The sequence below is a fragment of the Mesoplodon densirostris genome, chromosome 3 (genome assembly GCF_025265405.1).
Source record: "Mesoplodon densirostris isolate mMesDen1 chromosome 3, mMesDen1 primary haplotype, whole genome shotgun sequence".
NCBI lineage: Eukaryota > Metazoa > Chordata > Mammalia > Artiodactyla > Ziphiidae > Mesoplodon > Mesoplodon densirostris.
Genome location: NC_082663.1, coordinates 150,281,676 through 150,340,570, shown reverse-complemented (window position 1 = coordinate 150,340,570; position 58,895 = coordinate 150,281,676). Strand labels below are relative to the sequence as shown.

At 56.4% G+C, this 58,895-nt stretch overlaps 3 protein-coding genes across 3 annotated transcripts; all 3 read right to left on the bottom strand.

The window, feature by feature from the left end:
- Positions 1 to 6,032: 6,032 nt before the first annotated feature.
- Positions 6,033 to 7,199, bottom strand: RAX2 (retina and anterior neural fold homeobox 2). Its single transcript, XM_060092381.1, has 2 exons — positions 6,984 to 7,199; positions 6,033 to 6,371 (listed from the first exon to the last, which is right to left on the bottom strand). Exons 1-2 carry the CDS (start codon positions 7,197 to 7,199, stop codon positions 6,033 to 6,035), a joined length of 555 nt encoding a protein of 184 aa, XP_059948364.1.
- A 4,082-nt stretch (positions 7,200 to 11,281) lies between these two features.
- On the bottom strand, positions 11,282 to 17,016 carry MATK (megakaryocyte-associated tyrosine kinase). The gene is made up of 12 exons (XM_060092380.1): positions 16,993 to 17,016; positions 16,504 to 16,617; positions 16,302 to 16,417; positions 15,997 to 16,216; positions 15,426 to 15,519; positions 13,956 to 14,021; positions 12,711 to 12,810; positions 12,551 to 12,635; positions 12,392 to 12,465; positions 12,082 to 12,277; positions 11,617 to 11,703; positions 11,282 to 11,521 (listed from the first exon to the last, which is right to left on the bottom strand). Exons 1-12 carry the CDS (start codon positions 16,999 to 17,001, stop codon positions 11,282 to 11,284), a joined length of 1,401 nt encoding a protein of 466 aa, XP_059948363.1. The 5' UTR covers positions 17,002 to 17,016.
- A 16,057-nt stretch (positions 17,017 to 33,073) lies between these two features.
- ZFR2 (zinc finger RNA binding protein 2) lies at positions 33,074 to 57,363 on the bottom strand. The gene is made up of 19 exons (XM_060094501.1): positions 57,359 to 57,363; positions 56,777 to 57,008; positions 55,697 to 55,817; positions 55,027 to 55,230; positions 54,624 to 54,898; positions 51,808 to 51,990; positions 49,786 to 49,996; positions 48,472 to 48,632; positions 47,555 to 47,674; positions 46,087 to 46,226; positions 45,798 to 45,933; positions 45,138 to 45,328; positions 41,853 to 42,024; positions 38,464 to 38,602; positions 36,900 to 36,997; positions 36,408 to 36,503; positions 34,868 to 34,979; positions 34,025 to 34,122; positions 33,074 to 33,286 (listed from the first exon to the last, which is right to left on the bottom strand). The coding sequence occupies exons 1-19, from the start codon at positions 57,361 to 57,363 to the stop codon at positions 33,074 to 33,076; spliced, it is 2,907 nt and encodes a 968-aa protein (XP_059950484.1).
- Positions 57,364 to 58,895: the final 1,532 nt, after the last annotated feature.

The following is a 58,895-nucleotide window of genomic DNA, read 5'->3' as shown; positions in this document are numbered from 1 at the left end:
AGTGATTCAAAGTTAATTGAACATCTTGAATTTTTAAATCAAAGTTGATGTGCAGAGGGATTCACTGAAGGAATCCAATGCCCTCTGCCTAAGAAACGTATTGTTTTGGTAATGACCATATCAATTGTCTTTTCATCCTTTCATTCAGAAGATAAATAGGGTTCCAAGCAGCTTTTATCAAACCTGATTTCTTCTAACCCTCTCTGGATGCATCATTCTGGGTCAATTCCTTTCGGTGACCGATAAAATCTTCAGTAGTGTTGGGTTGTAGTTTGCAGCTATGAGAAACACAATGCCCAACTCAAACTACCCTTTTAAGGAGGAAATTCATTATATCCCTTAACAGGACATGGAGAGAGCCATGGTCCTGGGGTTAATTATTTCAAGTGCTCATCGCGACTTCCCTGGCTGTCCAGTGGTTAGGACTCCGCCCTTCCACTTCAGGGGGTGAGGGTCTGATCCCTTGTCAGGGAACTAAGATCCCATAAGACAAGCAGCGCGGTCAAAAAAAAAAAAATTAAGTGCTCATCAACATTATCAACAAGTTCACCCTATCGTCCATTTCAGTGACTTGGTGAGGTCACCCAAGGGGGACCCACCACCCACCAAACTGGGTCATATCATCAGGGACCTCTTCAACACATTGGGTTTGAGACACAGGCATTACAGGCAGATCCACATTACAATACAGGGGAAGCAGGGCACAGGGAGAGAGAAAGCAGCATTCCCTCCGAGCCATGGCTCAGCCCAGTATCTGCAGAGACAGCCTTCAAGCCTGAGGTTTCATCTGCCATCATTTTTTCCAGTAATGCGCTGTCCACTACAGCCGGCGCTATTGAGTCTTGAAATGTGGTTATTACAGGGACTTCCTTGGCAGTCTGGTGGTTAAGACTCTGCACTCCCAATGCAGGAGGTGTGGGTTTGATCCCTGGTCAGGGAACTAAGATCCCCACATGACGCACAGCGCAGCCAGAAAAAAAAATGTGGCTATTTCGTGCTAAGCTATGAGTGTTATAAAATAGATACCAGATTCTGAGGCCTTTGTTCAGGAACAAAAAAGAATACAAAGTATCTCATTACCACAAGTAAGGAGCCCACCTGCTGCAACTAAGACCCGGCACAACTAACTAACTAACTAAATATTTTTAAAAATCTCATTAGTAGCTTTTAAATATGATTTTTATTTATTTATTTATTATTTATTTTTGGTTGCATTGGGTCTTTGTTGCTGGTACACGGGCTTTCTCTAGTTGCGGTGAGCGGGGGCTACTCTTTTTTTAAATTTTTATTTATTTAATTTATTTATTTTTTGGCTGCGTTGGGTCTTCGTTGCTGTGCGTGGGCTTTCTCTAGTTGTGGTGAGTGGGGGCTACTCTTCGTTGTGGAGCATTGGCTTCTCATTGCAGTGGCTTCTCTTGTTGTGGAGCACAGGCTCTAGGTGCACGGGCTTCAATAGTTGTGGCACGCGGGCTCAGCAGTTGTGGCTCATAGGCTCTAGAGTGCAGGCTCAGTAGTTGTGGTGCACGGGCTTAGTTGCTCCGCGGCATGTGGGATCTTCCTGGATGAGGGCTCGAACCTGCGTCCCCTGCATTGGCAGATGGATTCTTAACCACTGCACCACCAGAGAAGCCCCCAATAGCTTTTTATAGTGATGACACAATGAAATGATGTTTGGGATATGCTGGGTTCAATAAAATATATTGTTAACGTTGACGTCACCTTTTTCCATCCACTTGGCTACTAGATTTAGACTGACACATGGTCCATGTTGTATTTCTCTGGCACTGGTCCAGGAGATCAAGACACCTGTCCTACGTCTTAGGATGGCTTTCATCCAGGTACCCTCTGCATGAGCCTACAAGGGCGACCTGTGGTGAGGCCTTGCCACCTGCTGGACACATCCAGTACTGCAGCCTGCCTCCTCAGTTCACTGATCTTGCAAATATTCATTGAGAAACCCCTACGCATTAACAACAGGCTCAGTGCCAGGGGGGATGCAACACTGAACCCACTAAGACCACATATGAGGTGAGGCAAGTAGGGCTGGAGAATACAGCTAAATGCATGAGTGAATATGTCATAGGTTCAGGGGTGATACGTGTGTGGAGGGATAGAAAGGAGAATACGGGACCTACAGAGAGAAGAGCTGCACCTGTAGCCAGGGATGTCTGGGAAGATCTATCTGAGGATTTGACACCTGAGCGGGGGCATGAAGAAAGGGAGGGAGGGGGCCATGAACACGCATGTGCAAAGGAAAGCACATGCAAATATTCCCTGGGGTATTTCCAAATGCTTTCCTCTCCACTTTCCTGCTGGGGCCAGACAGCTTCTGCAGCCACATTTGACAGTTGAGGAAACTGAAGCCCAGGAAGGTGACAGCCGAGGTTACTCATCCCTCATCCCCTCCCCTTCCTTGTCTTGAGCTAACCCTGCTTCCCACTGCAAACAGGCTTCCCTATGTCTTGTGGAAACTGGGGACAACCCTGTCACTGAATCACCCTCATGGACACACCCCACAGCTGAGGGGCCGACGCTGAGTTAGCAGATGCCCCACGGGTGGTGCTTCTGGGAAAGCAATTGTTTTCCACATTAAAAAAAAAAAAAAGACAAAGCTGGCACATGCATTTTGCCTCTGTCCTTCTGTCTTCCCCCTCTCTGGAATACAGCTGCAATATCTGAATGAGCAGAAGCCACCTTGCAACTGTAAGGACAAATGTCACCAAGAACAGGGGCACCGGCACCCGCAGCCCTGAATTGCCCATCTCGAGATTTCTTGTTGTTTGAGGGGGGAAATGCTTTCAGTTCTTTGGAGTGTATATTTGGATGTGGAGTTGCTAGTTCGTATGGGAATTCTATGTTTAGCTTTGTGAAGAGCCTAGAGGTGAGGTCTTTGCCTGTTCTTGAATTTTCCAGACATCTAAGCTTACGGTACATCCTCTTTTTGTTCTGGTTTCATTCGCTTAGCAACGTTGGTGAGATTCCTCCCTGTTGACAGCCCAGCTCTGTATATGGTCCTTGTCGTGTAGTCTTCTATTGTACAAACAGAACAACATCTTGGGTGGATGCGGCCGAAGTTTTGTGAAGTGTAAATTGTTCCATTAGCACAAAATACTGTCTAATTTTAGACCTTCTGATAGACATATGGGGCCTATTCTGTTGTGGGTTTAATTTCCATTTCTCTAATGACAAGTGACATTGAATACCATTTCATAAGGTTGTGACTATTTGTTATCTTTTTGTTTGTTTGTTTGTTTGTTTGTATTTTGCAGTACGCCGGGCCTCTCACTGTTGTGGCGCCTCTCCCGTTGCACAGGCTCAGCGACCATGGCTCACGGGCCCAGCCGCTCCACGGCATGTGGGATCTTCCCGGACCGGGGCGCGAACCCGTGTCCCCTGCATCGGCAGGCGGACTCTCAACCACTGCGCCACCAGGGAAGCCCCAAGGTTGTGGCTATTTGGATTGACTCTTTACCGAAGTGTCTTTTGCCCATTAAACCAAAAAAATGGTTGTCTTTTTCTTATTGGTGTGTCTGTCCTTTTTCTAATTGTCAAGGCTATGGGTCCTCTGCTGGTCAATATTTCAAATATCTTCTCCCCCTCTGTGGTTTGCCTATGCTCTCTCTTTATGGTATATTTTGATGTACATAAGTTTTTAACTTTTACAAAGTCCAGTCTTTCTGCTGATGTTTAATGTTCCTTACTTCCCATTTATAATATCTTTGCCAAGTGCCAGGTCTTGAAGACACTCCTCTACAGTTTTTTTCTAAAAGCTTTAGTGTTCTGCCTTTCACACTTAGATTGATGATCCATTTAACATTTGTGTATGGTGTGGGGAAGGGATCAAGGTTCAGTATTTTCCATATACAGGTCCCTTTGCTGGAGAGGTAATCCTTCTCCAATGTGCAGGGATGCCTTTGGTGTGAATCAAGCAACTGTTCACATGTGGGTCTGTTTCTTTGGTCCCATCAGTCAACTTGCTTGTCCATCCTTGGGCCAAAACCACACTCCCTTAATTACTGCAGCTTTCTAAAACTCTTGATATCTAATAGTGTAAGTCCTCCAAATGTATCGTTCTTCTTCTAGATTGCCTTGGCTATTCTAGGTTCTCTGTATTTTAATATAAATTTTAGAATCATTTAGTCAGTTTGTACCAAAAAAAAAAAAAAAAGGTCTGTTGGGATTTTAATTGGGATTGCGTTGACTCTGTAGATCCGTTTGGGGAAGATGTGACATCTTGTGAACCTTCCAACTCCATGGGTATATCATATCCCTTCATTCACTCATGTTTCCTTTTGTTTCCCTCAACAATATTTTGAGTTTCAGTGTCAAGCAGCTGTACGTCTTTTGTCCAACTTATTCCGAGGTGTTTGATGGTTTTGATACTATTTTAAATGGTATCTTAAACATGTAAATATTTCCTTTTCCAAGTGCTTACTGTTAGTATATAGAGATGGATAAGAGATTTAGACATTTCACCAAAGATGCACAGATGGCAAATGAATGCATGGAAACATGCTCAGCACCATGTGTCAAGAGGGAAAAGCAAAGAAAACCCACAGCGAGATGCCGTGTCACACCTGAGAGCGGCTAAAATCCATACACAGGCATTTACCCAAGAAAGATGAAGGTGTAGGTCATGTACACAAATGTCCACAACAGTTTAATTCATAATCGTCCCAAGCTGGAACCAACCCCAGAGCAAACCAGAGGAATGAATAAACAGATGTGTATCCCCTACTACAGAATAGGGCTCACCAAGGGGGTCCGCCTGGACGCCTCTCAAAATAATCGTCCTCGGCGTAAGAAACCAGACAAAACCTAATAAAGAAGACATCCTGTGTGGTTTCATTTCTATAAAACCTTAGGAAACTCAAGTGAATGTCCAGTGACAGAAGCGGACGAATGGTCGTGTGGGGAGGAGCGGGCGGGGTGGGAGAGGGCTGGGGAGGCACGCAGCAGCTGAAGGGGTGCGCACGTCACGTGACTGTGGCGAGGCTTCCAGGAGTGTACACAGGCGTCAAGGCTTACCAAGTGGTATGCTTTAAGCACGTGTAATTAACTTTATGGAAATCTTACCTCAGTAAAGCTGTTACTATATATACACACACACGGAACCCCTTCCAGATGTGGTGGTTGTTCTGAGACTCTTCAACAGAGGCCTGGGTGAGGGTCAGGAGCCCGGTTCTCAGCCCAGTCCAGACCCGGACAGTCTTGGGCGGGTCCTGCCCTGTATCCCCTGGCTGAAGGGAGGTGAGGACCGCCACGTGAGAGACGTGGGTTGGACACAACAAATGCTGGCCTTGTCACCAGGGCCCCGACCCGCCCCCCGACCAGTGGGCTGGGAGACACGATGGGGGCTGTGGCCAGTGGGGACATAAGCCACACCATGGCGACTGGGAGGAGCAGGGACAGACAGTATTCGCCCAGCCTCAGCAGAGAGTCCCCTGTTAGCGCCCAGCCTGGGTCCGGCATGGGGCCTGGGGTGATGGAGTCAGGCAATGAGTTTAAAAAGAACTCCGCCCCCTACTGGCTGTGTGGCCTCAAGAAACTGGCTTCCCCTCTCTGGGCCTCAGTTTCCTCCCCTGAAAAATGAGGCTGGTGGCCATGCCCACCTTGTGGGGTAAAGCAATGGGCACATGGGGAGCACACAGTGAAAGGGGGTGGGTTGAACGTGAGCTGCTACTGCTGTTACTTGTTATTTCTTAGAGAGAGGGCGGCAGGCAGAGGGATTTAGACTCATCAACTCAGAATTCACATCCCAGTTGCTCCTGATTGCAGTCTAAGAACCTCAGAATCCAGCCCACCCACGCCCACTTGACAGATGGGGAGACTGAGGTCCCACGAGGGCACAGACTCCCTTGAGACCAGGCCAGGGACCCATCCCCCTGGCCAGGGATCCTCTGGCCACCTCCTTCTTGAAACCAGGTGCCAGTTACCCTGCAAGGCAAGGTAAGGAGGTGGTGGTGGGGTGGGGGACCCGGCGTGGGTGGCCACAGACAGGATGAGGAGGGAGGGCTGGGCAGGCACCAGGTTCAGGCCGATGGCCAGGCCCTGTCCAGAGCCTGCACATGCTCCTTGGCCAGCAGCCGCAAGGATGCCTCCTCCAGGGTGAAACCGTCCGTGAAGGCTGGACCAAAGGCGTGGGGCCCGAAGGACCCCTGCAGCCCTGGACCCGGGCCCAGGAGGCGTGGGAGTCCCGGCACGGCTGGGGGCCCAGGACCCAGCCAGGGCTCCAGGGGTAGTGGCATGGCGGGAGGGCGGGCAAAGGGCAGTGCTGGGGCCTCGGGGAGCCTCGGGGCTGCCACGGCCCCGGAGCCTGACTCCAGACGCTCCTGGCGGCGCCACTTAGCCCGGCGGTTCTGGAACCACACCTGGAAGCAGCAAGAGAGGTGCTCCTGGGTCAGGGCTGGTGGGGTGAAGTGAGGCCACTCTTTCCTGCTCTGGGCCTCCCAGCCTCTCGGGGTTCTGCCTGCTGTCTAGCCTGACCCCCATCTGTTGCAGTGCCAACATATGGTGTTACCTCCCCCAAGGAGAGGGCTGTTTTGAGAGCAGGATCTCTACCTCTTGGCCCCCATCAAATCAGCCCCAAAGTCCTCTGAATCCAGGCTCTCCTTGCCTTTCCCTTTGCCCAGGGCCCTTCAGGCTCCCTGGCCTCCCTCCTGGTCTCTCTTGGCCCTTGGCATGAAGTTCCAGCCACTGAGCTCAGCATTTGAGGCCCTTCCCAAGCTCCTTCTCTGCCTCTGCTTCCGCCTGCCTCAGCACCCAGCTCTGTGGAAATGCCTCCTATTTCACCCCTCCACACCTTCACACACATCGCTCTGGAGGGCTAGGAAAATGCCCTTTCTCCTTTCTAGATGGCAAATTCCTATTCAAACATCAAGGCCCCAGTCCCACGTCCCCTCCTCCGGGAAGCCTTCACATGCACTGGGAGGGTTCATACCTGGCACCGGCTCCCTCCTCGGGTTGTTAGGGGGTCCCCTCACCTGCACGCGCACCTCGGGCAGGTGCACCTTGGCGGCCAGCTCCTCGCGGCTGTAAACGTCCGGGTAGTGGGAGGTCTCGAACGCCCGCTCCAGCTGGTGCAGCTGGTACGTGGTGAAGGTCGTGCGGTTCCTCCGGTGCTTCTTCTTGGGGGCCTCCTCGCCAGGCCCTGGCCGCCCACCCTCAGCTGCTGGCCCCTCGCCTGGGCTCAGGAACATGGCTCCTCCTCGCCCTCACCTGGCTGGGCGGCAGCAGGACAGATGGCGGTGAGACACGGGAGGGACTGAGGCTGGGGAGGGCGGGGGAGCCCCCAGCCCCTGCTGAGTCTGGGGTAAGATATGGAGCGGCTTCTCCCTCCACTGGGTCCTGCATTTCTTCTGCCTCCCCAGCCTCTCTGTCCATGTCGGATCACCTGACTCTGTCTCCACTTCTTTCTCTCTAATCATTTTTCTCTGTGTCTCTGTCCCCCCCCGCCCGCCTCTATTTCTCTTTCCCTCTGGAGCTCTCCCTGACTGCCTCTGTCTCCCTTTATCTCTCTGTCTCTGTGTCTAGGAGCCCCAGGAAGGCAGAAGCTGGGACACTGCCTTAAGGAACACTTCCTTACCCCCCAGTCTTCTGCCCTGGGGGGCTCTCTGTGCCCCCAACTCCCACCCAGGCCCACCTGTGCCCACCTGCCCAGTGCTCACAGCTCCCAGCAGGCCCTGTGACAGCCCCTGCCGGCCCAGCTCCGTCTGCTGCTGGCCTGGCCCAGCCAGACTCGAGGGGGTTGGGGTCGGGTGGGAAGGAGGATTAGCGAGGTGATTAATTGAGGGGGCCCCTCCCGCCCAGGTGCTGGTTGCTCTGAGCCACAGAGGGAGGGCCGGGTTCCAGGGGTTGGAGGGACATCATTAGCCTGGGTCTGCCACCCCTCGCTGTAGGATATAAACAAGAGCCTCCCCCTCTCTGGGCCTCAGCTTCCCTAACTGTAAGATGGCAACAACAGGACTTACCCCATGGGGCTCTCATAGGGACTCAATGAGCTGATGAAAGGAAAGAGCATCGCACAGTGACTGGCATACAGCAAGTGCTTAATGAATGTCCACTGTTACGGCTTTTTTTTTTTTTTTTTTTTTTTATCATCTGGTGTGAGAAAAAGAACCTCTCAGATTCACAGATGTCAACAGGGGTTGGGGAAGCTGAGGTCCCCAGAGGTGAAGGCAATTCCAGTTGCCCCCTGGGCACTGTGCAGGGCAAAGGAGTATGGGGCATTTTAGCTGGGTTTTGAGGTATGAATAGAAGTTCACTTTTCAGTCACTCAGTAAACACTTATTGAGCTTACTGTATACCAGGTACTGTTCACAGCAGTGAAAAAAAGAGACACAAATCTTGAAGCTGGCATCCTAGTGAAGGAGACAGACAGACAGATAATCTGTAACTATATAAGTAAAATATAGCATGTCAGGTGGTCAGAAGCCTGGTGAGAAAACTCAAGCAGGGGAGGGAAGGTTGTTCTTTCAATGAAGGTGACCAGAGTGGGAGATGGAGTACAGGCTGTAAATTCTGGACAAGACTGGGTGTGAAGAGGTGGGTACTGGGGAGCCATGGGAGGTTGTGGAGCATGGGAGGGGCACAGATGGCATTTTGGATGAGTAGCTATTGTGTGCAAGATGGGAGGCCAGGAGGATGCTAGAGGCCTGGTCAGAGAAAGGTCGGGGGGAGAGGCAGGAGAGAAATCTCAGGGGAGAAAGTCTGAGGAGGAGGGAAGAGGACCGGTATACCCGGGCCCTGTTTTTGGGACAGGTGGATGATGCGACTGTCCCTCAGGCGGTGGCCTGAGAGCCGGAGCAGGATCTTGGGAAGCCCCTGAGACTGGTTTGCGAACCCCCCTCCCCAGTCTAAGGAGGCTGGGGGCTCAGGCGGGGGTGGGGTGTGTGTGCCCTGAAAACAGAGAGGAGGGGCACTGGGGTTGAGAGGGGGCAGGATGAGGCCCAGGAGGAGGACAGAGGGAGTTTGTCCCAGCGGCAGAGCAAGGCGGGAGACCCAGGCCTGTGGATGGACTAGGGAGTGAGTGCAGAGGAAGCAGAGTAAGTCCTTATCTCATCTCTGCTGGCTTTGTATAGATAAGGGAATGTAGGGAATGTTGGCTTTATAGGGGAAAGGCACACACAGAGAGAGAGAAAGAGATGGAGACAGGCACTCACACACAGCATGACTGCACATGCTCAGACACACTCACATGCAGCAAAGGGGTGCAGGCCCTGGAGAAGTCGGGGGCAGGGGCGAGCAGCCCTGGACGAGGAGGGACGGCCCGGTGGGCAGGGGGCTTGATACCCAAGGGGTTGGCCAGGCAGGGAGGCCCCAGAAGCCCTGAGCCCAGGCCGGAGGGCCGGTGAGTGCTTCCAGAGGCTCCTGGGGTCCCTCCAGGCCTCAGCTGCCCCACCTGTACGGTGGGCTGGGGCCCTGTGGAGTGGGGGCAGGTAATTCCCCTAACGCTTCATCACTTGGAAACGCTAAAGAGCTGCTCTGTTCACAGGCCCCATTTAGCTAATTGGCCCCGGGTGGGTTAAGAGGCGAAGGAGGGATTTGGGTGTTAGGTGCAGGAGGCTTTGGCGATTTAACAGGATGCAGCTGAAGGTCCAGACGCTGTGTCAGCTTACAACGCCGGATTAGGGGCAGGCCAGGGCGGTGTGGGGCCATGGTGACAGGCGGCCCCTTCCATCTGGATTAGGTGGGGGCCAGGCCACTCTCAGCCCCTCCAGCCTCCCACCCTTCATTTCTCCCCCAGGAAGAATCGCTAAACCCCTTAGGGTGCTGGTGGGGAAACTGAGGCCAGAGGGTGGGCAGGGCTCAGGGGGGGAACTGAAGGAGGTCAGCGTGACCTTGAGACATTTCTCAGGCTCCATTCAGACAGGGGTGGGGCAGTCAAGGTGGGAGGCCGTGCTGTGGCCTGGTGTCCCCTCACCAGCTCAGGGGGTCCTGGGGAGCGGCCCACTGAGCTGTCCAGAAACCCCCTCTCCAGGCAACCTAGAGGCTGGCTGTCTGGGAGCATCATCAGAGAGAGGGTGGCTGACAGTCACAGGTAATAGCTGAGCACTAGCTGTGTGCTCTCAGTCCTTCACTGGTGTGAGCCCTCAGGGTCCTCATGTCTCCCCCGGAAGAGACACCTGATCATAGAGGAGGCTTTGGGGGCCCATGGAGGGGGGCCGCCCCTCTACTTTGCCCAGGACACCCCGAGTTTAGCACTAACATCCCTCATCCCAGACATGCCCTCAGTTTTTTTTTTTTTGCGGTATGCGGGCCTCTCATTGCTGTGGCCTCTCCCGTTGCAGAGCACAGGCTCCGGACGCGCAGGCTCAGCGGCCATGGCTCACGGGCCCAGCCGCTCCGCGGCATGTGGGATCTTCCCGGACCGGGGCACGAACCTGTGTCCCCTGCATCAGCAGGCGGACTCTCAACCACTGCGCCACCAGGGAAGCCCAAAATTTGGAGGGAGTATTTTTTTTTCATGCCCTCAGTTTGACGCAGTGGCTCACGGCAAGCCCGGGCCACACAGCTACGGGCAGTCAGGATTCGAACCTGGGGGTGCAAGCCCGGAGCCCCAGCCCCTGCTCGAGAGTGGACGGGAGGGGCAGGGCCTTGGGACAGGCCGTGCGGCTGGCTTTTTTCAGAGAGTGTTCCCTGGAGTCACCGGGTGAGGCTGTTGGGTCGTGACAGGTGGAGGATGTAGCCACACTGGAGCGCCCCAGGAAGGGACGAGGGGCAAGGCTGAGGAAGAGAGGATGCCAGGACAGGGGACTCGGATGTCCACAGCCACTGGTCTCCCACTGTCCTTTGCACCTGGGCCCCTGAGGGCTACGGTGGGGTACTTGCCACCAAAGGAGGTGGCGGACCCGTGGATGATGGCAAGTGGCTCCACGGGTGGCTGTGATCCCTGGCCTGGGGGGTCTACTGGCCCCAACCCAGGGGAAGTATATGCCCCTCTGGGCTGCAAGGTCCTAGCCAGGTGAACCCCTCAGTGGGCAGAAAACTGGGCAGGCAGATCACCCCTGGTGAGTGACGGGGCCCCCAAAGTGGTAGCAGAGAGAGACTCAGACACCCAGTCCTTAGAACCAGTCTTTATCCAGGTGCTAATCCTTCACTTCCTTGGGGCCGTGGTGCCCAAGGGCTGCCCAGAGCACCCTGCCACCAACGCAGCCTGCCCCTGTGATGTGAGCCGGGCGGGCAGCTCACTGGCCCTGCCCCTCCTCAGGCCTGGCCCGAGTCCCCACCCTGTGCTCCCCACTGTCTCAGTTCTCTGGGGCCCGAGGCCCCGCGGGCAGGGTCAGGGCTCCTGGCTGCGGGGCAAGGTGGGACCGTCTGCATCCTGCCCCCCGTTGGGGGCCGAGGCGCCCGCGCTACGCAGCTCCCGGGCCAGCTTCTCAGCCAGTTTGCGGAAGGGCGGCCGGCGAGCGGGCTCAGCCTCCCAGCAGCTGCCCATGAGGGCGTGGATGGGACCCGGGCAGCCCTCGGGGGGCTCCATGCGGTACCCCTTCTCCACGGCCTCTGACACCTCCTTCAGCGACTACGGGCAGAGGGCACGCCGGTGCGGGCTGGGGGTCAGGATCACGACCCCTAGACCTGCGGGAGACCCAGCACCGCCCCCCCGCCCCTGCTCACCATCTTGGGGTACGGAGCCCGGCCGTATGAGAAGACCTCCCACAGCAGCACTCCAAAACTCCAGACGTCCGACTTGCTGGAGAACTTCTGTGGGGCCGGAGATCAGGGGGAGAGGGACCCCTCAGGGCTTCTGCCCTAGCCCCTGCTTCCTCCAGGAAGTCCCCCTGGGTTGACCTTTAGTCCAGGTCTCCTCCCAATAGGCTCCTGCCTCTGAATCCGTCCCACCCCCCAACCCAGGCTCAATGCAAGAACGAGGTTATTCTTGCTCTCACTTGCTGAGCCCAAGACTGTTTCAGAAATGAGGAGACCAAGGCCCAGACTGGGGCTAAAAGGAACAATTATGGGCCAAGGGCTTACCAGGGAGGCGGAGCCATTCCCTTGGAGGTTCAGAGAGGCAAGAGACAGGCCCAGGGTCACACAGTGGAGCTAGGATTCCAAGGGCCCTGGGGGGTAAGAGGGGCTCACCCCGTGTTTGAGAGCCTCAGGTGCCGTCCACTTGACTGGAAGCCGGCTGGAGTCCAGCCCCTTCCGCTCGGCTTTGGCCAGGCCAAAGTCGCTGACCTTGGCCACCAGGTCCTCGGACACGAGGATGTTCCGGGCGGCCAGGTCTCGGTGTACCAGCTTCTTGCTCTCCAGGTATTCCATGCCCTCGGCCACGTGCCTGGAGCGGAGGGGTGGTGGGCACGGGGCTCGGGTGCCTGGACCACAGACTCCCAAGGCCAGGCTCCTCCCTGCTCCGTGCCTTGGTCTCCCTGCCCCCGGGAACCCCACTCACAGGGAAAACTGCAGGAGCTGGGGGGTGTTCACAAGGGCCCGGCCCCGCGTCCGTAGAAAATTCACCAGGTTACCCTGTGTGGGAGACACGGGTGGGGTGAGGGCTGCTGGAGCCTGCTCGGCTGCCGCACCCCGCCCAACCCTCGGGCCCTGCCCCCACCTTGCTCACGTGCTCCATGACGATGTAGAGGCCCTGGTGCAGGATCACACCCAGCAGACGCACCAGGTTCTTATGCTGCATCTTCCTGGGGGCAGGCGGGCGTGGGGTGAAGGTGGCTTGGACCCCCACCCCAGGGTGCCCTCCCCTCACCAGGACTCACGTCATGACTGCCGTCTCGTCCAGGAAGGCCTGGGCTGTCACATCGCACTTGATGTTCTTCACGGCCACCTTCTGTCCCAGGTACTCACCCTGCAGGACGGCTGGGGGCCAGTGGGGGAGGAGATCAGGACCCCACACAGACTGAACAGACACAGGGACATACCCACTCACACTGTCCCCCAAGGATGCCGATGCAGCGGTGGGTCCCCAGGCTTGGAAACCCCTCCCCTACAAGCTCCAGATCCCTGAGCAAAGAGAATCACCTAAACCACTCTGCAAACTCCAGCCCTTGGGCCCAATCCAGTCCCAACGTGGGTTTTTGCAAGGCCCACAAGCTCAGAATGGGTTTTTACATTTTTAAATGGTTGAAAAAAGATCAAGAGAAGAATATTTTATGACATGAAAATTGCACAGAATTCAATTTCAGTGTCCATAAATAAAGTTTTATTGGCACACAGCCATGCCTGTTCATCTCCCTGCGGCCTGTGGCTGCTTTCCTGCTACAAGGACAGAGCTGAGCAGATGTGACAGATGGAAAATACACACACTCCAGCCTTTTCCAGAGAAAGTCTGTGAGCCCTGATCTAGGCCCGGGGGCCTTCTAGGATAATAACTTCAGGCAACGGCATCAAAACAGAGGGACCAGGGACTTCCCTGGCAATCCGGTGATTAAGAATCAGCGCTTCCGGGCTTCCCTGGTGGCGCAGTGGTTGAGAGTCCGCCTGCCGATGCAGGGGACACGGGTTCATGCCCCGGTCTGGGAAGATCCCACATGCCGCGGAGCGGCTGGGCCCGTGAGCCATGGCTGCTGAGCCTGCACATCTGGAGCCTGTGCTCCGCAACGGGAGAGGCCACAACAGTGAAAGGCCCGCGTACCGCAAAAAAAAAAAAAAAAAAAAAAAAAAAAAAGAATCAGCGCTTCCACTGCAGGGGGCTGGGGTTCCATCCCGGTTGGGGACTAAGATCCTGCATGCCATGCAGTGTGGCCTGGAAAAAAAACTACAACAAAACAAAAGAGGGACCAGAGGGACCAGCGTGCGCCAGAGCCCGGGGTTGTGAAGGGCTCACACCCGCTGGGCGCCTGCCTGAACTACCTTTCTCCTGGCCCCGGCTGTCGTGAACCTCCTTTCACAGAGAGGAGCCCTTGGGTTCTCAGCCGCACAGCAAGTAGGAATCAAATGTGGATGTGAATTCCTCTCTGGGACCCTCCCACCCTCCTTCAGCCCCTGCCAGGCCTCCCGCTCACCTCCAAACTCTCCTTCTCCGATCTGTGCTCCCAACGTCAGATGCTGCAGGTTCAGTAACCAGCCGGCTGTCGGGGGGAGACCCGGTCAGAGGGCTGCCAGGTGCCAGCCCCTCCCACAGCAGCTCCACCTGGCGGGAGACCAGGCCGTGTGGCACGCAGTGGCCCCAGCAGTGGCCCAAGGGCGTGTCTGAGGCTCCGCACTCCTGGTACCAGTTATGGGGCGGCCAAAAGCAACAGAGCCCTTCTCTGTTCCATCTGGAGACTGTGTCCTTCCAAGGACCCTGTGGGCTCTTCCTTTACAATCCTTTATCCCTGACCACCCAGGGACACACCCAGGCCAAAAAATACAACAGAGACTGGTAAAGCTTCCAGAACCTGCTGGTAAAGGTTCTGGAACCTTCCAGAATCTTCCAGCGCTCTAAGTCATCATCTGTGTTCCAGCTTCCCTGATCTTTCTCTCAAGCACCCCTGTGTTCTTCCCCCCCCCCAGCAGGTTCTGTAGGTCTCCTCCTCTTCCTCCCCAAAGCCCCTCTCCAAATCACGAGCCCTTGAGTACAATCAGGCATGGTGACACCAGCCTCCACCCAGGTGCCATCCCCAAGACGCTTCCAAGGAGACAGCCACGATCACCAGGTTCAAAAGGGGTGGCCACGGTAGGACACATTGGCTCTGAAAATGGAGGATTTCACTACTCAAGGGCTGGAAAAGCATTTCAGGTGAGGGGAATAGAAGGCACAACAGTACAGAGGCATGAGAGGAAACGAGGAGTCACACAACCCCATGGGCTTGTGGAATAGAGGAAGGGCTTTGTAGATGAAGCAGCTATAGGGGAGGGTTCTGGAAGGCAGTGGAGCTGCCCGAACTCCCTCCTTTAGGCAGGGGAGTGATACGGGTGATTTTCACGGTAGATAGCTGCCTCTGAGGCCACAGGGTTTGGGAGGAAGGGGGACTCCCCGCTCAGGAAAGAGGTGGTCCGATGGGACTGTCTGAGGCTGGGCTAGGGCAGGGGCAGCCAGGCAGGGAGGGGCCGGAATTTTTTTTTTTTTTTGGCGGCGCAGGGTGTCTGCGGGATCTTAGTTCCCCGACCAGGGAGTGAACTCTTGCTACCCCCTGCAGTGGAAGCGTGGAGTCCTAACCACTGGAAGTCCTGGGGAGGGGCCAGGTTTAACAGGTGTTAGAACTTGGCCATGGAGGGGGTGTGGGAGGGTGGGGGGCGTCGAGGATCTGCCCAGGGTTTCTGGCTCAGGGATGATGGGAACAGGGGCAGGGGTCGGGGTGAGGGGAAGCAGCAGGTGTGAGAACTGGATCAATATTGTGCCCTGCCCGGCCCAAGGGCAGCCCAGGTCTTCTGCCTGCAGAGCCAGGCACAGCGACCTGCTCAGGTGATGTGGCCTTGGCCATGTGCCCAGGCCCCAGGGCCCTGCCTCCCCAGGCCAGGCTAACACTGAGCGGAAGGGCGGGGCCCCTTACCCTTGGCCAGCTCCTCCTCCGCTGACTTGGTGCCCTGCTTTCTCTTGGGTTTCACCAGCTTCGTGCAGATGGCCCCCTTGTCCTTGCTGTAATGCTGCAGGGTGGGGCAGGGCAGAGGCAGCCATGAGCCCACCCCGTGGATGAGGGAACCCCTGCACCCCATCCCCTTCCTAGGGGGGATCTCTGGATGGGGTGGGTGGGAGCTTGGGAGGAGGAGAGGGGGTTCGTTCCCACAGGACTCTTTAGGCTGGTTTCCATGGGAACAGGAAAGGATGCAGACTAGCAGGAAACAGGAGGATGGGGAGTGTCTTGGCATTGGTGTCAAATTGGAGGTTCCTAGGTGTCCCCAGAGGAGTCACCCCAGTCTCTGGAGGTGGGACCTGGAGGACTCAGACCAACTGTAGGGTTTGGTGGCCCATGGAGACCAGCCCCTCCTTCTCCCCATTGGGGAGCAGACACCTCTGAGGTCCCATGTCCAGCCAGCGGTCGGGGTAGGGTGGAGCCTGGCATTTTTCCATCTCTGCAATGAGGGGGCATGGGCTCTGGGGTCCCGGGCCTGTGGTGGCCGCACCTCCACCATATCCATGAGGTTGCAGAAGCAGACCGCCTCGTCGATGGTGAGGTGGCCGTCCCGGTGCAGCACACGGTAGTGGATGACGTCACGGCCGAAGCTCACGCACAGCACGTAGTCGCCCGGGTGCCGCGCGGACTCTCGCACCAGGAACAGCCCGTCCTCGGGCGGCTGCAGCTGCTGCACAGCCTCCTGGCCCGAGATCTTCCCGTGGAACCACCTGCGGCCGGCGGGAAGATGGGCTGGGCATGGCTGGCCGGCCCCGCTGACCCCGCCCCGGTCCCGGTCTCTTCCCCACAACTCACGGCATGAGGCTGAGCTTGGGGTCCGCCGAGAGGGCCTCGCGCTCCCGCAGTGCGCCCGCCGCCAGCAGCCCCTCCTGCCCGCTGGCGTGATGCTTGGCGCGGTACCAGCTCTTGTTCTGCGGGAAGGGAGCCAGGTGGGGTCGGTGGGATGGTTTCCTGGCGGAGTCCCCTCTCCCCAGGCACACGCCCCCTCCTCACTCACCTCGCAGGCCTCCAGGATGGTGACCACGTCACCCTTGCGGAAGGCCAGCTCCCCGGGCTTGGGGCGCGTGTGCTCACACTTGGTGATGCATTGGGTGCCTGGGGCCCAGCGCCTCTAGTGGGGGGGGGGTGCCGAGAGGGGGAAAGGGGTCATGAGAGAGATGCGGGGTGAGGGGAGAGAGAGGCCCAGAGGAGAGAGAAAGACTGGATTGAGGCAGAGACCACAAACAGCACACAGCGAGAGAGAGGAGAGGAGAGAGGGCGAGGGAGCGAGCAGAGGACATAACAGAGTCACAGAGCCGGGGCCCAGGGCAGGAGGGCAGGAGGAAAGGGTGAAAGAAAAGAACACCAAGTGATAGAGGAAGATTGGCAGACACCACCAAGGGGCCACGGGTCAGAGAGTAAACCTCCCACTCCCCATGGAGCGGAGCTCCTGTGGACTGAGCAGAGGAAGGGCCGGGGCACAGGCACCCAAGTTGGGGGTACTCACCGTTGGCATCCTGGCTGAGATGGGTGAGGGGTGCCAGGCGTGGAGGAAGCGAGGGCTCCCCTGGGGAGGGGGCAGAGACCAGCTGGAGAGCCCAGATTCAAGCGAGGCTGGGGCCCCAGGGGCCATGACCACCACTTCCAGCCCAGGCCAGGTGGAGGTGACAGCCAGCCGGCCTCCCCAGGCTTGTAGGGCTCCCCAAGCTCCTCTGGGGAGGTGGTCTTTCCCTGGAAGAGTTCCTTAGCATGGAGCCTGGCCCTGCCATCATCCCCAAAAGGAAACTGAGGCACAAGGCAGGCACAGAGCAAGTGGCCAGGGGCTGACTCAGGCCCCAGCAGCCCACACAGTGTGTGGGGAGCTTGGAGCCACCTAATGGAGCCTGGTTCTTCCTCTTTTCTGGTAAGTAGGCAGGGACAGGACAAGGAAATAGAGGATGATTCAAGGTCATTCCTAAGAATCTCTGACCCTGAAGGGGGTGGGGGCCGGAGCAGTGCAGCCCTGCTGGGCTCCTGTGGCCACCAGCTGAGCCTCTCTCCTCTCCCACCCCACGCTGACCCAGGACGGACACACAAAGTCCCTCACTGCTGCTGGGGCTGGGGCATTTCCGCTCCCTGCTTCCCCCATGGACCCCACCAGGTGGCTGGGCAGTGGGACAGGTTGGGAGGGGTGAGTCTCTGCTCCTCGAATATGTGCCCCCAGAAATCCCCAGCCCTACGTGTACTCACACGCATACTGATCCATGTACACACAGAAACACACAGGTGGACACAGGTACCCACAGGCACGCGGGTATGCAAGCAAAAGCAGGTTCTCCTAGAGACAGTTGTGCACACACGTCTACACGTGTGAACACACGCACAGACTCTCGGACATTCGGAAACGTGTGTACCGGCCCCAACCCCCGCGACCACACACAAACCCACACTTGAACACCTGGGCGCCAGACGCTGGGCCACTCGGGCACGCAGAGCTACACGCAGGGCCGCGCACACGCAGCTCGGAGACACGCGCACATCCCTCCACGTGGACCCGCGGATACACACACCCAGGGGCTTGCAGACGCGCACACCCGCACCCACAAAAATACCACCCCACCCCACCCCGCTCCTGGTCGCATCTAACCACCCCCGCCCCAGCCGCGTACCGGACGCGCGCCCCGGACGCGCACGCTCGCGCTCGCATACCGGCCCCTCCCGCGCTCGCCCGGCATACCTCCACCCGCGAGCCCTTGGGGTTCCCCCAGTGTCCCACCGTCTCTCCCCACCATCCCCACCGGCGCGCTCACCTGTTCAGGGGTCGCCCCTGGGCCGCACCCCGCGCCCGCCCCCAGGAGGGCCCCCGCGCGCCGGCTGCGCACCCCGAGGCGGCCCCGGCTGCACAAGTTGGAGCAAGTTGCTCCGCTTCCTCATTTTGGGGGGGAAGGCTGGGATTGAGGAGGTGGGGAGCGGGAGGCGCGGCGGCCTGGGAGGCCCCCGCGGGTCCTAGCGCCGGCCGTACTGCGGTCTGCTTAGCGCGCCGCCGCCGCCGCCGGCGGCCCCTCCCCGCCCCGCCTCCGAGGCCCCAGGCGCCTCCCGCGCGGCCCGGGCGGGGGCCGGCGGCGTTCTCGGGCTCCACGCCTCTCCCCGGCCTGGCGCTGTGGGGCGCGCACCACTGCCCATTCCGGGAACCCACACCTTGGAGCGTGGAGCTAGTGCCAAGCGAGCACAGGGAGGGGAAGGAGAGTGAGCTTCCCGTCCGGGGAGGTAAGCAAGGCACAGAGCCCAGACAACACGGTGGACCCTTCTGACTAGGATTCCAACGCCCTCAGTCAACTCCTCTAACAACAAGGATCTCATTTCAGTACCTGGCCCCTGGAGAGGGCTGCTGGTGCCTGGAGCAAAGAAAGCCCTCAAAATGTCAACCACTATGAATATCCTTATCATCATCAACGACATTAAGGGAAAATTGGGGCCACAGGAAAAAAATCACCTGGAACTGGAGGCCTCCTGGCAGAGCAGCCATCCTTGGATGGTAAGAGTGGGGCCTCCACAGTGCCAACGCAGCTGTGCCAGAGGCAGCTGCCCTCCCCTCCCAGCCTCAGTTTCCTCCTCTGTAGGGCCAGGCAGCACCAGCTTCCAGCTCAGAGGACAACTTGATGAGCATTTCATGGCCTGGGGGCCTGGCTCCCAGCTGTCGCTCTGCGATCTCCCTTACAATTCTTTCTATGAGTGGAGGACGCCGCTTGGACAAGGATGAAGCTGATCTCAGCAGGGTGATGAAGCAAGATGCCCAGAATTTAATTTTCTGGTACCCCAAAAGGCTGTCTGTGCCTCTAAGGTGTCATGTGACTTCTGGCAATAGAGGCCCAGTTACAAGAATTACAGATATTCAATATCATGCAATATTATGCAGCAAAAACTAGGAAACTATGTGTATTAAAATGCTAAAATCTCTGGTTGTCAAAAACAACCACCACTTACCAGAATGTGATACAAAACAAAATGCACGATCCCATTCACATTACACAGGAGACAGTAAGTCCAAGGGGAACATTCCAGAAGGGGACCCTCCAACCGGCAAAGGGTTATTCCCAGTGAAGGAAGCACGTAGGAGGCGAGCAAGGGGGAGGATGTCTTTCTCTGTGGTGGTGTAATTTACTAATGCTGGCAGCATTTGCAGGGAGGTTTCCTGCTGGTCAGGCTCCCTGTGCTCCATGGATCTGGCTGTGGGATCATCCCAGGGTGTGCCCCAGCGCCCCCCTTCCCAGCCACAGGCACTGCTTTGGACCAAGGGGCTGGGGACCCTGCAGCCGGCATTCAGCGGGGTCACTGGGGGCCAACCATATACGGCAAACCATCATCACTTGCCCAAAATAGAAATGCAGCGTCAAAGTAGCCACAGCGGAAACCCAGCAGCACCACTAGTCACACCAGCCACTTCAGTGGCCCCAGGCCCACGATGGAAGTCTGCCTGCTCTGCTCAGCAAGGCCATGAGCCTGTGCTTAAGACACCCCAACACCCTGGCACACCATGGAGACTGTCTCCTTGATGCAGCCAGAGAGATGGGAGGAGGTCGAAGGGGTCTGCTTTCTCTCCCTGCAAAACCATGATACTTGGTGTCTGAGAAACAACGACATCCTCCCCAGGACCCCCAGGGGTCCTTGTCCCACACTCTGGGAGGCCCTTCCCTGGAATGAATAACCAGAGAAACCAGAGGTGTTGAGACTGGAGGACAGTCTTTTTTTAAAAATTTAATTAATTAATTTATTTATTTTTGGCTGTGTTGGGTCTTCATTGCTGCGCGCAGGCTTTCTTTAGTTGCGGCGAGCAGGGGCTACTCTTCATTGTGGCGCGCGGGCTGCTCACTGCAGTGGCTTCTCTTGTTGCGGAGCACAGGCTCTAGGCGCGCAGGCTTCAGTAGTTGTGGCACGTGGGCTCAGTAGTAGTGGCTTGCGGGCTCTAGAGCACAGGCTCAGTAGTTGTGGTGCATGGGCTTAGTTGCTCCGTGGCATGTGGGATCTTCCCAGACCAGGGCTCGAACCCATGTCCCCTGCATTGGCAGGCGGATTCTTAACCACTGTGCCACCAGGGAAGCCCTGGACGACAGTCTTAAAAGGAGACAGCATCAGGTGCCCAAAGCAACAAGGGCTGGCCTGGGTGAGGGAGGCCCCATGGTGTGGGCATGGGGCATGGAGCTGTGCCTGACTCTAGGGGGATAGATTTGAGTCCATGGTTTATTTGGGTCATAAGGGGTGAGCTCCCCATCTCTGGAGGCATCCAAGAACCCACCACTTTTTTTTTTTTTTTTTTTTCTTTTTTGCGGTATGTGGGCCTCTCACTGTTGTGGCCTCTCCCGTTGCGGAGCACAGGCTCCGGATGCGCAGGCCCAGCGGCCATGGCTCACGGGCCCAGCCGCTCCGCGGCATATGGGATCCTCCCAGACCGGGGCACGAACCCGTATCCCCTGCATCGGCAGGCGGACTCTTAACCACTTGCGCCACCAGGGAGGCCCGAACCCGCCACTTTGAATCACAAAGACGCGATGGCTCTTCCAGTCCCTGGAGATGGCAATACGTTTCTCCTGTCTCTTGCCTTCTACCAGCCTGAAGCCAGTTGGTAGCCACATCATGGATCGGTCTCCCAGACTTCCCCAGTGCCAGACTTCCCACCCTCCACATTTCAGTCCTGTTGACTTGATTCCAGAAATTCTCTGACCCCACCCCGCCCCAGGCAAGCCATGTGGTGCAGGCTGGTGACACAGAAGCCCCCTCCCTGCTCTCCCGGTTGCCTCCAGTTTTCCGCCTTGCTATCATACACCTTCCACTGCACCAACACGGGATGAAAACGTGGTTGTGCCCTCCCACTCCACACTCTATACCCTTGCATAGCTCCCCACTGCCCGAGGACAGAGCCTCAAATGCTCAGTCTGGCACTCAGGGCTCTTCATGTTCAGCCTCCAGCTGACCCCCTGGGGCTTGTCTCCTGTTCCTACCAAGTATCTCCCAGTCTGGCAGCGCTGAACTGCAGGAGTTTGCCTGGCTGTCCCCTCTGCCTGGGATGTCCTACCCCCTTGTCCAGAGGGCATCCCCAACTCTCGCCATCTTTTTGAAGCCTTCCCCATCTTTCTCAGAGTAAGACCCCACTTCTATGCCCTGAAAGGACACAACACTAGCCCTCTCATCTTGCTGTGTGACGGGCGTGGACCTGGCCTTAGTGACTAAGCCCATCAGCCTGCCTGAGGAGGAACCAGCCCAAGGGAAGCAGAGAGACTGAACCCCTCGGGGAGAATTCAAATGCTTGGATCCAGCCATGCGTGGAGTTCATGCTCTGCCTAGTGTTGGAAGCTGGTCTTTGCTTTTTGGTGGCTTCGGGAGGGGGTTTCTGCGACTTGCAACCAAAGGGATTCCTAGTACTGAAAATGGGACCAGAAGTTCGGTGTTGAAATGAACGGAATCGGGGCTTCCCTGGTGGTCCAGTGGTTAAGACTCCGCGATTCCAATGCAGGAGGTGTGGGTTTGATTCCTGGTAGGGGAACTAAGATCCCACATGCCGAGTGGCCAAAAAAAGAAAAGAAAAGAAAAGAAAAGAACGGACTCTATGATGTGGAACTGGTGAGTCAGATTAGGTTGCCCTAAACTCAGCTAGGAAGAGGGAACTCCTGGGTGTCCCCTTCCACAAGCTGATAAATCCGCCGTCCACCCACTGGGTCAGGTGGCGCTGGCAACAGAGGAGCCCTGATGGACCTACCCCATCCCCCTCCCAAAGGCCTTTCTTTTGCTCGTCCAAATCTCACTGTTCTCACCTTTCTCATCTTTCTCCTGTTTTCACTGTTGCAGTTTGCCCAACCCTCCCTTCTCCAAGCTCTTGGAGACTACTGGGGCCGATCCTCTCTCTGGAATTGGAGCAGCTGAGACAGAGAGGCGAGGCTGCTTGCCCTTGGTCACACAGCTGGCTGGGGCTGAGAGTCAGGCCCGCGGACTCCCCCACTGGGGTTCTAAACTTCTCAAGGGCGGGGCACATTTCTTATTCTCCTTTACTAATACAGAGGAAAATCATAGTAGGCGTGAACAAAGGGCATCATGTGACAGACACTTTACTACGTAATGCATCAGTTGGAATTAGGATTGGCTACACGGGGTGGAAGACCCCCAGTGCTAGAGGTTTGAATTAGATAGGAATTAATCCTCTCTGAGGGAGGCAATCGAGGGCTGTGACAGGGACCCAGGCTCCTGCCGTCTTCTGGCTCTGCCTTTCTCAGCACTTGAATTTCCACTTCTTGATACAAGATGACTGCTCAAGCTCCATCCATCCCATCTGCATTCCAGCCAGCAGGAAGCAGGAAGTTTCAGAGAACAATGGTGCACCTCTTCCTCTTAAGGACTTTTCCTGCAAGATGCACATGACACCTTCCCTTCTTCCCATTGGGTAGAATTTAGCTACAAGGCCAAACCCAGGAGCAGGGGAAGCTGGGAAATATGGACTTTACACTAGGGGCCAAGGAAGATGGGGAGGCGGGAGCACTGGCCTCCTCTTCCTCAAAGCTCCCAGGCTCACTCCCATCTCAGGGCCTTTGCATTCCTGTTCCTCCTGCCTGGGACACTTTCCCAGACATACCCAACATTCCAGAAACCCCACAGAATATTTCAACCCGCTGACACTTCACACCCCCTTCCTTTGAAGCTCTGTAGAACTACCACTACAGACCGAACATATATTTTACTTTATCTTGTTTACTGGCTGCGTCTTCTCTAGAACGTCAGCTCCCTGAAGGCAGGGATTTTGGATGGTGTCATTCACTGCTGTGGCCTCAGTACCTGGCACACAGCAGGTGCTCAGAACATACTTTTTAAGCCAGTGAATGTTGGGGAGAGAAGAGGTAATGAGCAGTGCCTGTCACTTGTGAGGTGAGCACTCTCACTGGACCCATTTTTCAGATGAGAAAGCTGAGGCTCAGAGGCTGCCATGCTCCAGGACATGGGAAGTGGTGGGCTGAGCTTTAAGCTCAGGCCCGTCTGGCTCCAGGGCCCACATACTGGCTGCCCGGCAAGGTGTGGGGCACACGGTAGACCTCCCGAAGAGAACGCGCCAGTAACAGCTTTCTGGATGTGGAGGGGCAGGTGAGGCAGGGCAGCTGCTGCCAGCTGTGGGGACAGCTGAGCTGCACAGCCCCAGCGGATCCTCGGCTGGAGCACACCGGATCAGACTCGGCTGGATCAGACTGCCCCAATTAACACACCTTCACATTTAGCTTTCTCTCCCTGCCAGGGGACGCAGGGGATTCAGCGCAGGAATACTCCCCTCTTTCGAGGAAAAATGCTTTGCAACCAGAGTGCGGTCTGCTGGGCCATTCTTGACTTGTCCAAGGAAGGGCCTCTTGGACGACCTGCTTTGGGTGCCAAGGGTGAGCTTCAGGCGGATCTGCCTTTGATGGGAGAGGGTGCCTGCTCTTCCCCCATGTCCCTTGGTCCCATCTTCCTTGTACCAAAGGTGGAGCTGGGCACCTCACTTCCCAGGCATGCTCAAGGGTTCAATATATGTAACATGGGTCTGTGTTACCTCCTGGCTTGGAACCTTCCCCTGCTGCCTGCTATGCTCGCAAAACCCAGCTCCCCGCTGTGGCTTGGCAGGCCGCTGTCACCTCTCTGCTCCCAGCTCTCTCCTGTTCCTCAAATGCTCCAGGCACCGTCCAGCCTCAGGGCCTTTGCACGTGCTGTTTTTGCCTCCTACTGTGTGCTCCTCTCAGCTCTTCGCAAGGCAGGCTCCTTCTTATCATTTCCAACTCCTCCGTGCCTGACCACTCAGAGGGGCAACCCACCATCAAAGCCCGAATCACTGCCGGTTACCCTGTCTTGCTCCTGTTGACTGCCTTTGACTCACCTTGCTCCCCTTGACAGAGCGTAGGCTCTGTGAGCGAGGGTAGGGACTGGCTCTGGCCTGGGCAAGCATTTATCTCTGGAGCCTGGCATGCAGTAGGCCCTCCCAGAACAAATGAACACAGAGTTGTGTGAGAGGGTAAAGTTAGAGGGACAGCGGGCGATCCACAAGGTACCGAAAGACTTGCCCCTGTGCCCCTGCTCCAGGATCCACCTTGATCCTCCCTATCCTGTCCCCCACACCCTCATCCTCTAACGTAGGAGTCAGCAAACTCTCTGTCAAGGGCCACATGTCTTGACTACTCAGCTCTGCCGTTGTAGCTCGAAAACCACCAGAGAGAGAGAACACAAGGGAAAGAGAACAGGTATGGCTGCATTCCAATAAAACGTTACTTATGGATGCTGAAATTTCAACTTCATGTACTATTCACATGTCATGCAATATTGTGACTCTTTTTTCCCCGCCGTCTAAAAATGTAAAGAACCGGGCTTCCCTGGTGGCACAGTGGTTAAGAATCCGCCTGCCACTGCAGGGGACACGGGTTCGAGCCCTGTTCCGGGAAGATCCCACATGCCATGGAGCAACTAAGCCCGTGCGCCACAACTACTAAGCCTGTGCTCTAGAGCCCTCGAGCCACAACTACTGAGCCCGAGTGCCACAACTACTGAAGCCCACGGGCCTAGAGCCCATGCTCCACAACAAGAGAAGCCACCACAATGAGAAGTCTGTGCACCTCAACGAATAGTAGCCCCCGCTCGCCGCAGCTACAGAGAGCCCGCGCGCAGCAATGAAGACCCAACACAGCAAAAAATAAATATATAAATAAATAAAATTTTAAAAATATTTTTTAAAAAATGTAAAGAACCATTTTTAGCTCACTGGATGCACAAAATCAGATGGTGTGTGCTAGATGGTGGGTAAGTGTGCTGGAGTTTGCTGACCTCTGGTCTCTCTCTGTCTTTATTTTCTTATAAGTAGGCACATTTTCTAATCTATTTGATCCTATAAGTGCACTTCTCATCTATTAAATTAAATGTGTCACTATTCATGGCACATAGTAAGCTCTCAAGTGCTCTCCAAACTACATAAAGCTCCCCAACTCAGTGATGAGCCCCTCGAAGGTATGGATGTTTTCTTCTTGTCAAAATTAATAGTAGCAATACTTGTAGAGTGTCTGGCTGTGTGCTGAAGACTGTGCGAAGCTTAAAAAAAAACTGTTTTAAACAAAGCACTGTGTGTCTCACTCCCCAAGGGCTGCCACTGCTGTTTCTATTGGCTGTTTCTCTGGCATTTGCTTCCATCTTCCCAAATAATGGTTTACACATCTCTGGATTTACCAGTTGAATATTGTCCATTGATCTCCTACTCCTGAAAGTATAGATTTAGCTCTATTAGGCATATTGCTCTCCCAAAAGTTATATCACAACTTTCGTTTAAATGAATATTCAGTGCTTACGTTATTATATGAAAATATTGTTCACAGTGCAACAGTGTGCACTAAGGAACACTTTTATTTTCTAGGACTTGTTTTTTGATTTTCCTGGAGTTAGTGATTGCCTTTGTTTTTTGTGTGTCTGTGACTCTCTCTCTCCCCAAGCCCCTCAGGTGGAACTAACTTCTCCTCACAGGGGCAGTTGTTGCCCAGCTGTCCTTCTGGCTTCTCTTCTTCAGCTCCTGGGATTCCTGGGATGTAGCTCCAGTTTCTTGGGGTAAGGTCTCCTGTTTCTTGGTTTGTGCCCTTGTTTTGGGAAGGTATACTCCCTGGGCATTTCCAGAGAAAGTGTTTTCCTTCAGCTCTCCTGTGTGATTGGTGGTTTGGCTGAGGACAAGTGTTCTGAGTAGTGGATATATTACCTTGCCTTAGGTCTTCCAGCTTCCAGTCTTGGGCATTTGAACAATCTGAACTGTTCTGCTTCCTCATTTTCTGCTTGTCACTCCCTTTCTCTCTGGAAGCTTGTAGAATCTGCTCCATCTTCTCTTTATTCTCCACATCCTGCATTTTCACAGTGTGGGTTTGGTGTGGGTCTATTTTTCACCTGTGGTGCTGTACATTCAGTGGGCTCTATCATATCTTCCATTCCTGGCAAACTTCCTTGGATGATGTCACTGGTGATTTTTCCACTTTTAATTTCTCTGGTCTCTCTCTGTGGAACTCTTCTTTGTCATATATTGGGCTTCCTGGATTGATCTAATTTTCTTGTCTACACTTTTTTCTTTTTATCTTCTCACTCTTTTTTTTTTTCTTCCAACGCTTCTGTTGCCATTTGAATTTTTATCCTCAGGTTTTTCATTTCCAAGAGCTTTTTCTGGTTCTTTGGATGTTCCTTTTCAAAAGGCAAATTTAAACTTGTTTCCTGGCTAGTGAACTTTCTATTCACTCTCTGAGTATAATATATATGCATAAGGTTTTTTTCTAGAATTGCTTTCTTCTGTTCTCATTCTCTCTTTCCTCCAAGTTACTTTCCCCCCCTCTTTGGGTTTTGGCCTCTTCGCTGGCTAAGATTTATGAGGGGAGGGCTACAGAGCTGACAGGAAGCCCTTCGCCATGGGAGAGGCTTCACTCTGGGGGTGATTGTGGGGGGGACTGGCCACTGCTGGGGAGTCCCCGAACATCAGCAGCACCTGTAGGGCTTTTCTCACACATGGAACATGCGTGACTTCCATTTTAATCACCGGTTTTCACTCTCACCCCTGCCCTCCATCATGCCGTGTCCCTGAGGCTAAACCTTTCTGGGCAGCAAGTGTTAAAAAAAAATGCATTTTATTACTGAGTTCTCCCCACAGCTCTACAAGTTTGCTGCTATGAGTTTCAATCCAATTTTATAAGAGGCTCAGGAGGTGAAGTGAGCACCTGACACCCCATGACTAATATGATAAAGGGCCACAGAGTCACCCTCACTGCAGGAAGTTACAACTCTGGTTCATCTTTGGGTTCTCCCAAGAAAGTGGTGTTTGCTGATTGAAATTGTAAATTTCAACATTCTCTATGGGAGACACAGGGAGGCCCTATGAGTGATGGCCCATGGCACATAATAGGTGTTCAATCAACATGTGTTGAATGAATGAGATAATGAAAGAACAGTATAATGAGGATACAAGGCGTGCCAGAATGAAACCTAACTGTTAAACGTATGTGCAGAAAAGAATTTTGGAAAATAAAAGGGCACAGTCCTGACTTGGGGACAGTGAATGAGGCTCCTTTGTCTACAGTGGTGGGGGAAGGTGTGCGGGGGAACTCGCAAACCTCTGGTGGAATGCGTTCTTCTACGTGGAAGTTTCACATGCCTTAAAATGTTCATGCCTTTCGATCTTGGGCATCTGTGGAAGGGAGAGAATCCCAACTGTTCAGGAATGTGTTTGAAGAGGTATAATTTATAATTTGAAAACAATCTAAATGTCCAACAGTAGGGGAACAGTTAAGCAAATTAGGGTATGTTCATTTGGTGCAATGTTATGCAGCTATTAAAAATTACATCTCTTGGGCCTCCCTGGTGGCGCAAGTGGTTAAGAGTCCGCCTGCCGATGCAGGGGATACGGGTTCGTGCCCCGGTCTGGGAGGATCCCATATGCCGCGGAGCGGCTGGGCCCGTGAGCCATGGCCGCTGGGCCTGCGCATCCGGAGCCTGTGCTCCGCAACGGGAGAGGCCACAACAGTGAGAGGCCCACATACCGCAAAAAGAAAAAAAAAAAAAAAAAAAAAATTACATCTCTTCATAGTAGCCAAAAAGTGGAAATGACCCACATGTCCATCAACTGGTGAATGGATAAAATGTGGTCCATCCACACACTGGAATATTATCCTCCATAAAAAAAGAGTGAAACACTGACATACACTGCAACGTGGACGGACCTTGAGAATATGATGCTCAGTGAGAGAAGCCAGACACAGAAGGACACACAGTGTGTGATTCCATTTGTGTGAAATATCCAGAACAGGCAAATCCACAGAGACAGAAAGTGGATTCATGATGGCTGGGGGCTGGGAAGGGGGATGGGGAGTGACTGCTAATGGGGATGGGGCTTCTGTGGGGGATGACGGAATGTTCTGGAGTTAAATATTGGTGATGGTTACACAATGCTGTGAAAATACCAAAAACTGCTTAGTCATACACTTTGAAATAGAGTGGTGAATTTTATATTATGTGTATATTAGCACCATAATAATAATGAAAAAGATTTGTCTCCAAAGGTCCCCAGAAGAATTAAATTAGAAAAGTTTATCTAAGCACCTCGAAAACACAGTTGAGAAATCAAAGTTGTTATAATGTCAACTGAAGAAAAGGAGGAATCAAAGTCGTATAAACAGCCCATCTGTAACCAAGAGTGTAGAAAATGAGAAAACTGGAAGGAAACACAGAGTATTAACAGTGGTTGACTTTGCTTCCCTTCTTCCATTCTTCTGAAACTTCCAAGGTTTTTGTAATTGGAAAAACCCAATGCATTAAAATTTTTTTATTGTGTTAAAATAGACATAAAATTCACCATTGTAACCATTTTTAAGTGCACAGTTCAGTGGCATTAAGTACCTTCACATTGTTGGGCAACCATCCCCGCCATCATCTCCAGAACTTTCCCATCTCCCCAAACTGAAACTCTGTCCCCATGAAACACGGACTCCCCCTCTGCCTCCCCCAGCCCCTGGCCCCCACCATCTACTTCCTGTCTCTGTGGATTTGACTCCTCTAGGGACCTGCTATGAGTGGAATCAGACAGTATTTGTCCTTTTGTGTCTGGTTTCTCTCACTGAGCATCATGTCCTCAAGGTTCATCTACGTTATTTGTAGCAGGTGTCAGAATCTCCTTCCTTTTTAAGGCTGAGTAATATTCCATTGTATGGATGGACCACATTTGTTTATCATCTGTTAATGGATACTTGGCTTTTGGCTTTTTCCCACATTTTGGCTGCTGTGAATCATGCTGCGGTGAACATGGGTGTGCAAGTATCTGTTTCCCAGTACACTTATTTTTCAGAACTTGGGTGGATATAAACAGGGTGACACCCCCCCCACACACACCCCTTACCCTGGGCGGCCCTCTCCACCTTAGGGAGAAACATGGGTCCTCTGGCTTGTCCACTCAGCAGAGCCTTAATCCGCTTACCTGAAACATCTTCTCATTCCGGAAGCCAAACTAACGGGTGACCAGGGAGAAGATGGAGCCAACATTTCCCCAAACAAGTCTCGGACTGGCTGAGCCTTGGAGATGCTCCCTCTACCACCGAGTGTAACTTATTTGGACCAGGAGACGCAGTGCGTTTTTGAGGCTCTCTGCGTTATTGGTGGCTTTGCAGGTGGGGTTGGCAGATCTGCACTTTCATGTCTGTCTCTCCTGGACTGCCTGCCAGGTCTGGCTCCAGCCCTGCCCACACAGCCCCGCGTCATCCGTCCTACACTCACCACCGTCTCCTAGCAACCAGGCTGGCCCACCAGCATCCCAAAGCCTGAGGTCCCGCATCGCTGTCTTGGGCTGCTTGTCCCCGCTCAGCGGTCTGAATTCTCAAGTGCCTGGTCCCGCGTCTCCCTGCCAGCTGCCAGCTTGCTCTGGGGTCCTCTGCCTGGTGGGGAGAAGGCTGGAGAGGAAAGATGAGAAGCAACCGCTCTTCAGGCCTGCAGCGAGCACCATAGCCCAGGTGTCCCATCCATCTGGACCGAGTACATCGCTAACCAGCTGCCTGATTTTGTGGCTGCATTGCCTAAACTCGGTGTTCTGGAGTTGCTGGGGAGGGGGGGCAGATTTAACTCTCTGTCAACTGGATTGGTTTTACACCACCTGATGGAGAAGATCACATCCGTCTTCCCTAGGAGGCAGGGATGGGATGGTGAGCAGTGGGTCGTGAGATTTCCCGGAGCTGCTACTGCCAGGATGTGAGGAAGGCTCATGGTAGCGGGACAGGGGCTTCCCACAAAAGTGCAGCGGTGATGGCCACCCCTGAATGCCAACCCGTTCTCCCTTCCCTTCATCCTCTTGCCACCGCCTTAGCCAAAGGCTCTCATCCTAATCGGTACAGTAATCTCCTGGGATGACACCGAAACAAACGGTGTCTTCTTATCTGCTAGGAGGTGAATTCCTCCAACACAGATACCCATCCTTGAAGGTCAGAGCATGGTTTCAAGCATTAACATATTTACTGAACTTGGTCTATTCTAGACCTGGGGTGCCGTGGTGGGTAAGGCAGATACACTTGCTGCCCGCAGACAGTTCACAGCATGGGAGCAAGGCAGATAACAAATGATTTTAATCAGTGGCGTGTGGCATAAAGGAAATGAATAGGGTTATGTGACAGGTTGAGGTGGTCGAGGAGGCCTCTCTGAGACCAGAGGAGAGGAGCAGCTGGCCATACAGGCCAGGGGAAGAGCTTAACAGGCAGCGGGGAAAGCATGTGCAAAGGCCCTGGGGCAGGAAGAAGTTTGGCTGGTTCACTGAGGACCAGCAGAGACTAGTAGGTCTGAAGTGGAGTTACTGAGGCAGAGAGTGGCAGTTCTTTGGGGGGGCTTTGTTGGGGTTTGGGGTTTTATCTTGAGTGTAATCCTGAGTTTTATCCTGAGGCCCCAGCTGCTGGAGGGTTGAAGCTGCACAGTGCCAGAAGCTGTGAATAGAGAGCAACAGAAGTGGGACCAACAGGACTTCCAGATGGCTCGGCCCCGAGCACAAAGGAACCCAGAAGGACTCTTCAGTGGTGGTGGTGGTCAGCCTGGGCAGGTGGGTGAATAGCAGAGCTGTCGACAGAGATGCAGAGGGAGAGGGTGTGTGTGGGTGAAGCTCCCCCGCCTGAGGTGGAGAATGTCCCCCGTGCCCAGTCTGTGGCTGTAGCCGAGGGGCTGCTCTGCCTTCACTCGTGCTGTTGGGGTGCTGCTCCCTCAGGAAGAGCCCAGAAGCAGAGGAGAGTGGCCTGCCCTTCCGGGGAGGTCAGAGTGGTCAGGCACCAGCTGGCTGCTTCCTGTTCCCGGTAGATAATGTGCCTGGTAGAACCAGGCTAAGCTTTGTCTGCATGGGGGGCCAACACTCCCTTGGCCCAGCTCTGAGAAGGGGGTCCTAGCTATTTCCCTGCCCTGGTCTGTGCCCATGGGCATGTGCCACTTCCGCTACGGGCCACTGCAACCTCGCCCGTCTCCTCCCCTCTCTGCCCTCCAACCTGCCCTTTCCCTGTCTGGACCCCCGCCGCCCCCTGAGGTTTGCAATGAGGACTTGGGGAAACCGCGGGGTAACTCTTGGTAGGGGGCCTGCAGGCGGAGAGCCACCCCTCCCAACTCAGCTTGGCTGCCCCCTCCTCCAGGAAGCCTTCCGGGTCCCCGACCCTCCCGCTGATGGTCCCGCTGTGTATCTCCTGGACCAGGTCAGGGTGGGTTCCTTGAGTGGCTGCAGGATGTGTGTGATATGAGTGCTTCTTGGGCTGGATCCCCGGGATTGGGGGTGGGGTCTGCAGAGCCTGGCTCCTCTGCATTCCCAGGGGACCTCAGTGTGGAGATGGCCTGAGAGGCCCACACCTGGGCAGCACCAGTCCCTTGGACCTCCTCCCCATCCACACTCCCAGCCTCAGAGCCTCGGGGAGAAGTTCTGGCTGGTCAGGGCCCCTGCCTGGGGCCCTGAGAGGCTGCAGGAGCCCAGCAGGGTCACTGCACCCCGAGGAAGGACTGCGCGGTCCACACCAAGAGACAGGCATATCTCATTTATTCCCCACCCCCCAAACTTCCAGGTAGTTCTACAAAGACATTAGATGTGAAGCCACACACAGGCTGTCCCTTAAACACAGAAATGAGCTTGAAACAATCAAGTGACCAGAAAAGATCGTGTCAGCCCAAAGATGGACTTATCTCCTTCAGTGCCATAGGGCATCCGGAGAAGAGAAGTTGTCGCAAAGAGGGAAGTTTGGACGGATCGGGGCGGAGGCTGGGCAAGGGTGCCCTCATGTCCACCAGTGCCAGGAGGCACCTGATTCTGTGCCCTGCACCAGGCAGAGCCCCCAGACTCCACTTTCAAGGGGCGGGCCCTGGACCCACATTGGCTGCACCTATGCAAGGAGGACGGGAGAAAGACAAGGCGAACCCAGCCCCGAATGAGGTGTACAGAGCTGTTTCTCGTAGTGCAGAAGGCACGGAGAGGCGCGGGGTGCAGTGCCATGGGGGTCACAGATGTTCCGGGGGTCAGGGGCGTGCCCAGCCTGCATCCTCACCACCCTTTGGCTCTGTGGCCCTCCCATGGCGGGCTGGGGGACGAGCCCAGCTCAGGCCCTGCAGACCTCTGGCCGCGGGGCCGTCTCCAGGCTGGGAGCTGGAGGGGGCAGAGTGTTTGGAGCAGACTGGGCCTGGGGACTGAGGACCCTGGCCTGGGCACACTCTCAGGCTTGGCCACCACCCTGGATCCTCCCGACCTGCCTTCCGGGGCCAGGCTTCCCAATGTGGGACCCCCAGTGGGCTTGCCCGTGAGATTTCAAATCCACGCACGGCTGGTGTGTCCTCACGAAGCCATTTAAAAACCCACACCCTTAGTAGGCCACAGGGTGAGTTTAAAGCTAGCAAGAAATGCCAGGGTTTAAAACTGTGCTGCACCTTCTCGCCCGGGTGAAGGCAAGCCTTGGGGCGCTGTGCCCCAACCCCCACAGCTGAAATCACCAGATGAAGAGATTTTGCTAATGATTTAAGCACAAGTGTCTTTAAAGAAATCTATGGAACATTACTGCAAAGGAAAACAGGACTGCCCAGTGTCAGGGGTGAAGCAGCCATTCGGTGGGGCGTCAGGTCCCGTTGGGGAGGCGAGGCCGCTCACACGGGCCCCCCTCTGCCCCGCCAGCCCGCTTCCTCTGGCCAGCGCTCTCCTCGGCCTCGGCCTCGCTCGCCTCCCGTGGCCTCTTCCGGAAGCGTGCCCCAGGCCTGCTTTTGGGGGGCGGCAGAGGGTCGATGCCCAGGATCTTGTGGATCTGCCGGAACGCCAACATGCGCAGGGCGTGCTGGGGGCAAACGACCCATCAGGACCCTTCTGCCCGTGGCCTGCTGGCCCGCCTCTCATGGCCCCGTGCAGACTCGGGGGCTTGCTGGGCATCCTCAACACCCTTCTAGCAACTGCAGAGCTCACATCACCCTTGGGCGTGAAGAACTGTACTGGGAGTTGCTTGCGCCAGCTAGTGGTGAGTACTGTGCCAGGAAGCCCCTCAGAATTTCAGCTCTTTCTCTCCTCGCTACAGGGACCTTAGATCCTGCCTCTCCGGGTTCGGCTCTAATCAAGGGCAATTTGACTCTTTCCACTGAAGACCTTTCATAAATGTCAGGTCCAGTGAGATTTCTGTACTGCTGGGAGACTTGCTTATAAGTAAAAATTTGCAAACAAAAGGGAAGCCACAGACGGGGTCTCTGCTTTGGGGCCTGAAGCTGTTTAGGCCCAGCTGGAGGCCTTGGCTGGGTGTTTGCAGATCATAGGGCAGGGTTGGGGAGGATAGTACCGGCCAAGGAGGCCCCAAGTCTGCACCTCATTACAGGAGTAGCTTTGTTTCTGGGCCAGGCTGGCCCTGCCCCCGGAAGCAGTCCTGTCACCCACAAGCCACCTGTCTCTGTAAGGGAGGGGGTGGGAAGGGGAGTCCCAGACCATTTCCTGGGATGCAGTGCAGATGCCAGTGGGGGCTGGGACCTGGGCCGCCTGCAGCCAGGTCGAGCTGGCCCTAGTCGGGGAGCCCCGTGGGCTGGCCTCCTACCTGGGCACTGGCCGTGATGTCCTCCCGCTCCTGGAGGGTCATGGACCCGAGGGCGTCCACCTGGTCTCTCTCGCAGGGATCCTGGAGCCCCGGTCCATCTTTGATAGGGGAGGTGGCAGTGGTAGAGAAGGAGAGTGCACCCTTACGAAGGTGCCACTGCGGCTCTGCAGTGCTGCGGGGTCTGCACCTGGCTGCCTCGCGCCCACGGGCCACACCGGGCCTCTCCCCTGCCAGTCCTCCCTCCAGTCCCACACACGTTCAGCAGACCTCCTCACCGCCTGCATGTGTGTGTGTGCACACGTGGGCGAGCATGTAGTTACAGAAAAGGCTCACACCACGGGCCAGTGTATCATCCTCTTCTTCGACTTAAAACGCTATTGTCCCATGTCACTGAAATGACTGGAAAACACCGTTTTGCATCTAACATGTCACGTGGGCCGCAAGCGTGCTCTCCTCCTTCTGCTACCGTGAAGGACATCGTGGTGAACATATCTGTACACAGCCCATCATGGAATTCCTGTTGTTTCCTTTGGAAATGTCCCCCGGGCTGTCCCTGGCTCCCCCGAGAGGGTGGGTGTGCCATCAGAGGAGCGTGAGAGAAGGCACGGACCCCTCCCCTCCAGCCTCCACCCCGCCTCTCCTTCCTGCTGGTCCACACCTCCGCGCGGCTCCCTTGAGTGGTGACATGTGTGTGCACGTCTGTGTCCGCTGTCCTGTGATGCACGTGGTTCTCGAGTGTTCCTAAGAGGCTCCTCTGCGCTCCCCTGTCCCCCAGCCCCCGCCATGGCCCTTGGTCTCTGCCACGTGCTCCAGGGTCTGGGCTCCCGGCCCCCAGGGACTGACCTGTCAGGAGCATCCCCGAGGCCACGCACTCCAGGACCCGTCTCACGGCGCCCCCGGGGCTCAGGGGCCCCTTCGTGCTGCTCAGAGCCTTCTCCACCAGCAGCTCCATGGCCTGGGCCGGGTGGGGACAGAGAAGGAGACCCGGGCCTTTGAGGACGGCGCAGCTCTGCGGCCTCGGCCAGGTCTCCAGGGGACCGGGGCCGTGAGGCTCCCCTCCCAGCTCTTCCCCTCACGCCCACCCACCCCTGAACTTCTACAAGGAGGGGGTCACCGGGGCCTTGCCACCCTGGTGTGGCCTTGGGCGGGTTTCTCTCAGTTCTCTAGGGAACTCTCTCGCCTAGTTTCGACATCAGCAAAATCCCATAGATGGTAACATTGCAAACCAGTGTCATGAGGGTTAAAAGAAACTCATTCTCCATGACCCGGGGTTCAGACAGCAAGGGCCATGAGGGTCACAAGGACTTGGGGACCCGCGCAGGCTTGTCCCCACCTCCAAGGAGCCACCTGCCCGGGTCCCAGAGCAGGGCCAGAGCTGTGACCATCATGGGGGTTGCATCTACACTTACAGGGAAACAGGCTCCGAGGAATGTGGGGCCCTCCCAGCGTCTGAGTGAACCCCGCTCGTCACTCAGCACGGGGCCACCCACTGTGCCATCCACCAGGGGTGGTGCCGAGAGTGGACGTCTCCCCGGTCCACGGGCAGGAAGCCGAGGTCCGGGTGGGCACCAGAGCCCTCATGAGCAAGGCCAAGGGTAGCCTGGGCTCAGGTGGGAAGGGTCCAAGAACCCGCCTTTGGGCATGGGAGCCAATGAACTGGCAGCAGAAGGCTGCACGTAAGATGCACGCGTCCCTCCAAGGTCAGGGCACTCGGCCGCCTTCCCAAGGATAACGTCCAAGGTGAAAGGCTTAAAAACCTACACATCTGCGCTCGCTGGGGGATCAGTGGGTGTGTGACGGGAGAGGGACACTCAGAGACAGACCTGCTGAGGGGCGCACAGACGAGATGAGATCCTGAAAGATGGGACAGGGGGGCCCACGGAGGGCAGGAGCTGGGGGTCTCACAACACGGCAGCTTGGGGATTTGGGGGACAGGGGGCCTTCGCATCCTCTCCCCCCAGAAGGGCTCAGGGTCTGCTGACTTGGGGTGTCAGGGCCGCAGGGGACCTCCCCTTCAGAGGAGGTGGGTCTGCACCAGGCTGCCTGCCCTCACGGGGGCCTCTGCACTGACACCTGCAGGTTTAGGCACCACCTCTTGCTGGGGCGCCCTTGTATTTGCATGCTTCCTGATTCTGCCTGCAAGGCTGTGGGTTCCAGATAATGCAGTCAAATGAGACTGTGTCTGTAGCAAGCCTCACCCTGGGGCCAAGGGACCCTGATATGCCCCTCCGCGATCCACCTCTCCTGGCGCTCGGACAGACACCAGCCCTTTGTTGGAAAGCTGAGCGCTGAACCAGGAAATGAGGCTCGGCCTCCCAGGGCTGTGGCCTGTCAGGGGTTGGGGGCTTCCTAAAGCAGGGCCAGCCCCCTGGCACTGCCTTACCCAGTCCGGCAGGGCCCCCCAGGTGGGCACACGCTGGCAGAGGTCCCGAAGGACCCTAATGACGATCACACAGGGCTGCAGGCCGCTGGCTCTCGCCTTCGGGGAAAGAAGCACATGGTTAGCGATGTGCACGGGGCCGAGGGAACAAGGGCTGATCCAGGGGCAGCGAGCCCAGCCGGGGGTCCTGTCCTGGCAGTGGAGGCAGTGAGGGACTCTGGGAGGCATGGGCTGGCCGGCCTCACAGCTGGTGACCGGAAGCAGACTCCACTCCCAAATGGCCCAGGGCTGAGCCCTAGTGCCGGCCGTCGCGGCCCCCCACCCCCAGAGTGGTGGTCACTCCTTTCAAGTTCCTGACCCAGTCAGCCAGGATGCAACCTCCATCAGGTTAGCGCTGGGCGTGGACACGTGGGCCGAGCAGCCAGCCAAGGAGCCACCCCACCCACGTCTGTCCCTCATTTGTACTGGAAGCCCGCTCTGGGCCCGACCCCTGACCTGGAACCACTTGGCGTGGCGGAGGGCAGCCAACAATTGGAGGCACTTCTCTGAGCTCAGGACATCTCCAGGGTCAGGTGGAGGCGCCGCTGTTCCTTCTAGAAGAGAAGGGCACATGGGCCAGGCGCTCCTCTCCCTGCTCCCGCTGCCCGGGCCACATGGCCGGGCCCGCAGGCCCCTAGGCCTCTTTGCATTTATCCAGAAGATACATGGTTCCGCTCGCTGGCCCTTTCTCCGGGACGCTGCAAGGACCACAGACATCCTCTCCACGAAGATCCCATCCCCTCCAGGTTCTGCGCTCTCACGAGGAGAGAGCTCCACGCTTGTCACCCGGCGCTGACTCCCTTGGTTAGCAAATCACAGTTCAGACGGAAAACTATGAATGAAGCTGGATTGCCAGAAACTTCCGCATGCATAATTAAGAGGGAGACAGCGGGTCAGTTTTGAGCATACGCCATCACGGGTGACCAGGGCCCCGTGTCTGGGGGAAATTCCAGCCTGTTTTTGATTCCTTCTTCTTCTTGCTTCAGGAAAATTCTTCTCCCCTTATTCTGCGAGGTCCTGGTGTTTTAGGTCACAGGAGGGAGCAGAGGTTTCTCTGTCGCCCATAAACCCCCCAACCCCCAGGCCTGGGTCTGCTCCTCTGGGGCTGAGAGCAAGCAACAGAGGAAGCTGAAAGCTCCCCTCCCAGCAGCAACCAGCAGGGCAGGGACATCGCAGCTCTTGGGGGCCCGGGGCTCCCTCGGAGGGGTCTCCGGTTCTCTAGCCCCCTCCAGTCCACCTCTTTCCGTGGCCTTGGACCTTGAACCCTTTCCGACATTCCCAATCCCCCCCTTGGAGCAAGCCCTAGCAGGGCTTCCACCTGGAACTGAAGGGCATCACTTTTTCTTCCCACTGTATTTATTTTCAGATGACACTCTCTTTATGACAACTGGTAATGGTTTTCCACTTACGGTTCAAAGGCTCTCCTCTTTAAAAATTTAAGAGTCAAAAAGGAATTGATTCAGAGGAAAGCATCAGTGGTTCGGGGCCCTCAGATCTGACAACAATCATGAAGGGGGTCCAAGAAAGACTGGAGTTTGGGAAACAGTCTCCAGGGCTGTTCCAGGAGGTTTCACGGCTGGATGAGACTCGGGTGCATCCCCATCGGCTTGGCCTGCACCCTCCCTGTTGGTTGTCCTCTGGCCTCACCCCGCATCCCCTCCCACTGGCTCAGGCAATGGGCATCTGTCTCAGGTCCCTGGGCCCCTGCCTTGCTGGGGGATGGGGCACAGCTGGTCTCCTCTGGGCGGGGAGCCAGCCAGGAGGGATGGGAGGAAGTGATCCCGGCACACATGCCCCACAGCTGGGTACTGAGCCACTCGACACTCCGCCCCAGCTCTCTCCCTCCCTTCCTCTGCAGCCCCAAGGCCCAGCTCTTATCTCACCAGGGCATCCGGGCTAACGGAAGTGCGGGAAACTGGCTGTGGCAACACCCCCACCTTCCGCCTAGAGCAGAGGCGGACGCTGCCCTAGGCCACCGGGTGTGTGGAGAGGAGGGCTGGACGGAAGGGCCCTGACGCACCTCGGTCTGCAGAGGGGTCCTCCCGCATCAGGGGCGAGGTGATGGACACAGTGACCTGTATCCTGGGCTCCTCGCAGGAGGAGATGATGATGTCGGTTTCAGGGTTGGAGGAGACCTCGTACTTGTCCTCTGTCACCATCTACGAGGTGCAAATACAACACAACGCCTCATTACTCCACCTGAGAGGCAGGACGCGGTTGGGTACCAGGCTTCATGCCGGGTGTTCTGGAACCTCCCAGGGACAGAGACACAGCCCCAGCCTCCAGAAGTGCACACGTAGAAATGCATATAGACAGCAGACCTAGCATCAAGGTGCCTTCATATGTAAAAACACCCAAAGCTCAATAACAACAAGATCAGCAACCCAACAGCAAAACCGGCAAGTGGGGACTTCCCTGGTGGTCCAGTGGTAAAGAATCTGCCTTCCAGTGCAGGGGACTCGGGTTCAATCTCTGGTCGGGGAGCTAAGATCTCACATGCCGCGTGCCAGAACTACTGAGCTTGCGCCCCTCAACTGGAAAGCCCATGTGCCCTGGAGCCTGCCTGCCACAACTAGTGAAGAGAAAATCCACATGCCACAACTAGAGAGAAGCCCACGTGCCGCAACAAAGATCCCGTGCCTCAGTGAAGATCCCGTGTGCCGCAACTAAGACCCGACGCAGACACAAAAAAATAAACAATACAAATAAATAAAGAAATAAATAATAAATCTTAAAAAAAAAACTGGCAAGTGATAGATAGTTTGCAGAAAGAGAAACCAAAGTGACCCTTTCTACATAATGACAAAAAAAGACTCCCATAAGGGACTTCCCTGGCGGTCCAGTGGTTAAGACCCTGCGCTTCCAGAGCAGGGGGCGCGGGTTCGATCCTTGGTCAGGGAACTAAGATCCCACGTGCCTCGAGGCACGGCCAAAAAAAAAAAGACTCCCATGGCAAGGGAGAATCACGTTAAAACTAGAATGGGGTGCCATCGTCAGCTGTAGGAAGGACAAAACTCAGAGTCTGAGGAGGCGCTGGGCTGGCAAATCCATGCGTCTCTAAACTGCTGGTGGAGGCTGACCTGGCCACACTCAGCAGAAGCCTCCAGGCTCATGCCTTGGACCCCGCGACTCTGCCCCAGGACGCACTCCCACGTGTGTGGAGCAGCGTGTGTACAAGGTTCTTCATCTGCTGCAGCCTCACTGGTAACACAGAACACTGGACACAACCTAAATGTCGAACTACATGGAAGGACCCAGCTAGTTATGGACAAGTGGCAACAGGATACTCTTCGGCCACAAAAAAGAATGAAGCTCCCTAAGAAAGAATATGGAATGTGACCCAAGAGATGCTATTCAGTGAAAAATGCAAAATCCTTCAGTTGGTCCAGCAGGCTACTGTTTGGGTAATGAGGGCAGAACGATGGTTTCTCAGGACACTGGACAGGGGCGGCCTCCAGGCAAGACCTGAGGCCCCTCGGCTCCGGTACCCACCCCACGGCTGCCCAGGGTTCAGCCCTGCCCCAGCACACGCATCTTTAGGACCCAGCCTGTGCCGGCTGCATCACTGGGGGATACCCTGAGGGTCAGCCCCCCTGCAAGCAGAGCTGCCAGACAAGCCCCGCCCTCTCAGCGGATCTCTCTCCCCTCCATTTACACCCTCTCCGGCTTGTCACTCTCAGGGGCTCAGGAAGAAGGGACCCCTTGTGCACAATCATCAGAACTCCGACTGCCATCCCTGATTACCAGCCTCCCGGGGAGACTGCACAACGAAGGTGGGTTTGGTGCAGTGAACTGGTGCCTGCATAGAAAAGCTTTACTGTGTCCCTCATCTTGCTTTGGGGTCCCCCGAGACACTCGGCCAGGTAACGGCTAGGAGGGTCTGTCTACACGGCTGGGAGTGGGGGTCACTGCCAGCTCTCCTGTGGCCTTAGCCATCTTCCCCATGGCCTCATCCATCTTCATGGGGCTTAGGGCTTTGTCTTAGCCGCTGGGCTGCAAGGTTCCGGAGAACAGGGCTTGCATCTGAGCCATCTTTGCAACCCCTACGGTATTGAGCAGAAAACTGTCACGTCATGGGTGTTCAGGAAACGAGTGATTAAATTGGTGAAGTCGGAGCATGTCACTCCCCTGCTTAAAACCCTCCAGTCTCCCCATTTCCCTGAGGAGGCAATCTTACCTCCCCACATGGCCTTCAGGCCCAGCTTGATCTAGGCCCTTGTCCATTTGGGCACGCATCTCCCTGGGCCTCCTGCCTCTTGGCCTCTGCAGGTGCAGGTCCTTCTATGTGGAATACTGCCCACCCCCCCATCTTTCAAGGCCTCTCCTCATCTCTCAGCTCTCACTTCACCTGTTCCATCTTCTGTCAGGACACACACCTCCCACGGTCCTGTCTGAAGTGGCCCCCACTCTCCCCAGGTGCTCGCTACTTGACATCAGGTTTTAATTTCTCTACAGAAGATAAACTGGAAGTTAGCTTGCTCTGTGTTTGCTTATTGCGTCTCCTGACCAGACTGGGAGCCCCAGAGGCGAGCCTGGGTCTGCCCGGCCCCCAGTGCTTGCTACACGAGTCGGAGGAACGATGCTGAATTCTCTCAGAAAGGGCAGCAGACACATCAGGAAGAAGAAACCGCCCTGGGAACTGAGTATTTTAATGGAAGATGATCAATTTAAATCATGACATGATTTCACTCTTCTCCCAGTTACCATCTTGCTTGAGGAAAGCTCTATGGTGGCGCAGTGGTTAAGAATCTGCCTGCCAGTGCAGGGGACACGGGTTCAAGCCCTGATCCGGGAAGATCCCACATGCCGCGGAGCAACTAAGCCCGTGCGCCACAACTATTGAGCCTGCGCTCTAGAGCCCATGTGCCACAACTACTGAGCCCACATGCCACAACTACTGAAGCCCATGTGCCTAGAGCCCGCGCTCCGCAACAAGAGAAGCCAGCGCAACAAGAAGCCCGCGCACCACAACAGAGTAGCCCCCGCTCGCCGCAACTAGAGAAAGCCCGCGCGCAGCAACGAAGACCCAACTCGGCCAAAAATAAACAAATAGATTTATTAAAAAAAAAAAAAAAAGCCTCTATGGCAACAACAGGAACTGCTCCGGAGGAGAAAGTCCGGCCGACCCCCAGCCCTGCGCCTCTCTAGTCTCATGAGCCTGAGTGTTTGTCCTGTGGATTTCATCCCATTTGTGCTCCCAGCCCTGCTGGCTGGGCTCTGCTGTGGATGTGACGGAAGTAACCGTCCTCAGTGGCCGGACGTTTAGACTGTTTCCAAGCTCTACCCTCAACCCCCTTTGTAAAGGAACCCTCAAGTTCCACCACTCTCTCCTTGCGCCTGTTTCTAAAAACAAACCGGTTTGTGTCCAAGCCGCGTAGAAGCCACGCGATGCGCGGCCGGGCGCCTCACCGGGAGCTGGAGGGGCAGCTGCTCCGTGACTCTGCGCAGCAGCGCGCGGCTGGGCTTCTGGGAGCAGAGCAGGATCAGCTGCACGGCCCTGTCTCCCCGCAGGAGGAGGCCCTTCGCCAGCAGGCCGACCCGCATCACGCCTTTCAGGATCCGAGCAGAGGGGCCTGGGCGGCTGCCGAGACAAACCCGCAAACGCGTGGGCAGAGGGTGGGGAGGAAGGGTCCCTGCTCCTGCACGCGGGGCCGCTTCCTCATCTGTAAAATGGGAGCACGGCCCTCCCCAGGGGCACCTGATCAAAGAGCCACGAGGAGACAGATCTGGGAAAAGCGCTTGGAACTGCCGCTAGGAAGTTGTGTTGCTCAGCAGGGCTGGCGGCAGTCACCGTTTCCTAATAAACTGCATTCTGGGGGCTTCCCTGGTGGCGCAGTGGTTGAGGGTCCGCCTGCCGATGCAGGGGACACGGGTTCGTGCCCCGATCCCAGAGGATCCCACATGCCGCGGAGCGGCTGGGCCCGCGAGCCATGGCCGCGGAGCCTGTGTGTCCGGAGCCTGTGCTCCGCAACGGGAGAGGCCACAGCAGTGAGAGGCCCGCGTACAGCAAAAAATAAATAAATAAATAAATAAACTGCATTCTGGAAGAGGCCACCCGCGGCCACCCCCAGCGGCGCCCTGGTCCTCAGCCAGCAGGGTCCCCTCGTCGGTCCTTGCGGCTTCGTGCTGCTGAGCCGCCTCTGTGGCCGCTTCGCCCCCACCTGGACTCCCCCGAGGCCGCCGGCCAGGCACTCCCTGCCTCCCCCGGAGTCGTGTCCCCACCTGCACTGCACCGGCCTGGTCACTTTCTGCAGGTGACTCCCACCACCGCGTCCACCCGGCAGCCACCCTCCTAGTGCTGCCCCTCTGCAGGCTAGGGACACCTGAGCTTCCTCCCGGGGCCCGAGGCCCCCAGCCTGACCCCTGGGCCGCCTCGCCACCGCCCTCTCCTTCCACTCCCTCCCCCCAAAGGCTCATCCCACCTGGACCGCTGCCTGGGGTGCCCTCACATGGCGGCCCTCCCCACAGCTGTCACAACACAAATGTTCGCCCCTTGGCTCTCAAAGCTGCCACCTGATCCTGCCACTCCCTGGTCCCCACTTTGTTGCTTTCTTTGTGACACTTCTCAGGATACGAGATAACCTAATTCTGTAATGCATTTGTGTATTTCTCTGTGGTCTGTCTTGGGACCGCAAGTGCTGGAGCCTGGGATGGTCTGAGGGGACCTGGCCGCACCTGGGATGTCTATGGGACCAGGACCAGATCCTTCAGGGGAAGACAAGGCAGAGAGGCAGGGAACCTGCAGATAAAGACACTGACAGGTTGTCAATCAATATGGACCCTGATTCAACACCAACTGCAAAACAAAAAAAACCCCTAAACAAAAAACTGGAAATTTCAGCACTGACTGGATATTTGATGGGGTTGAAGAATTATTGTTCATTTTTTTCAAGTATGATAATGGTGTTCTGGTTTTGTTAAATGAAAAAGAGTCTTGTTTAGAGACACCTACTCCACCCTCAGGCTGATGCCTGATATCATGTCTGATAGGGTTTCCTTTAACCGCAGTGGGTCTGTCGAGGAGGGGGGTGGGTAGAGAGCAAGTGAGTCATCCCTGGTTTAGGGATGGTCACTTGGGCCTTGTCACCTTTTCTGTGTGTTAGAGAATTTCCATAATAAAATAGAAAAAACAAAACAAACACTAACACATTCTTTGCAATAGTTAAGTAAATAATGGAACATCCATGACTTCTCCTGCGGTCCAGTGGTTAAGACTTTGCACTTCCACTGCAGGGGGCGCCGGTTCAATCTCTGGTCAGGGAACTAAGATCCCACATGCCCAGGGCTACGGAGCCCACGCACCACAACTAGAGAGTCCTCGCGCCGCAACTAATGGACCTGCACACCACGACTACAGAGAAGCCCACGCACGGCAACAAAGAGCCCACACGCCGCAACCAAAGATCCCGCGTGCTGCAACCAAGACCCCGCATGCCACAACTAAGACCCAACGCAGCCATAAGTAAAAATAAATAAATAAATAAAATATTTTCAAACAACAACAACAAAAAACCCAAAACACGAGTACGGGGAGAAAACGGGAGCAAAACTGCAAAGCACTAAGTGAGGGGCCTTTTCCTTCAGAAGACATCAGGGTGGAGGTTAAGGGAGGGTCCCCCTTTCTGCCCGAGGGGCCGCGCCTGCTTCCCCTTCCAGGCGGTGAGGAAGGCCCACTGTCCCGGGAGGCAGCTGCGTTCACGCTGAGGGGCGAGTGCATTTCATTATGACACCTGGTGACCCACGAGTGGCTCTCATGTTCTTGTCGGGGAGCAAACACTGTGGCAGGAAGAAGCTACTGATTGGAATCAGCCAGACACAAAAGGACAGATGCTGCATGATTCCACTGGCGTGAAACGTCCAGAACAGGCCAAGCCGTGGAGACAGGGAATGGAAAGGTGGGTGCCAGGGGCGGGGGCAGCGAGCGGCCTGGGGAATTTCATGGGACAGATTTCTGTTTTGGATCATGAAAAAGTTCTGGAAATGGACAGCAGTGATGGTTGCACAACCTTGTGAATGTACTTAGTGCTGCCGTACTGTACACATAAAAATGGTCACAATGGCAAATTTCATGTTATGAGTATTTTACCACCAAAAAGAACCCCAAAAAACCTTAAAAAAGTAAATGATGGCGTTCCCTGGCGGTCCAGTGGTTAGGACTCCATGCTCTCACTACTTAGGGCCCGGGTTCAATCCCTGGTCGGGGAACTAAGATCCCACAAGCTGTGTGGTGCGGCCAAAAAAGAAAAGTAAATGGAAAAGCAGCCACCCAGAGAGAAGGGACTTGGAAAAGCTAACTCCCTCTCAGATTCTTTAAACTGTGTGATGATTCACGACAAGGCATCGGGACTTTCCATCTTGCGACACTCCCGGCAGCTGGAAAGATGATTCATGCGGCACCTCCTGCTCCAGGAGAATCACACTTATGTCCGCATTATGGGTGAGGAAACAGAGGGGCTAATCCCCTGTGAACTACATTTCTACACGCGCCTTTGACAGGAAAAGTAACTTCTGGTGTTAGAACAACGGCTCTCGCCAGTTGGGACTACAACTCTCCGTGAGCCTCGGGGCTCCGGCTCTGAGCCTCTCTTGGGGAGTTTTCTGGAAAGCCCTGGGCGTCCAAGGGCTCGAAGCCACCTGGCAGTGGAACCGCCTCTGTCACCCCAGGCCCCCGGACAGGAGGGTGATGCCCATTACCTGCACTCCCCGCCCTCTGGCTCTGGGCGCGCAGAATCCTCATCAGCCATTGTGTCAGACACGAGCTTGAGGGCGCGCTCCGAGTGGGAGACGGCCTTCTGGACAGCCAGGAGCTCCTCCTCTGTGGGGTAGATGGCGGCGTGCTTGCACATGACGTGCCGGTCGTCGCTGGACTCTGGCCGCCTCATGGGCTTCGGGGAAAGGCACAAGTGTCATGTCACGGGTGGGCTGAGAGGACCCGGTAGCCCGGGGGACGCGGGGGGCCCAGAGTCAGGCTGGCTTTGACAGGCAGTCGGTGGCCGGAGAGCCAGGCAGAGGAATGACAGGGTCCACAGGGGAGGTGGACCAGTGAGGACCCCAGGGCCCCGATGGCTGTGGGGAGTTTGGGCCGACTGGGGGTCCAGTGGGCTCCCTGGGCAACATTGTCGAATTTCCGAGCCAGAGGCCCCGAGGCAGCTGGTGACCCCCTCCATCAGCAGGGTGCAATCCACAGTTCCCATCCGACCCGGCTCGGGCCCTCGGATGGACAGACACCCAAAGCCTCCCGAGGGATGTGACCACTGGGGCCTCAGGAAGCTTTAAGGGATCGCTGTGGCTGGAGGTGAGGCCCTCAGCCCCCAGCCCGAGGCATTCGCACATCAAGATGAGACCACCACCCACCAGAGGCTTGGCTGCGGACAGCCCCGGCCTGCTCCTGAGGGGAGGTGCGTGCTGGTCAGGCGGTGAGCGTCCCGAGCGCGCCTCCTGCGCCCGTGGCTCCTCTTCCAGCCGCCTCTTGCACAAGCCGTAGCGCCTGCTGGGATGGCAGGGACAAGGAGCCGTGAGCGGCGGCGGGACCCCAGGCCGGTCACGCGGGAGAGCGTGGGGAGCCCCAGAAGCGGCTCCGCGTGCCGCCTGGTCCAGCCCGGGCTGAGCGCGGCTGGCGGGGGAGGGCCCGGAGGCCCCGCACCTCATCTCGTCATGCTGGCGCCGCAGCTCCCCCAGACGCTGCTTGCTCAGCTGCCGCTGCTTCCTCAGCCTCTCCTCCAGCAGCTTCCGAACTCTCGTGCTGGGCTTGTCCGCAAGCGGAAGATCGGGGTTCACTTTTTTCTGGGAAGATCGGGGACCTTCGTTCAGATGAGAATGCTGGGGGTGCCACCTCCTGCCAGGTTTATTTTTTATTTTTTTTATTGTTTGGCCACGCCCCACGGCATGCGGGATCTTAGTTCCCCAACCAGGGATCGAACCCGCGCCCCCTGCAGTGGAAGTGCCGAGTCTCACCCGCTGGACCGCCAGGGAAGTCCCTCCTGCCAGGTTTAGACAACAGTGAGTTTCAATCCCCAAAGAGTCAACACTCCTCGTCCCCAAAGGCCATGGCAGGAAAGGCAACCACAGCGGGGGACAAAACTACGACCGACTTGCAGAGCGGCAGACGTGACGTCCGCCACTGTGCAAGCCAACCGTCTGGGCATCTGACAAAGGAGCCCGAGGGAGAAGGCGCCGCAACACGGAGGAGCACCCGCGGTCAGTGGTCACGCGTGTTGATGGACGACTGAACGGAAATGCTTGTCCCGAACAGAGTAACCCAGGGAAACTCCATTTGTATGGGATCCAGCTCTATATATTGTAAATAGCACTGCCAATTCGCTCACTGGGCTTTGTCCTTAGTACTTAATATCATCACTCAAAGAGTGTAGTGTTGTCTAAGGATTGGTTACTGGTGGAAACAACACAAGTGTGCTTCAGCGGGTGAAACACACACAACGTGTCCCTCCACACACGGGAGCATCTCTCAGCCAGGAAAAGGGGAGAAGCCACTCGCTACAACGTGGGTGGACCCTGAGAACGCAATGCTCAGTGAGAGAAGCCAGATGCAGAAGGACACGCAGTGTGTGATTCCATTGATGGGAAACGTCCAGAACAGGCAAGTCCACAGAGACGGAGAGTGGGTTCCTGGTTGTCAGGGGCTGGGGTAGGGGTAGGGGGTGGCTGCCAATGGGAACGGGGCTCCTGACGGACTGTTCTGGAACTAGATGGAGCTGCTGGTTGCACACTCTGTGAATGTAGTAAAAGCCACTTTACATGGGCGAGCTGCGTGGTGTGTGAATATCTCAACAAGGCTGCTGAAAAGAGAGGAAATATCCAGAAGCCATTGTTTGTCACGAGGAGAGTCACAGTGTGTGCTGTGCACAAGTGTACATGGGACCCGATAGTCAAGTGTGTCTAAACACACGTGTGCATGCGTGCCCCGGCAAACCTGTGACAAGGAGGCCTCGTGAAAGCAGCCGAGGGTCCCTCTGGCTGAGCCCAGGGTGCTGAAGGGCCCAGGGGCTCCGACTCATGGGGGCAAAAGGTGTGTTTTGAGACGTGAGCCAAGATGTCAAGAGCACAGGCGCTCACCCCCAGCCAGGCCCACCAGACGCCCCCTGCAGGCACACCTTATACTGCAGCCGGTGCCGCCGCCCCCTCACGTGCATGTCCCGGGCATTGGGGTCATTGAAGCTGCACTCGCACAGCGTGCAGTGGAACCGGATCACTCTGCCCTCCTCGTTGCACACCTGAGACACAAGGCACGGCTGAGCGCTGCCCACGGCCCCCAAACGCCGGGTCTGGGCTCCAGCAGGGCACCTCCTTCCCCCAGGGCCGTCCAGGCCGGGTGCTGGTTTCCTGTCTGCCCAGCGGTTTACGCTTTCAGAGGAGTGGCTCTTCACCAGCGCGCCCTCCCAGGCCCGGGTCCCCTCTGCCATCACCGTCCCGTCCTCCCTTCCCCTGTCCCCCCATCCCGGGGCTGCCACCAGACTGGCAGGAAGCCTGCCTGGTGTGGCTATTTTGCAGGGGACAAAACAGAAGGTGCTGAGTTGAGTGAACAAAAGCATGAACACAAGCACGGAAGAAATGCCCACATGCACGGCCCGGGAGGCACCCGGGAGGCTGGGACTGTGGGCTCGTGGGGAGGGGCTCAGAACCTGAGCTCCACAAAGCCCTGGGCGTGCAGGTGGTGGTGTGGGGTACACACTGGTTCCTGTGCCTGAGGATCACGTGCCCGTGGGTTTCCAGGACACAGATTCCTCCTGCCACCTTCCTTGCCGCAGGAAGAGGGGCTGCCCGGTGGCAGGAAACGCCTCTGCCTGTCTCGGGCCTTCCTTCTAAGATCTGAAGCCCAGCACCGGGGCCTTCCAGTGAGATCTAAGGGATGCTGGCTCACTTGCTGGCGGAGGTCTTCCCGGGGCGGGTGTGCAAGTCTCAGGGGAGAACTGGGACGAGGCCTCGAGGCCTGGCCCCGCAAGGTCCTTCTCCATAGGAGCCCAGGGCGGAGCAGGGTGAGCTGATGGCCGGCCAGATGCCCAGTACTTACCTCCTCCACGTAGCCTGCGCCCACCGGCTGTGCGTCACAGCACGTTCCAGATGCTTCCGCAGAGCCTCCTTGGGCGGGCGGTTCTCCGGGCCGCTCTGATCTGCGGTGTGCTGGTTTCCCCTGGGGGGGTCTGCTGTCTGCTGCCGGCAGCGCAGAAGGCCCTGGAAGGAAGAACCGCGTGACTTATAATCCGCTCCAGCCAGCAACCAGGGTCGGCTTCTGGTCCGCCAGCATGAAGGGTACAACTCGATGCCACCGGGTCTCCCGCTGCCCCCCTCCCCCTTCCGTGACGTCAGCCAGTGGGATCCACAGTCCCGCGAGACCCCTTCCCACCAGCCTGGGTCACAACTGGGAGAGCGAGGCCCTCACGGCATTTGGTGCCAAGGTGGATGGGTCCACAGGGAGGCCCAGGTCGTAGGCCCCTCTCTGAGGACAACCGCCACTGCTGCACAAAGTCTGCAGCCCTTAGTTAACCAACAGTGGAATATCAAGCTGACCAGGGTTTACTGAGCCTCAGAAGGGAGACATTTCTTTGTCACCAAAACCGCTTTATATTTTGATCTTCAACATCACGTGATGGTTCAAATCTCGGGCCTGCTGAGGCTCAAAATAAAATAGACCCTGCCTCCCACACAAAGCTTGGTGGTGGAGAGCAGAGACTGGGTTGGAATCCCACCTCCACCGCTCACCGGGTGGTCCAGAGCCAAGTGCTTTTCCTCACCTCCCCTTGGTTCTTCCATCTGTAAAGTGGGACTAATGACAAACCTAGAGCCGTGGAGGGTGAATCAGGCACGTGGAGTGAGTGCCTGACATGTAAGCCTATTTACCCTTGAAATGCATGTCCCTCAGCAGCTGTGACTGCCCAGGGGTCATAGCAGGTGAGGGTGACACACGCTCGAGGGAAGGCAGGGTTGGAGATGGGGCTGCGAGGAACCTGCCTGGATTTCCCGGGGCCCACCTCACTTATCAGAGTGCCCGGTGTAAAGGGGGCTGCTTCCAGCACGTGGAAGGTGGCAGCCCAGGGGATTCTCCAGGCCTAGGGCTGGCTTCCTGAGTGTGGCCAGCACGCAGCTCAGTCCCAAGCTCCACGGGAAGAAATGGAAGCTGCACTGGTTCAGCCCACGCTTCCCCAGGGTGGGCCAAAGGCGGCAGAAGGCACCCCGCCGGCGGGGATCTGGGAGAGAATCACCCCCTTCATAGGTCCTGCCTCCCCAGAAGTGATGGCCGCACGCACGCCGTTGACCGGACCATCCCGTCTCTGAGGCGCGAGCTTGTGGAGGCAGGGCAGGGGCTGTGAAGCGCAGAAACACGTACCCACGTGCGAGGCCTTCAAGGCGGCCGGTCTCCTGGCTGGCGCTGGCCTGCTTGGGGCACACATGCTGGGGCTGGCAGGGGCCACGGGGGGGCTCTCTGCGGTGAGGGGAGTGGAGGCCGGCTGGCTGGTGCTGGTGGCCTGGGCCGAATTCGCTGGCGCCAGGTCCATGCTGGGAATGGGCTTCCCCAATTTGGTGTGCAGCTTGAAGACCTGGAACAGACCCAGCCCCCTGTCAGGGCTGCTCAGGCCTGGCCAACCTTCCTCAGGGGTAGGAAGAGCACCTCACCGGGCATGGGGGAGCTGGCAGACTGTGGAAGTGAGGGCAGTGGTCCATCCCGTCCCCGGGGACCCTGCCCCTTCCCCTGCTCCCACTTAAATGCCTTGGGAAGGGCCTTCCTGGGCTGTCTCCTGCTTCTAGGCCCCCACTACTCCTGCATATGGGGGACCTATAATACTTTGACACCCCTGCTGGCTTACACAGACGCCCTTCCTCCAAACTCCACCACCTGTGCTGAGAAGCACGGCTGTTTTCTGCATGCCAAGCACCAGCCCAGTGCCAGCCCCAGGTAGAGACATAGTGTGTGTAGACCGCCTGCTAAGATGTACACATGTACATGTCCACGACACAGATCCATGTTCGGTATACGTGGGTGTACACATCCATAGACACACCTCCACATTCTGCAGGAACTCATATACACATCCAGGGACACAGATCCACCTAGGATACAGTCACCCACCCTGTCCTCGGCATGCCCCCCCCCAACAAAGGCACTTACTTGCAAAAGTTCCCGTTGGAAAGGACTGTTCCACCACCCCCAGAGTCTGCACTGATGACTGTCTCAGACACCTTCTCTGGCTCTAAGTCTCTGACACTCACGGCTCAAACCTGCCCCCCACCCCGGGGCTGGCTGCAGGGCCTCCTGACCCCAGAACGAGTCCCAGCCTGCGAGCTGTGGCACCCGCAGCCCACCCCGCCTGGGCCCAGCTCTCCCGCCTGCACCCCTGCTACCACCAGGCCGGCTCATCCCCTTTTCCACGCCTCACTGTTCCTTCCTTGGTGGGTTTTGTGGGTTCACGCAGGCATTTGAGAGCCTGTCCCAGCTGGGCTGGGGAACGAGGCCCTTGATGAGCAGGGGGAGAAGACAGATCCTCAGGCAGGCGCTCAGGGCGGCCCAGCCTGCAGCGGGGGCTGGAAGGGGGATGCCAAGGGCAGGGTGTGAGCAAAGGCCCAGGGGCAGGAGGGAGCATGGCAAGTGAGCTGGGGCAGCTGGAGGGGGTTCTGTGGACGGGGCTGAGAGAGGCAGCCACGGGACAGGGGCCTTCCACACCCTCTCGCTCTAAACCTTGTGGTGCAGCTCAAAGCAGGCGTCCAGCCAGGAATTCCCCCTCCTCCTGTCCTCAGCGCACACCCGAAAGGTGAGCATCACCTTGCAGGTTCATGATGCCATTTGGGGAAGGTTTGCTGATTTCCGAAAAGCACCTCTGGACCATAGAAAGAGGGCACAGGGAGAGGGGCCCTACCTTCTCTTGGGTGGAGGAGCATGTTAATTTTCTCATAAGATGACATACTACAGGCATTTTTAAGCCCACAGGAAAACATTGATATTAAAATAGTAATAAATATGACAAATGCTGATATTAATTTAGTATCAATGAAAACTTTGATATTAAAATATTAAACCTTACTACTTTAATTTGATTTTTAATAAATAAGGACCCCGAATGGAATATACCATTTGATCTCATCAACATACAAACTCTGGTTCATATATACATGCAGACACACCCAAGGCCAAGAACAGTCTCCTCTGGGGTCTGGGTATGAGCTGCCCTGCTCCATGCTTCTGTCCAGGGACAGATGTGACTTTTATAACTGGGAGAAGGGGGTTGGCTTCGGAGGAAGGAGGACGCGTGGGCCTGCAGGGAAAGCTACTTCTCGTGGGTGGCTGCCCACCCCCCCATGTCATCGCATGCCCCTCTGGGTCCCAAGTGGGCTGGAGCCTGTGAGGGGCTCCTACCTTCTGGTGCTTGGACCCCCGGATGTGGGCGGCATAGGCCTCCGCCCCGGTGCAGGACACGGCACACAGGTCGCAGTGCAGCTGCGCCTGCACCCCTCGTGGGCTGCCGTTGGGCTGGATGCCCATATTCTGAGCCGCCTCTTTCTTTTTGTGCTTCTGTCCTTCCAGGTGCTCGCGGTAGGTCTGCCGGCAGAGAGCGAGGACAGCCTGAGGGGGGGGTGTGCCCACCTGGCACCGCGCCTTCCCCGTTGCCGCGGTTCACGGGAGGCCTGATGTCCCCACCCCTCTGTTCATGGCCTCCTTTTAAAGCCCAGTCAACAGATAGAAGACTCAGAAGCTCGGACTGAAAGACATAAGGTTGCCTTCTCTTTTGTTTTTTCTAAAAATCAACGAGTTTCTTAAGCAAGCATCCTCAAAGGAGCACACATTTGGTTTCAGGGGCTGCTTGAAAGAATATTCTGGCTTTTCAGAATCTCAGAAGCCAAGCAAGGATGCGTGCTACCGGAATGATGCGGGACACACTTAACTGTTAGAACACTGCTCCCAAACCATGGGGTCCACCGGGGGGAGGTGGCCGCGAGGCACAGACCCACGCTTCCCGCACCACGTGCCCGAGATGTCTGACAGCATCTGGCACACGACTGAGCTCTCACGGGGCAGCGTGACTTGTCTCTGGGAAGCCTTAAGACGAGGCAAAGTGGGGCTGCTAACCCAATGCCCTCTAACCACGCCAAGAGTCAACATTCCGCAGAATAGAAATGCCTCTAGAAAATACCAAAGGCACTGGTGACGTCGGCTGGCTCTGGGGGCAGGGACAGGAGTGGAAAGGGTGCTCTCGGAATGTAGATATCTGTGGGGTTTTTTTTTTGGCTGTGCCTCGTGGCATGTGGGATCTTAGTTCCCTGACCAGGGACTGAACCCACGCCCCCTGCAGTGGAAGTGCAGAGTCTTAACCACTGGACCTCCAGGGAAGTCCCAGGAATCTGTTTTTTTACCTAAGCCACAGAACACACACACACACACACACACACACAGGCACGCACACGGACATGACGTAAAAGCCTGTGGGACGGAGACAAGCCTGGAAGGATATACACCAAGTGCCAACAGTAAACTACTTCAGAACACGCTTCGCAGAGTCTGAACCTGTAGAAAGAACAAATGTTCGCAGTTTATGCCATCCCCGTGCCTGACTCTCCATCACAGACACAGACCAGATGTGGAATGAGAAAAAACCCAGAGGAGCATTAGAAGGAGGCCTGCCTGGTGCCCCGCGGCTCCTGAAGCCCACAGCTGCCCTGGCGGCCCCTCGCTCGGCCGGGACAGAGACCGCACCGCCAACTGTGCCATCCTGGACTCAGAGACAGGTGCCCGGAAGAGAGGCAGAAGTGCTGCCCCCGCTGCAGGGAGGCCACGCCGACCAAGTCCTTCTGATGCAGATGGAGGCCGTGCGTGGCTGCTTCCACGTTAACCGTGTGTCAAGCGGCGCTGGGTGGGCGCGGGAGGGGCGAGCAGGAAAGGGCAGCACGGGGACTCTGCAGAAGCACCCGGCATCTCGGCGGTGGAGGCGGATGCGCGAGCCTGGGCAGGTGATGAGCTCGCACGGAGCAGACCGCACGCATGCACACGCACGTGCACACAGGCACACGCAGGTGCAAGTGAGACCGGTAAAACCTGGGACCTCTGACTCAGTGGACAGGTTCAAGGCTAACATGCCAGCTGTGATAGTGACTGTAGTTTGGCAAAACGTCAGCACTTGGGGCGCTGGGTGAGGGCACGTGGGCCTCTCCGCGGTGTTTCTTACAACCACCTGTGAAACCACCACTACCTCAATGAAAAGTCCAAAGAACAAGCGCTGTTAACATTAACAAAAAGCTGGGAACAACTGGAGCTGACATGTCTGCGTGCCAGATGCTATGCCGAGTGGTGACACGCTTGGGGAAACCCGGTCCCACGGGGAGACGAGGCTCAGAGAGGCCTCGACACCCACTCGGGTGATGCTCATGTGCCCACGCTCCGTCACACCCCACGGCCATGGGGAGCGTCACACCCTTGCTCAACGTGATGCCGCGAAGAGTCTAGAATCACAGGAGCAGACCTTGTATTGGACTGGTGAGAGGAGCCAAGAATCCTCACGACGCAGCCCTGAGTGCGGGCCGCCCGGCCCTCGTCCCTCTGCCAGGGAAGTCTGGGCTGAATGAGGGGTTCTGGGCTCCTCCCACACCTCTAGAGTCTGCAGTTTGGAGTCTCTGCACGCCTCCACGGTGCCAGCTTTCTCTCAGAGTACTAAGAACAAGACAAAATCCACACGGGGTGTTTTGTGAGGACCAGCCCTAGCGTCTGATGATCTCTGCAGGGAGCGAGGTGGGTCACCTGCGAGCATGGTTGGGGAGGTCCTTTGCTTAGACAGCAGTGCACTCGCCCGCACACGCACACGAACGTGCTGCTTTTACCCGCCTGTGGCCCTACCTACACGGCCCTGCAGCAAAGGTGCACTGTGACCAGCTGCGCCTACCGGCCCTCGTGTCCAGGAGGGTGCATTGAGGGCCTCCCTGCTGCAGGTGGCCTCAGGGTGCAAGACCACGCTTCTGCGGCCAACAACCAGCGCTGGGCCTGCTCTCGTGTCTTTCACAAGAACACCAGGCAGTTTTAAGGTTATGCTGATGCGCACTTGGCATTGCAAATTAATAACAGATCTCTTTTGAGCAGGCAATGACCCTGACCTCTGGCCGGTCGTAGGGGGCAAGGGAGGGCTCTCCCACCCATGGGGGCAGGAAGGTCCGGGGCCTGCCCAGCGTGGGGCGAGGGCGGCTGACCTGGGGACCAGCACAGCTGATCTTGCAGATGTCACAATAGTGAAGCGGGAGCTGCTTGGGGCCACCCCTGGGTTTCGGCAACTTGGTGGCAACTGGTAGCTTCTTGGCGAAGCTGTCGGTGCAACGGGCACTGGGATTGCTTCCCGAGCCGCCCCACAGGGACGAGTCCACGGGCTTTGGGAGTGGGGGCGGCCGCATCTGTGGGAGGAGCAGCGGGGGATAGTAAGGACTGACCGCTGAGTACGGGGATGTGTCATAGCCCGGGTAGCTTGGTCCTAAGAAGCGGAGAGAAAAATGAGAGGGGGAGATGGGTTGGTTTTGAGGAAAGGACCACATTTATTTTGGCAGCAAATAAAAGGAACAGCCTGCATTTGCATGCCTGCGGGGGAAACCACCATCTTACCAGTGTACGGGGCGGAGGCCGGGCCGAACGAGGATGAGGAAGGCAGCGTGGAGAGGGAGGAGGCCGCGGGCTTAGCGTTGCTCACCGGGGGGTAGGTGGAGGTGGAGGGCAAAGTGCTGGCCAGCTGCCCCGCCTCGGTGGTGGGCACCTGCAGCAGGGGCTGCGCTTGGTTGTACCCAATGCCACCGTAGGCTCCTTGGGGCCCTGGAGAGCAAGCACAGCCTCTGCAGAGCCACTCCTGTGACACCAGGCCCAGGGAGCAGAGAAAGTGTGACCAACACGACGGCCCGGCTGCCGGGAGCTGGCACGGCCTGGGCGCAACTGGCTGTGAAGCCCGGGTGTCTGAGCCGTGCTGGAGGCCGGAGCCCGGGTTCCCCAATCTCTAAACTCCAAGTCCTCAGCAGAACCCACCTCCTTGGAAAACACTTCCAGCCCCACCTTCGTCTCTCCCCCATCTCTCTGTCTGGGTCTCCCCGCCCCTCTCTCTGGCACACACAGGCCCATTGACTAGTGGAGACTTCGGGGTGTACCTGAGGAGACAGCCCTGAGACCCACGCTACTGCTGCACCTCCTGTGAACCTGAAGCGCTTGAAACCTGACTTTCCTGGGGTCCCTCCCATATAAGTGAGGCCCCCTTGCCCCCGCCCTGACCCTGCAGAGACCCACCCACCTGGTGGGCAGAGCGTGGCCGTGGCCATGGCTGGGAGCTGAGGCTGGCCAGCAGCAGGTGGCGGGTCCCGTTTGTTCTCGTAGCCACCAGCGGCTGCCGAAGGTCCATAGCTGTAACTGTCCTGCGAGAGGGTTTCCATGGGGAACATAGAGCAGGAGAAAGGTGCTCAGGGTGGGGCAAGGCCCCCTCCTCGCCCCCTGCAAGGCCTGCATCCATGTGGTTCCCAAGCTCCTGCTCTGTACCAGCCTCTGTTTGGGGACCTGGGGACGCAGCAACCAGGGAGAGGGATGTGGCCTGCTCCCTCAAAACTGATGCTCATGTCTGAGAGCAAAAGTGCTCTGAGGAACATGCAACGGGACAAGGGCTGCCGGGGATGGCTCGGAGGAGGAGGCAAGCGTGCGGAGACGGGGGACAGGGATCCTGGCCGGGTTGGCAGGGAGCAGAGGCCCTGGTGGGGGTCAGCGGGTGGGCTGGCAGGAGACCCGGAAGCTGGTCGGAGCAGAGGGCTGCGAGCACCAGGAGAGGGGCTGGGGGGCCTGCGGGGCCGGGGGCGCCGGGAGGGTCTGGGGCAGCAGGGAGCACGGCTGGATTCTGGTTCACAGGGAGATACGAGCTGCTGGGTGGACCAGGGACTAACTGCATGGAAGTGAGGACGGAACCAAGAGGCCGAGAGGAAGCCCTGGGAGCAGGGCAGGAACTCAGGATGGGAGGTTGGGAGAAGTCCCAGAGGTCCTGGGGAAGCAAAGGGGAGTAAAGGAGGGAGGGGACGGAGCCAAGTGGGTACGAGCTTGGCCAAGCAAATCAGGAACAAGCTGTGGGTGACAGAGGCTCAGGGGGTTGGGCCACATGGTGCGTGGGACGCCTTGGCGATTCCACGTGGAAACACAGCTGCCAGATCTGCGGTCCTAGAGCTCAGGGTCAGGAAGGGGGCATCGTCAGCACCGGAAAGGCCCGGGAAGGACAAGCCCAGCCCCCATCCCCTCTAAGGGCAGGGATGGGAGCATCAGGCGGGTGATAGCCCATCTGGATTGCGTTTTCAAGGAAGGACTGGTGCTGGGCAGAGAAAAGTCGGGCTGATACCTGGTAGGAGGGAGCCGTGGTGGCCGCCGGCACAGGCTCCTGGGGCTGGCCGCCGTAACCGAGGTCCTGGCCGGGGTGGCGCTGGTACCCGCCATACCCCGCTTGAGTGATGGGCCTGGGTGGCTGGGTGGCCTCGGGAAACGGAATCAGGGCAGGGCCCAGTCCAGGAGTGGGCTGCACGGCCAAGTTGGTTCCAGCAGCTGGGAGGGGAAAAGCCATCGGAGGCTGGGCACTAGAACCACAGATAAACAGAGAACCCGGCAGCGTTAGATCCTGGCATTCGAGAACCTGCATTGAGCACAAAAATGCCATCCGACACTAGACATCAGCCACTTGGATGCCTCCAGTCCAAGACCTTTCTTCTGTGAGCGCAGGCGCCATTGGAAGCGCTCTTCATGAATTAAGACAATCTCACAGCAGCCCTGAGTGCTCGGAGCCAGCCTGGTCCCCATTTTCACAGTTGAGAAGAATCATGGAAGGTCGATTAATGCTAAACTGAGAACTCTTTACCTATAAGGACCAGCTCTTGCTTGTGGTTCACTCTGCAGGAAGCCCAGTGCTGAGGTCTTCTGTCTGCCTCACCTCATCCCTACCTTCCTGCCCTTAGAGAAGGCCCTGCCAGCTGTCTGTATGTCCATCTGTTGGTCTGTCCCCACTGCCTGGAAGATGAAACTCTGAGGACAGGTGACAAGTGCCGGATTCAGACCCAGATCTCTCTGATCCCCGCACTTGTCACTCTGCTAAATACCAGTCACCCAGTAGACAGTCCTCAAATGTAAAAGCCCGTTTGTCGGGGAAGGGTATTGGCAAAGAGTTTAGCCCAATACCAAGAAGAATCATATAAGAAAGTTCCTACAACCCTCCTACACTGTTGTTGGGAGTGTACGTTGGTGTAGCCACTATGGAAAACAGTATGGAAGTTCCTTAAAAAATAAAAATAGATGGGAATTCCCTGGTGGCCAAGTGGTTAGGACTCAGCGCTTTCACTGCTGAGGGCTGGGGTTCAATCCTTGGTCGGGGAACTAAGATCCCACAAGCCACATGGAACGGCCAAAAACTTTAAAAATAAAAATAAATAAAGACATAAAAACAGAGCAACCATATGATCCAGCCATCCCAATCCTGGACACATATCCAGAAAAGATGAAAACTCTAATTCAGAAAGATATATGCACCCCAATGTTCACTGCAGCACTATTTACAATAGCCAAAACATGGAAGCAACCTAAGCATCCATAGACAGAGGAATGTATAAAGAAGATGTGGTACATATATACAATGGAATATTACTCAGCCATAAAAAAAGAATGAAATATTGCCACTTGCAGCAACATGGATGGACCTACAGATTCTTATACTAAGTGAAGTAAGTTAAAGACAAATATTATATGATTTCACTTATATGTCAAATCTGAAAATAATACAAATGAACTTATTTACAAAACAGAAACAGACACACAGACATAGAAAACAATCTTACGGTTACCAAAGGGGAGGGGAGGGAGGAATAAATTAGGAATATGGGATTAACAGATACACACTACTATATGGAAAATAGATAAACAACAAGGGCCTACTGTATAGCATAGGGAACTATATTTCGTATCTTATAATAACCTATAATGGAAAAGATCTTTAAAGAAAATACTGAATCACTTTGCTGTACACCTGAAACTAATACAATATTGTATATCAACTCTACTTCAATTTTTAAAAGAAGGATGTTCCCGCAAACCCTGTAGGGAAGGGGTCCCCAACCCCCGGGCCACAGCCCGGTACTGGTCTGCGGGCTGTTGGGAACTGGGCCTCACAGCAGGGGGTGCACGCAGGAGAGCGAGTGAAGCTTCATCTGCCACTCCCCGTCGCTTGCATTATTGCCTGAACCATCCCCTCCACCCTGGCCGTGGGAAATCTGTCTTCCACGAAACCGATCCCTGGTGCCAAAAAGGTTGGGGACCGCTGCTGCAGGGGATGAGGCAAGGCGTGTGCGCAGCTCAGAGGCAGGCAGATCTGAGTATAGAGGGACGACGGCTGGCAGCACTTGTCCACTGGCCCCTTCGCACACATTCTGGGCCGATGCTAGACTCACATGTGATGCTTGCAGTGTCATTCCTGTCCC

What these genes read in the sequence shown, in the direction of transcription:
- RAX2 (XM_060092381.1), bottom strand. Translation starts at nt 7,199, where the DNA reads ATGTTCCTGAGCCCAGGCGAGGGGCCAGCAGCTGAGGGTGGGCGGCCA. An exon ending in TGCCCGAGGTGCGCGTGCAG is followed by an intron (nt 6,372 to 6,983) that starts GTGAGGGGACCC and finishes TGCTGCTTCCAG; the next exon opens with GTGTGGTTCCAGAACCGCCG.
- MATK (XM_060092380.1), bottom strand. An exon ending in GACGAGACGGCAGTCATGAC is followed by an intron (nt 12,636 to 12,710) that starts GTGAGTCCTGGT and finishes GCCTGCCCCCAG; the next exon opens with GAAGATGCAGCATAAGAACC. An exon ending in CAGCTCCTGCAGTTTTCCCT is followed by an intron (nt 12,278 to 12,391) that starts GTGAGTGGGGTT and finishes CCTCCGCTCCAG; the next exon opens with GCACGTGGCCGAGGGCATGG.
- ZFR2 (XM_060094501.1), bottom strand. An exon ending in GCGCAGGCTACGTGGAGGAG is followed by an intron (nt 47,675 to 48,471) that starts GTAAGTACTGGG and finishes CTTGTGTCTCAG; the next exon opens with GTGTGCAACGAGGAGGGCAG. An exon ending in AGCTGCCCCTCCAGCTCCCG is followed by an intron (nt 38,603 to 41,852) that starts GTGAGGCGCCCG and finishes TGCACCTCGTAG; the next exon opens with ATGGTGACAGAGGACAAGTA.